This window comes from Amyelois transitella, chromosome 22 (genome assembly GCF_032362555.1).
Source record: "Amyelois transitella isolate CPQ chromosome 22, ilAmyTran1.1, whole genome shotgun sequence".
Classification (NCBI taxonomy): domain Eukaryota; kingdom Metazoa; phylum Arthropoda; class Insecta; order Lepidoptera; family Pyralidae; genus Amyelois; species Amyelois transitella.
In genome coordinates, this window is record NC_083525.1 from 532,174 (window position 1) to 596,806 (window position 64,633).

Consider the following 64,633-nt stretch of genomic DNA (forward strand, 5'->3'; position numbering starts at 1 on the left):
ATTTGAATCTCAATTCTATCATTAAGCCAAATAGCTGAACGTGGCCATTCAGTCTTTTCAAGACTGTTGGCTCTGTCTACCCCGCTAGGGATATAGACATGACCATATGTATGTATGTACTTGCATATTAGGTATTTGCGTTCGACGTTACTATTAAACGTTTAAAAAATAATTTACCACGGCATTATCCCACAAGACATAAATAAATTATTTACACCTAGCTTTAAACTGGTAATGTCAAATTGTGGTCCATTATCGATGACTACATAATCTATAACGCCCTACATGACTGCATAAAAAAAGAAGAAATTGATAACATATTTATTAAAAACGTAAAACTACTTTTAACCGATAAATCCTACTATACATTGGACAAGCTTTAAAACGATAGAAATATTAAAATTCAATTATTCTTATTATTACATATCATTTTATTAAATAAATACATCTTATATTAAATTATAAAAATTGCATTCGCATTCGCACATGGCCGGTGCAAGATTCAAACCTGTGCCTCCTTATGCGTCACGCTCTGTCACTTATCTGTTAGACCACCGACGCTGTTGCCAACCGTCACCTGTTCCCAAGCATTTAATTATTATATTTAGGGAAGGTACTTACATGCGAAACAAAAACCTTATCTAAAGTATAAAAGCTAATGACATCATTTCATTGAATTTTTACCTCGACGAGTTGTCATAGTACCTACCTACCTGATATTGAAAGGGAATATTTTTTTGTTGTTGTTGAAAGTTACATTAATTAGGTATTTGTCACAGTTATCTATTCACCTGAAAATGACGCTTTGAACTTGGATAGTATATGTAATAATAATAATAATAACATTTATTTCTCACCATAATCCGATACAAATGTGACAATAGTCTTAAGAGCTAATACACACTGTAAGGACCATGGTGGGCTGGCACCTGAACTAAGAAAACCTGTGTCTCAGGTTACCAACCCTCCACCCCAATAATTGGTCTTTTAAGATTAGATTATAAGTGAACATTTAAAAATACAAAAGGTTTAGATAGGTAAATAAATCTATGGAATAGGGAAATTATTGGAAAGTTTGCACTAAGTATGAAATACATGTACGGATGGATGTAAAATTGCACCAAATCAGTAGGTCAGTTAAGTATGTAAGTGTGTGACTGTATTTTTCGCGTGTGGGTACGTTTATAACACGAACATGCGAAGGTCAGTGGGTAGAATTTTGCTGAAATTTAGTACACGGATACGTGGTAAAAAGTAGAAAAAGTAGAAATGAAGTCAAATCTAATAGAAAGAATGAAGATGGCCTGTCACGTGGGTCAGTTAAATTACAGGTTTAAGAAGTTGTTCAGTTGAGTCATAGGTAAGGGTTTTTAAGGATTGGTTTAAAGCTGTCTTTAGTGATGTCCTACACATAGGGAATATTCTCAGATTGTCATTAAAATATCTGTAAAGAAAAGGTCCGGAGTAGTAAGTTTGGGAACGGGTAAGTTGAAGGTTATATGATGGTACCCGCGGCCGTGGTTGTCTCCTGTTTTGAGAGACTAGCGAAGACGGGTCAATTGTTTTGTGATGTCGAAGAACAGAGTTGAATATAAATAGTTGCCGGACAGAGAGTAAACCAGATTCTTTATAAAGTTTGTCCGTAGGATATAACCTAGGTTTTTTTAACATGACCTTGATGACGGCTCTCTGGGCCCTTTCAAGGTCAAGTAGATGAGTGGACCCAGCCCCACCCCAAACTGGAATGCAATACGTCAAAAGTGATTGGCATAGCGCGTAGTATATTCTTATCATAAGTTTCAAGTCTGCAGACTCCCGAAGATTTTTAAAAAGGTATATTAATTTGCGAACTCTTTTGCTAAGAAACGTAATGTGTGGTGCCCAGTTGAGATTTTGGTCGATAATAATACCTAAATATTTATGCGTATCCGTCTGAGCTAGAAGGGGACAGTTACAAATGTTACTTATGGTGTCGACTTCATTACAGCTTCCTGAATGGATTTTAAGGCGGAAATTGTCAGGAGGTTTAGTGGCACCGCAGGTTCTGAAACAAAGGTACTTGGTTTTAGGTACATTGATGGTGAGGAGGTTATTGTCAAGCCATGTCATAACCTTTTGGAGTCCATGCTCAGCGTTTATCTGCACCTGGGACCACGTACTTCCCTTGAAGATAAGGGCAGTATCGTCAGCGAAAGCCAGAATACTACCGTCGATCCTCAATTTGCATAAAGAGTTAACATATATGAGAAATAGGGAAGGTCCAAGTGTACTGCCTTGCGGGATACCATGTGTGATCGGTAAACTAGAGCTCAATGTGTTGGAAATTTTTACAGCTTGGGACCGGTTATTTAAATAGTCATTAAACCAATCAAGAGCAGTGCCCCTGACACCCAATTCCTGTAATTTAATTAAGAGTAGCGGAATGGACACGGTGTCGAAGGCTTTTTTCAAATCAAGAAAAATAGCTAGACATCTGTCGCCTTGGTCTAGAGATTTAATAACAATTTCAGACAGGGCAACCACCGCATCTTCAGTATTTCTACCATGTCGGAAACCATATTGATTGTCCGCTAGCAGTCCCTTGTTCTCTAGGAAATTGGTTAACCGAATATTGACAACCTTCTCTAAGATTTTGCTTATGGTACTGAGCAAAGAGATAGGACGATAGTTCGACACCGAGTCCCTCCCACCACCCTTATAAACAGGTATAACAACAGCGCTCTTAAATATGGTAGGGAACGATCCAGTGGACATACTTAGGTTGCACAGGTGAGCTACGAGAGTAGATAGAATTATGCGTGAATGTTTGAGTATAATTGTAGGAATTAGATCAACACCAGGAGCACTATTACTTCTAAGATTTCTTATAATTTTATCAATTTCAATAAAGTCAGTTGGGCACATAAACATGGAATACGTTCTTTGCGAAGTATTACTTGAAGATTTTAACGTTAGGTCAGATTCAGTGGTGTTTAGTTTATTTAATATGTCTGCTGCAAGGTTTCCGCCGACTGAAGTAAAAAAGCTATTTACAAGATTCAGGGAATCTTCTTTTTTGGGTAGCAAACTAAGCAATGGCTCAGCTAGGGAACGGCTACTTGTTAGATTACATAGTTCTTTAACAGTATCCCAAGTACCTTTGCTGTTTTTATGATATTGGTTGAATTTATTTCTGTAATAATCGTTTTTAGCAGCTTTAGCCGTATCATTGCAGACATTACGATATTGTAAATAAACATGCTTTATGTCAATATCATCCGGATTCTTTTTTGCTAGTAAGTGCAAACGATCGCGTTTCCGAAAGCATTTAATTAGGCCCATTGTAATCCACGGTTTAAGGGGTCGTTTTCTTTTAGAGAAAGTCAATGTGCATGTGTTAAGTAGAATGAGATCTTGCAAAGTATTGATTAGTATGTTTGCTGCTGTATTGGGGTCCTCAGTATTTAAGAATGGATTCCAATCATAGTTTTTGATAGCATCTTCTAAGGTCTTGTAATTAATTTTGGTTCTCGTCAATTTTGTTGCTGTGCTGGTATTTGGTGATAAGGATGATTTGATAGACAGGAATGTTGCGTAGTGATCTGTGATGTCAGAGGAAAGGACATAGCTTTGGAAGGAACCCGTCAGTTTGCACATTAGGTGGTCCATGCAGGTTTTAGTGTGGGTAGGCATGTCGATAGTGGTTTGCAGTCCATGTGAACCAACTATTTCCAAATAATCTCGTACGTAGGTATTGGATGTGTTCAAGGTATCGATGTTAATGTCCCCTGTGATTACGATATTTCTTGTTTTATTAGTAGTTAACAATGTGTCCAAAGAATCAAGGAAGGCAGTTGGATCGGTAAAACCAAATGGTCGATAAATGCCAAAAACAGTCATATTACCTATTTGAGCAGACATGCAAGTAGCATCCTTTAGCTTGATTTCTCGTAATGTGGCTTTTACAGTGTCGTGAATGTAGATAATCACGCCATCATTTTGGTTGTGACTGGTTTTTGTAAAGAAGACTGAAAAACCATCTATGGTCGGAGGGACTGTGTCTTCGTCACACCAACATTCCGATAGCACAATCATATCTATTTTGGCGTTAATTCTAGTCACATAGATCAAAAAATTATCAAGGTTTTTATTTATACTCCTTATATTCATGGATATTATATTAAATCTACTATTTTTATCTGTTGTCCGGTTAGAAAGTTCCAAACCCAGTTGGTTAGGGTCATTTATTAGCTTACAAGAGGTGGAACACGATTGGTCAATTTCATCAAATAATTGTCTGTTATCCATATATGAGTTCAGTAGTGAGGTAAGTCGTTTCAAGATTTATTTTAATGTCAGAAAAGTATAGGAGTTTATAACCACGATTCAAAGTGTTATTTGGGTAACTTAGTAGGAATGTGCTGAGTTTACCCCATTTCATATTTAGTGCATAAAGATCGAACATTGAATTATCATTAGTTGAATGACATTTACCATAAGCGCATGCAAGACTATAAACAAAGTAAACACTAGAAAAAAGATCAACAAAACTATTTTTAAATTGTATAAGTTTTAAATATGGGACAAATATTGTATTGAGTTTAACCCATTTCATATTTAGTGCATATAGGACGAATATAAACCCATCATAAGATGTCCGACTTTTACCATATGTGCATGAAATACTATACAAAAAGTACACACTAGAGAAGGAATCATTAAGACTATTTTTATATTGTGTAAGTTTTAAACATAAAACAAATATTGTATTGAGTTTAAACCATTCCATATCCAGTGCACAAAGATTGAATAAAAATTTATCATAATATGACTGACATTTACCATATTTGCATGCAAGTAAATAAACAAAGTGCACACGAGAGAAAAGATAAACAAAACTATTTTTTAAATATAGTACAAATATAAGTAGTTTAACAATAATGATGAAAAAAGTTAGTCATTTAGTCCGCAACTGTTGCAGCTGGGCTTCTGTTTTAACTAAAATATAGGGCTGCCCCTGAGTTTTACGAAGGTACACAAGTCCATTGGAAGTCCAACAGTAGTCGTACCCCATTGACCTGCGGAACTCTCGTGCCAGGAAGTAAAGCCTAGAAGCTTGAGGAGTGAGATGCTCTGAGAGGTATATCTCCATTTTTTGGCCTTCAACCCCCATGTGGGACGAGTTCAGTTGTTCTGTTTTATATCTCATAGAGGATAATTTGTGGCTTTTGGCTGCGGTAAGCATGTTTCCTTTAACAAGCGTTGAGGAGAATTCAGCTACTATTGTTGTGTTGGTTTTATCTTGACGTGCGGGCATCCTGAACACGTCGCGCACCTCGGTGGCCGTCAGCTGAACACCCAGCGTAGAAGACAGGCTATTGACCATCTCAAAAAGCTTTTCTTTGGTTTCCGCCTTCTGTCTGGGGACATTTCTTATTTGAATGCATGTCTTGCGAGAAATTCTCTCCAGCATGTCGCATTTTTCATCTAGGCTCGATACTTGCGAAGAAAGTTGTTTCCTGTCTTCTTCCATATGGTTTATTGCAAGTTGCAAATCCTGCACTTTGGTAGTAACAAACTCGATAGAATTGACTATGTCAAGATTTTTCTTGTGAGTCGTATCATTCTGGATAATAATCTCCGATATACGATTTTCAAGTACATCCAGGCGCGCATTCTGTTGCGATTGCATTCCGGTCATAAATTCACGCAACTCCTCTCTAATGATAGTTCTAATGTCAGCCGTCTCAGTACTCAGTACCCGTGATTCATCCGCGACCCGCCGCCGCTTATTATCACGTTGCGTAATATGGACAAGTTCTTCTAAAGGCGACGGGAACAGAGCCGCTTTATTTACATCAGAATCAGACATACTGAGGGACCCGTTTAATGGCGGGGACCGTGCCAGGTTAGGCATTGTTTCTTATTGTAAATCTTTATCTAGTTAACAGAATATAAACTCGTTGGGGCCGAAGCCCAATTTGGACAGTTTACTATATTGTTTTTAATTAGAAACATTCAATAGAAACGACACTTACGTATTCATTTGCTGCCAACAAAATAACGGCACTTGGGTGTTGATAAGCTACGATTCGTTCGTAGCAAAGTACGCTCGTAGGCTTTCCGTAGGCCGTGCGTCAGAGTGTCGTAGCTGCTCGAAGCTAGTGCAGTCGGTCGCCTTCGTAAGTTCTCGTATCACGCCGTGTGGCGGAGGGAGACGAAAAATCACAACCGTCTCTTATCGTGGCGGTGAGGCGGTAGGTCCCCGCGCTCGAACGCCTCGCTGTTCGTAGTAATTAAAGCCGGTTATTTATTATTTATTTTATTGGTACCACACAGGAGATAGACCCCTAATACACCTTTGATGCACTGACTAATTTGCGTAAATAGCTTGCAATTTCTCCGATGTTTATAGAAACAACTTGCGACACGTCCACTTTTAAACAAGTCCACGGGCGAAGAGGAGTCCAATAAAACCGTTGATAAAGATAACCGTTCATTTCTACGTTTTTTTTTTAATGTAAATTGTCTATTAATAAAAAGCTAGACCTCGCAAAATAAAAATTATACCTACACAGAGTCGCACATTATAATTGTTTTATAAATAACAATGCTCAAAATAATTTTACTTCAAATTATAAAAAGACCTCACAAACTCGCCAACAGAACAGTAAATATTTCAAACCAGTTGATCTAAGTGAATTGAAAAACATTATAAATAATTTAAAAAATAAAAACACAGTCCTGGATATGATTATGTATCAGAACACCTTATAAACAAATCACTTTAGCCCTAGATCACTAACCTTATTTTACGACGTTTAATACTAACCTTCGTCGTTTCGACTACGCTCTATAATGGAGGGGGCTTAGAGGTTTATTAAAAAAATATATATTCTAATTAATGTTTTTATTTTAAAAACAAAGTATTAATCTTCATATTTAAAGATAATAATATACACTTTAACATTTTTTTTTATTCAAACAGTCTTATTAATGAGATCTCAGTTTACATGCAAAATCAACTTTTTCAAAATTTATAAACATAACGGTACATATTATATATAACATCAAATTGTTCTAAATAAACTGTTAATTATAAAAATAATATTAGAATAATCAATTAAAAACAAAATTTTGGCAATAGCTTAGGAACTAAAACATTTGTGACACACATCAAGTTTGTGTTCCCCACGCAACGATTTATTGCACTCAGTGCACCTACTCTTAGTCATATAAGTATAATAAATGATTATCTTTCATTGCTGCAATGCTGCATAATGTGAGAATGCCAATGAGAGCTCTTATTTCATTAGGATCGGTTGGATCGGTCTCTCTCTCTGTGTAGATTTTAATGTTTTATATTTATGAGATTTTATTGCTATCTCGGCATTGGTGTGGGTGACAATTAAATCAATCATATTATCAGTAATGAAACATGAAAAGCATCCCAGAGGCTCTAAAAGATTTTTACAAGAGCGTACAGGTCCAGGTCTTATATGAACTATGTTCCTTGAAGCTGTTCTGCTTAGTGACCTTGACTGTTGTGACGACCATTTGTGTTTTATCTTTCCCACGAAGAATAGTACCTACGCGATGGTCTTATAATCAAGTCGCTACGGTCTGCTGAAGTGCTAGGTGTCGCGTCATCAGTAGAACATGGTGGAGATGTATAATTTGCCTCATAATCTTCATCCGGAAGTTGCTCGTCATTCACAGTAAAAACTTCATCTTCACCCTCCGTTTCATACGCGGGATCAGCCTCAAGGTGGTCTTCGGGCTCACTCTCTGACAAATTTTCCTCCTCACTGTCATCATTTAATAACACCGCAAGGACCGCATCTAAAAAAATGAAATATTAGACACCATTATTAATCAAAAAAAGATAAAAGAACGTTATTTTAACTTAACTAAATAGTACAAAAAGTTACGTTACTACTAACCTTCGTCGATGCGACGAGCCATGGTTGCTGGAACGGCGCGCACAGCCCCCCTACGCACAGAACACTACCGTCCGTCGCGAGGGCAACGGGTCGACTGGGATTAGCTCGAATTAGAAAACCGCACGGTCGCGCGCGCAAAAGTTATCGCGATTTTTTTGGTGACGCGTCGTCGAATCGACGAAGGTTAGTAATCTAGGGTTAGTATATTTGCGACCCTTTAATCTACTTTAAACCTAATACTCGAAATCGGAACATTTCCGGAAGACTCGAAATTATCAAAAATAAAACCTATTCCCAAAAAAGGTAGTAAAACCTATGCAAGTTATTATAGACCAACGGCATTATTGCCATGTTTATCAAAAATATTTGAGAAAATTATACAAAAGAGATTACTAAGTGTTTTAGAAATTTACAATTTAGTCATAATCAGTTTGGTTTAGAAAAACTTAAAGTACAAATCTAGCTATATTTCAAAGTTTTAAAGACATTTGGAATACGTAAAACAATAAATCAATGCGTGAAAGTCTGTTTTTAGATATGTCTCATGCAATTGAATGTGCGAAACATGATATTCTACTAAACCAGTTAGAAAATTTAGGTATTACCAGCTTATACCATACGAAATTATAAATTGAAGAAATTCTGTTAATAGTCTACTTTTATACTTCAGAAAAATGTTTACGTATAATCCATAAAATGTATTCAGACGAAACACTAAGAAATGTATTCAAGAAAGAGGGATACCTAACGGTAACTAATATATACATTCTCGAATTATGTTAATTCTTAAGATAAAGCATGATTCATTTTAAGAAAAAAACATACCAAATGTTAATAGTGAAATTTTCAACAAAAGTGCTTTTATTAACGGCATTAAAATATTTAACCACTTACCTGCAGAAATTTAAAGTATATAATAATACTCTTTTATTCAAACAGAAATCAAAAGCTTGGTTGTTAAATAATGTTTTTTATAATTTGGTTGAATATTTTGATCACTTCACAAATTAAGCATTAAACTTAGATTATAAATATATGTATAAACAATATTGTATGTAATGTTATGTTTGAAAAAGTTTTATGTCTCTATTATTTTTATATACATATAATGAAAATATTGCCTGCCTGAAGGGGCACAACGTTCGGTTAAATGAATTTCCATCTACATGTCTACAGATGATTTAATGCTTATCAGGTTGTATCTGATGTTTCCTATAGCTTAGCTGTGTTGTCATGTTTCGATAGCAGCTATACCAGATTGCAAAATTAATAATACCCTAAATGTGTGCCAGGCATAAGAGCAGTATAACAAAAAATGTTTAATTCACATCCGTTCAGTAGTTCCGGTGATTACCGTGTACAAAAAAACATACAAACTTACAAACAGACAGACTTTTCTTTCAAATTCATACTCGGTTACTATTTTTATATCGTTATAAATATTTTTTAGAAAATATACTCATTGTACAGACAAAAAGTTTTCACTGTTCTTTTATTTGTATTGATAAAGAATTTGTTGAAAATACAAAGTTTTTAGGAATTATAATAGATGCAAAGCTACAGTGAGGTGCTCATATTTCTAAACAGTTAGAAGGATCCGACAATTGACAGATGTAGCTACAGCTTGTTAATTTCAGCTATTTTCATAGCTTGCTATCTTATGGTTCACTTGTATGCGGTAGCGCGGCTGATATACAAACTATTTACGGATTAGCACCAAAAGGAAATAAATAAACACTTTAAGGAAATAAATATACCTACAGCAGCTTCCCACTACATTTTTGATCTTATAATGTATGTTAAGATACATACCTCTCTTTTCCAAAAAGTTAGTGCCACAACTGATAGGAATTTACGTAATAAACATAAATTAGTCATGCCGTATCATAGGCTTAGCAAAGTTATTCATGGGGAAATGTACACGATTTTATAATTGGTTGCCGGAGTCAGTTCTTGATATGCCTAACCAAAAATTCAAAGTGTATGTAAAGAAAATACTTTGTGAGAAAACTTATTATAGGACTGATGATTTCCTGAATGTTAAAAACATTTGGCCTGAGCTTGGCCCAGGAACCTCGTCAAAAATTGTAAAATTTTGAAATTTGAATTTGTATAGGTCCAAATATTTAGACTGGGTAAATCTAATGCATACAGTAAGTATGTGTAGAGAAAATAGGAAAGAAAAAACTTCATAAAGAACAATTAATTATATTATTGTCATAAATGATAACGGTGACCGTGTGACGGTAAATTCGTAAAACGTTAGGTACAAATTTACAGATAATACAAAGAATAAACAATGACTTAGCTTACTTATACAATACTAAACAATACTTATTTCTAATATGTACAGAACCGTAGAAAAGCATTAAATAGTGACTCAAAAGTAAAATTTACTGCAATATACCTAATTAAAGTTATTATGTACAATATGAAACATAATTGCTTAACAGAAATTTTACTTAAAATTAATTGTAAAATTTACTATAAATGTATAATACAGATACAATGAAAACACTTCGACTTAACCTACAGCAAATGACTACATTAAACGAAACAAGTACGAATATCATGGAAAAACTAAACAGAGAGAAAAACATTTATTTATTAATTTGGTATATATCTGAACTCATCGAACACACTATAAAACGGACTGTATTGATTGTCGTAGCAGTCTGTGTACTGCAAAATTCTAATGCTAAGAGCTGGTTTACCGACATCACTTCTCACGCGTTCGTACAACGTTAATGCCTTCGCCCTCCGTCTCTCGGGCATGTCTTTCCGGAAAGTAAAGCTGTACAGATTTACACACTTACTAAACAAATATTTGGGATTCGGCAAATCTACTTTAGCCTTGGACGGATTTGTCAAATATATGTTTTCTAAATTTTTACAATCACTAAGAGTATTATACAGAGAGCCATATTGTGAAATTTTAGTATTCAAAAAAAAGTTTTTCAGTGATTTACATTTAGGCATGCACTTTAGAAGTGACAACATCAAAAAGTTCCCACGCTGATGGGTTAACTCGAATGTTTGCAAAGATTTCGCATTCTCAAACAATACTCGAAAAAACTGTGGAGTGTAGAGAACATTGCCAAATAGAGTCAAGTGTGTCAATTTCTTCACCAAGTCATAATCATTAATGGTTACTGGCACTGTTTTATTTAATGGCAATCTGAAGAATACTTCTAAATGGATGTCTTTCTCTTTATTCTTGAATTCTTCGTCGTAATTTAAAACGAAACACGGCAGTGCTTGACGATTTTTTTTTACTCTCTGTTTCAATGGCACTTCACAAATCTCAAAACTTTTGATGTCCAGAAAATATTGATCAACCAAATACGATTTATGGATGGACCGTAGTGATGGTCGCTCCCGTTGCACACCAGATTGAAAACTGTAAGGCATGTAATCATTGACCACAGATGTTAGTCTCGAGAAAAACTTATCATCGAAACGAGTGCTCTTTTTATTCCAGAACATGAAAGCAACATCTCCATAACGCATTGATTTCAAATCTGCCAAAGGTAACACCTCTGTTAGGAATTTTCTTCTAATGCATCTCCCCAATAACGGAGTTGCAAATAATAAGCTAGGCATTCGACTTTGGAATACTAATACCTCAACATGATCGTTATTAATAATGTCGAAATGATCGAACAAAGTGCCATCATATATATAGTCGTGAATGAGGGCTGGCATGAAAAATAATTTCAGACATGATATCTTTTCCAAAATAGAATAATCATGTTTCTTAAATTGACCCCAGGGGGGGATAGGTAATTGGACTTTCTTAGTTATCATTGTGAATGTTAAACAGTCAAGATCAGCCTTGCTCAGCAGCCACAACGGGACATCTAATGCCAACAATTCAAATGCTGTACCAACAAAGTGAAGATTTTTCAGATTCTTGAATGAGTCTTGAAATTCATTGTATAATTCTTGGCTAAAATAGCATTCCTCCCCATAGTCGTAATTGATTGCTAAGCTTTTCAATGCTGGCAACATTTTATAAATATCAATATAATCTGGCAACACTATATTTGTGTAGCTTACATCGAGAGAAGTCAATTTATTGAGCTTTCTCACCGCTTGCTTGAGGGATGTTTTTGTCAGGTCGTGGACACCACTCAGATTCAAGACTTTCAAATTGCTGGCAATGTCCAAGAAGAAGTGGGATCGTAAAGACTGGGCTGTAGCTAAGGTGTTTAGTGAAAATTGGCATTCCTTTATCGTTCCAGGGACACTGATCGCATCTCTCGCATGTTGACACGCTTCATACAAGTTATGTGCAGACTTTGTGTCTAGTTTCCTCGCTATGATGCCCAATATTTCCAGAGGCAACGTTTCTAGAGACATCGTGTTGTATGTATTAAGGCTTTGATTGCGGGTGAAGACTTCTGGCAACTCCTGTAATAAAAATTTAATAACATTATAATTCTATCTTTAGTATTCTTCGCTGTACGCTAGATAATTATGGATTTATTAGTAGATATGTGTGGTATTTTCTGTGGCGAATATCATATACAAACAGCTTACAGAGTAAGGATTGTATGAAAAGTCGGAGAAGCCTTATTTCGAAGCTGCGGTTATTCCTACTTAGTAATAAATTAGTCGAAAAGAATTGTAATTCGTTAATAAAACAAGGATTGTTTCAATAATTGCTGGACTGATTTTGATGATATTCGGCAAAGATTAAACAAGTTGTTTATTGGAGCTGAAAATGTCCATGCAACGAATTAAATTGGTGGTATTCCTACTATGTAATAAATAATTGAAAAAGGTATGTATTTTTGTTTGGAAAGTAACGATTATTTATAAATCTCATGGACCGAAGTCAAAAAATTCCATGCAATGTCTAAATTTTGAACACCCAAATTATAGTTATGAAGAGAACGGAAATAAAGTTTCGAAGCTACGATGGACAAATTTTTAAAACATTCATAATGAATTTCATTATTACCGAATTAATATATGATATAGGATACACAACACAAGTTAAACAAGTGCTTTTTTTTACTTAAATAATAAAAAAGAAATTCTTACCTTATTTCACTCCTTTGACACGTTGAAGGCGAAGTGTAAATATTTCACAAATTTAAAACAATTATACACAGCGTCAGAACTAGGACGTACTAACACGGAATTCTTCTCGACTAGACTGAGCGTACGGTGTGTTGCGCTGAGTGCGGCTGATTGCAGAATGACACAAATTCAAGACGAGCCGAACTTGTAGAGCCAGAGCTTATCGGCTTTAATTATTCTACACGATAGTGATGCGGCTACTAAGCGATTAATCCATGATAAATATCGATTATCGATTTTAAAATAATGTCTATTTCACGAAGCGTTATTTGTTAAAATATTCAATTAAAAAATTATTATAAGATGTATTTTTGGCAATAAATGCCGTCTTATTAATTCTGTTGTTTCTACGTATATATTCAAAATATAATACATATTTGATATTTTTATTGCGATCTCCAAACTGAATGAGTAAGAAATAAATTAAATTAATGTTATTATTTTAAGTGTATAATGAGTATTTTTTTTAATTATTAATCACTAGAAACGGTAGTTTTACATATAAGGTTAAAATGATACAAATATAAAAAAAGTTTCTGACGAATGTTTCTTTCTAATCGATTCTATAAATAATCGAAAATTGCAGACTTGCTAAAATTTAAACACGACACTAGACGTTAACGACAAAACATGACTAATGGTGTCTATCGAAATTAACATACCTACGATTAAATAAAATCTTCTTGTCTCGCGCATGGTAATTTCTAATGGACTATTAGACGATGTAAGTTGTTAATGTTAGTAGTTAGTTAATTACCTCGTATTATTTAGATAATTAGTTTATTGTTTTTGCAAATATATTTAACAGTAATTGCATTGACATTTTTCGTTATGAATTTTATGAAAGTGAGTACTTACGGCTTTTAGTCAGTATATTTACAATTTTAGTCTATAGATGAGACTGACTGGATGAGACCGAGAGAGAATGAAAAAAAGGTTAATTTTTCATGGGTTGATCCCAGTAACAAACTTGAAAAGGCTTACAAACTTGAGATTATTCTTGTGGGCGACGAGCAGATGAGATGAGATAATGACAGGTTGCTAACCTGTCATTATTTGAATTTCAAGTCCAGATTAGGTACTTTGTTTATAAAGATTGCAACTGGCCACCTTCAGAAAAAGAAAAACATAATGAATGAGTTCACCTGGAATTCTGTATTTTCTTGGAATTTTGTAGTTAAAAAAATAGTAACAAATGATTTGTACAAGTATTATAATAATGAAATGTATTGTGTAATATGTCGCATATTAACTGTTTCTTATGTACATAAATTACTTACCAATAATTTTGTCTCAGACTTGCATATTGCCGTGTGGTTCCCGGCACCAATACAAAAAAGAATAGGACCACTCCATCTCTTTTCCATGGATGTCGTAAAAGGCGATTAAGGGATAGGCTTACAAACTTGGGATTCATTATTAGGCGATGGGCTAGCAACCTGTCACTATTTGAATCTCAATTCTATCATTAAGCCAAATAGCTGAACGTGGCCATCCAGTCTTTTCAAGACTGTTGGCTCTGTCTACCCCGCTAGGGATATAGACGTGACCATATGTATGTATGTACGGTCGCGTTCATAATTGCAGTCATAGTACGCAAAACTTTATAGCTTGCACCGCTGCTATCACTCACACATTCACACAAATAACACAATAAACAACAAGTTGGGTAACGCGCCATCAAGAAGAGGGTAGTGAAAAAAAAAAGCCGTCCGCTAATCAACACAGCGACACGCCACACAGCGGAGATCCATGGTGGAACAGTACGAAGGCTTCATACTGACCAGAATATTTGCGGAACACTTCGACACATCAGTGGGTCCTGTTCGTCTAGTTCGCATCGTGAGGGACTACACCACAGACAGCCAGCAAGAAAGCCATATTTATCCGAAATAAATAAACAAAAACGTTTAGAATTTGTTTGGCAGTATTTGGATTTTGACTGGAAAATGTCATCACAACACGGTAGACTTCATTTATTTATGGCGAAGACATGCAACTCGGTATGAAGAAAAAAATATTGTGCCAAATATGGAGTCTGGACACATATGTGTAAATATGTGGGGCTGGATGAGTGCTGCTGGACCTGGGGAACAGGTGTGGATAGCAGGACGCGCTACGCGCTACGACAGCTGCTCATTTTGCGCAAGTGCTGCAAGAAACCATGTTACCAACTGTGCAGTGTATTTATCCGATTGATGATATGACAACAATATCATTTGTGCAAGACAACTGCCCTGTGCATCGAGTCCATATAGTGCGTGAAAGGTTCTGCCAATTTATAGTAAAAGTACTAATTACTTAGATAGTATTTTAAGGACTTAGATAGTATTTTAAGGACAGAAAGGATTTCAATATCTTTTCTTTATGAAAACGAATAATTAAGCTGTAACCTTAATAACAGGAGATAAGTGGATGATACGATGAGTGTAATATACTATATATGTATAGCTTTATATAATCATCAATATGTAAATAAAACTATAGGTAAACTGTTTCAATTAAATTTACCAATTTAATTATTGAATGTTTTATTTTGCTCCCTCTTGTTTAATATTTCTTGCTCATTTCCATGTTTGAAGACACGGGTATTGTAATTCTTAGATATCAGTTAGTTAGTTAGTCAGTCAGTTACTTAGTTCAAATGGCACCTTGAAACATTAAAAATTGTCAATAACACTAAAATAGACAAAAAAAATCCTTGAATAACTTCGGAATCCAAGTAACGCTAGTAACTAGAACAAGCGAGTGTGAGCAAGCGAGATTATCTCATATATCTTAGATCTCACTTGCTCTCACGAAGTAATAAAATTGCTACCCAATAACTTTCAAAGGAACCACTACCTATGTTAGGGTCGTGTGCAGACAGACTTTCAACTTTATTGAAATGACATAAGTCTGGCAGTCGCAGGCTTCCCTCTATAGGCAAATCTTATGCAAATAATGAGAGACGACGATATCTCGATCGACAATTATCGGGTCCAGTTCGGCCATCGTTGATTACCGTCTCTTTCTGTTTTGTTATGTTATATGTCATCATAGAATAATAAACTCTTTTACTTAGTAATCATTGGTATTAAAGACCGTATTCATTTGAAGGAATATTTATTCTTTTATATATGCATGTGTGTGTATCTAGTGGAACCACAGTGCACGCTATTTTAACGTAAGAATTTTAAAACTATTACTGCTGATATGAACGCGATCGTACATTTATTGCAGGACCACTTTGATTTTCTCTCTTTGTCCATTAGATTAAATAACTTTTCATTATTTGTGCATGCAAGATCATAACTTCGTTTGCATACAGCACATGTGAGAAAATGTTTTTCTTTAATTATTTTGCGGCATTTTGCACAAATATTTTTTTGTGCCAATGACATTTTGCTGGCTGTATGAATGGGAGTACTTTTGCTTATTACTATAATGTCAACAATATGTCACTGTCAACTTCTTCAATTCAATGTATCTGACGGTATGTATTTATTTCTTATGCCCGTCAATTAGTCAATCAATCAATGTCAATATAGATGTCAAATAGATGTCAATGTCAAAAATATATAATATGTCAGATATTTATTTTGTGGGTAGATTGGATTTGATTGAATATGTACTGTTGTTGCTTTGTATTAATGTTCTTATTGGTCAATGTTATTAGAATTCCAGTAAAATTTTTAAATTTAGCAGTGATCACTTTACAGTTCAACATTTATTTTTCTTCTAGTGATAATTTAGTGGTGTATTTACTAATGTTTATATTTTCATACCGTGAGACTGGCTGAAGAGGTTCTAATTTTCATTCTTCTAACACACCACAGGCAAGTTATTATTAAATTTCCTTAATATTTACTAGTACCACGAACAATACGTGTTATCTATTCTAGACAACCGGAATCGGAACTATAACGCTAAAACTATAACGATTCCTTAATGATCCGTAGTACTTCGTCAAGTATTTACTTCGAGATTTCAACAATAATTACGTCACATATAAAATAAAATATAAGGTATTAATAAAACTTAAATTTAAAGCTGGTCTATTGTTAATCTTTGAGTCATATTTTCAAACATAAAATGATTGTCCTGTTTAAACTTTTAACTAACTTACAACTAATATCACCAAAGTCATTATACTTAGTTCGAAAGAATAAAATTATATTTGCTTAAATGTGATTACAGCGCGAATTGTGAGAACATTATAATTCTACATTTCATGATATCGCCCCTTTTGCAGGCACCAGAGCAAAATTTAAAAAACAAATATTGGAGGCAATTAAGTGACAGTATCATTATAAATATGTTAAAATTATTTGTGTGTACATATATGTATAAACATATAAGCATACATGCTAGCATGAGATAGATACATACATACATACATACATAAACTCACGCCTCTTTCCCGGAGGGGTAGGCAGAGACTACCTCTTTCCACTTGCCACGATCCCTGCATACTTCCTTTGCTTCATCCACATTCATAACTCTCTTCATGCAAGCTCGGCGGTTTCGGGCACGCTTGACCTGACCCTTCACCAGGACGTCCTTAATTTGATCAAGATATGTTCGTCTAGGTCTTCCCACCCCGACCTTTCCCTCCACACTCTCCTTGTATATCTGCTTAGTCAACCTGTTTTCATTCATCCTCTCCACATGACCGAACCATCTCAACATACCCTTTTCTATTCCTGTAACTACATCTTCTTTCACATCACAACATTCCCTTATCACGCTGTTCCTTATCCGGTCACTCAATTTCACACCCAACATACTCCTTAACGCTCTCATTTCCACTGCATTTATTCTGCTTTCGTGCTTCTTTTGCCATACCCAACTTTCACTCCCATACATTAATGTCGGGACCAACACGCCCCTGTGCACAGCCAGTCGAGCCTTTTTGGATAGTTTCTGACTGCTCATAAAGGCATGCAAAACTCCATTCACCATGTTCCCCGCGTTCACTCTCCTTTCAATATCACTATCACACTTGCCATCTGATGTAAACTTTGATCCTAGATATACAAACTCTTTCACTTGCTCAACTTTTTCTCCTCCAATCAAAATATTACATGCTGTCATTTCTTTCTCCATTTCAAAAACCAGTGTTTTAGTTTTACTTACGTTCACTTTCATTCCTTTTCATGAGATAGATTTACACCTGTATTTCTATTTATTTTATTTTTTAATATCTCTTTATAATATTAGTATATATGGATTATTTACTCGATTCCACTCCATTAAATTTTTATGAGTATTTGTTAATCTAAGCACTTCAAACCACTCATTCCACAGACTGCCATTCCAATTCGGTTAAATTTAACTTTTTTATTCACACCTAAAATTAGAGACTTTAAACATACTTGCGTCTTGATTAAGCGATAAGTACTTTCTTCATCAGTAACTATTGACTTTATTACAGTAATAGTAAGAGAAACCTGTCATTGGCCTTATAATAGCATAAGATTAATACTGTATTAATATTTAATGTATACGCTGTTGGTTTCTTTAATAAAATAAAATAAAATAAAAAATATTTTGTCCTAGGAAAATCCACATATATCTGCATCTTAGCGTGGTATGGCGTGTTTAAAAGCTTTTATTTTGTTTGTCTTGTATGTTAACAAATCTTTCAAGTTTAATTAGACCCACTTCCCGGTATCCGATTGAGCTGAAATTTTGCATGCTGGTCCAGAACCGATGACAATGCATGTTAATCATAAACGTGACCTGATGCTGCTGCGAGGATCGGCTCCGTACGAGAAATCTCCTCAGCGGTAAATAGCAGGGTCATGAAATTTTGTATACGCATTCATTCATTCATTAACTATTATTTAGCGATTCATTTAAATAATATAAATTAAAAAAGATTATAAGTGAAGTGGACGTTGTTGAAGAAAGTGCTGCAGTGCAGTTTGTTACAGTTTCTTCTGCGCTGCCACCTTGGAAGCGGCAGTGAACATAGTTGTGTGTATTTTATTTGACGTCTACCAATGTTGTGAAACCAAAAGTTTTGACAATTATTAAGCGATATGAAGTATCCTATAATAATTGATAAAAATTTTGAATTTTGAATATTTTTGAATATACAATCATGTTTAGATTGGATGTGGCTCCTCATTCATACATACATACATATGATCACGTCTATATCCCTAGAGGGGTAGACAGAGCCACCAGTCTTGAAAAGACTGATAGGCCACGCTCAGCTGTTTGGCTTAGTGATAGAATTGAGATTCAAATAGTGACAGGTTGCTAGCCCTTCGCCTAAAAGAGGAATCCCAAGTTTATAAGCCTACCCCTTAGTCGCCTTTTACGACATCCGTGGAAAAGAGATGGGTTGGTCCTATTCTTTTTTGAAATGGTGCCGGGAACCACACGGCATATGGCTCCTCACGGATGTGGCTCCTCAATCGGGAAAAATACGATTGCATTGCATTACCTATGGTTTTGAATACACGTGTCAGTTCAGTGTCGATCCGCAACAAAATTATTTATGTAACAATGTTTTTAAAGGCTCCAAATGAGGTAATTCCCTGACCATAATTATTCAGGGAAGTGCGAAGTAAACTAAAGAAAGAATTTTAATGATATTAAATTTTTATTACAGGAGGTGCCAGAAGTCGTCGCCCGCAATCAAAGCCTTAATACATACAACACGATGTCTCTAGAAACGTTACCTCTGGAAATATTGGGCATCATAGCGAGGAAACTAGACACAAAGTCTGCACATAACTTGTATGAAGCGTGTCAACATGCGAGAGATACGATCAGTGTCCCTGGAACGATAAAGGAATGCCAATTTTCACTAAACACCTTAGCTACAGCCCAGTCTTTACGATCCCACTTCTTCTTGGACATTGCCAGCAATTTGAAAGTCTTGAATCTGAGTGGTGTCCACGACCTGACAAAAACATCCCTCAAGCAAGCAGTGAGAGAGCTCAATAATTTGACTTATCTCGATGTAAGCTACACAAATATAGTGTTACCAGATTATATTGATATTTATGAAATGTTGCCAGCATTGAAAAGCTTAGCAATCAATTATGACTATGGGGACGAATGCATTTTTAGCGAAGAATTATATAATGCTTTTCAGGACTCATTCAAAAATCTGAAAAACATTCACTTTGTTGGTACAGCATTTGAGTTGTTGGGATTAGATGTCCCATTGTGGCTGCTGAGCAAGGCTGATCTTGACTGTCTAACATTGACAATAATAACTAAGAGAGTCGAATTACCTTTCTCCCCGTGGGGTCATTTTAAAGAACATAATTGTTCTGTTTTGGAAAGGATATCATGTCTGAAATTGTTTTTTATGCCATTTCATGCCCTCGTTCTCGACTATATTTATGAAAGCGCGATATTCGAACATTTTGATATTATCAATTACGAGGTGATAGTATTTCAAAGTCTGATGCCTCACTTATTACTTGCAACTCCGTTATTACAGACATTCATTCTGAAAAAATTCCAAACACAAGTGCTTCTTCTGGCAGATTTGAAAACAGTGTATAATGGAGATGTTGCCATTTTGTTCTGGAATAAAAAGAGCACTCGCTTCGATGACAAGTTTTTCTCGAGACTTTCATCAGTGGTTAATGATAACATGCCTTACTGTTTTGATTCTGGTGCGCAATGTGAGCAAACATCTGTATCGTCGATCCACAAATCATATTTGGTTCACCAATTTTGTATGGACAGCAAAGAGGATGAGGTTTATGAAAGGAATAGGAGGAGGAGAGGAGAAATGTACAAAGCAGAGCCGTGTTTCGTTTTTAATTACGACGAAGAATTCAAGAAAGTAGAGAAAGATATCAATTTAGAAGTTCACTTTAACTTCTCTTATTATAAACCAGTGACACTTTCTCTTAATAATTATGACTTTGTGAAGAAATTGACTCACTTGAGTCTATATGACAATGTTCTGTATACTGCTGAGTTTTTAAGAGTATTGTTTGAGAATGCGAAATCTTTGGAAACGTTCGAGATAACCCATTTAGGGAAATTTTTGGTGACGTCACTCCTAAAATTCATGCCTAAATGTAAATCATTGAAAAACGTTTTATTGAATACTAAAATTTCACCATATGTCTCTCTGTATAAAACTCTTAGTGAATGTGAAAATGTAGAAAACATATATTTGGTAAATCCGTCTAAAGCTAAAGTAAATTTGCCGAATCCCAAATATTTGTTTAGTAAGTGTGTAAATCTGTACAGCTTTACTTTCCAGAAAGACATGCCTGAGAGACAGAGGGAGAAGACATTAACGTTGTACGAACGCGTGAGAAGTGATGTCGGTAAACCAGCCCTTAGTATTAGATTTTTCCAGTACAATAACGGTCGCGACCTACAATACAATCCGGTTTCTAGTGTGTACAATATGTACAGATTAAAACCAAATTAAAAATAACTCAAATTCAAATAAAAAAATTTTAGTCAATGTTATGTGATAATTTATATTTTTTATACTACTTAATCATTGTCATACCATATTGTTTCACAACATTGGTTGACGTCAAATAAATTACTTTAAACTAACTTTTTTTTCTCTGTTTAGGAATTTTTTTATGTTTTTCCATCATTTTAAATTTATTGTTGTTATTTTGCTGTTAGTTAAGTCTAAGTATTTACATTATATTTTTATTCTACATTTTTAGACATGTTATTTGAGTCACTATTCATTTATTATTTTTACATATATTTTTTGAATTTTATCATGTATAATATGTGTTATATTAGGACAGGTATTTAAGAAATACAAAAAACTGTGACATGGGCATCCTAATAATTAATGACAAAAATATAATTGATGTTTCATTATTAATTTCTTTCTTTATTATTTTCCTAACACACAATTCCTCTTATTGTGATTACTCAATCTAAATATTAGGACTTTTACAAACAACATGTTATACAGGAGAGAAGCACTTAACCTTGTTAGCAAGAATCTTGGCACATTATAATAGAGCACACCCTGTTTACATTTTATAATTGGCACTAATAGAAAAATGAAAGAGACCGCTCAATCTCTCCTGCATTGAAGTCGTCAAAGGCGACTAACAAGTGCTCTTACGGTGATTTCAAAACGGAGATATTTATAAGAACAAAAAATTGAGAAGCGATTTATAAAGATAATCTAATATCCCGAAAAAATTAAAGTATGCATGTTCCCGCGGGATCGTCTATGAACTAGTTTCGACATAAGCACGGGAAAAGCTATTTATTTTAAATGTTGTTTTATGAATGTATGTTTTATATTATTTTAATTACGCGGGGTAATAAGTTATCCAAAGAATGCCATCTGGCTTTAGGAGTACTGAGATGAATATGAGTACCTTATACTTTTCCAGAACATACTTCTTATGATGGACAATGTCCATGAGCAGGCAACAGGTAGTTTTAGACGACGCTTTTTATTTTTTTGTGTCGTCTTTAATAACTTAAAATGTGTCACGTTGTTTCCTGCATTTTAAATTGAATCTATTCCCTATGTTGCCTACCTATTCACATTGTTTTAGTGTAAAATTCAAATGCTGTCCTGGTAGCAAAAAAAAAAAGACGTAGTGCATGTCAGCTGCTTCTCATGCAAATTGTAAATTCAATCAAGGGAACGGCTTATACACAGTGATTCTTCTTCAAATAGGTGGGCTAGCAATTTTTTACTATGCGAAGCTCAATCCCAACGATTACCTAAGCTGAATGTGTCTGTCTTCTCCGTAACGAATAAGAACTGAATCATCACATGGATTTTTCCAGCACACATTCCCTGGATTCTTTCCTGGCTATCTATATTTTTCGAAGGTATTTATGGTACTACCTGTTACTTGATAACATGCATCTGTTTCAGGTAAAATAAAACCGATAATTGTTTATTTACAAAAGAAATTTAATTTAGGTTCACTGTAATAACGCCATTAGCTCAAAGGTTTTGTATTGTGGGTTCAATAGAATTCGTTACATTTAAAATATTTAAGAAAAAACTATTAACGTCTAGTGATGTACTGAGTCTGCGATTTTCGATTCTTTATCGAGTAGATTTTAAGTCGAGACAGTAGTTAAAACTATACTAATATTTTCATATCACTTTTAATTCATGTCACACTATCGTTTCATTTTTTTCAGTATTTGTTCTCAATTTTATACTTATCATCTTAAAATAAAACTTATTTTTTTATTTCACACAGACTTAAATAATACATATAGTCACGTCTATATCTCTTACCTCGACCATATCAGATAGACCACGATCACCTTATTGGCTTGATGATAGAATTGAGATTCCAATAGTGACTTGTCAATAGGTTGCTAGCCCATCGCCTTAAAGACGAATCACAAGTTTATAACCCTATCCTTCAGTTGTTTTTTATGACATCTACGGGAAAGAGAAAGAGTGGTCCTATTATTTTTTTATTGGTGCCAGGAACCACAAGGCACTTATTTTACACTTAAGCGTAAAATTGATTTTTGCTTATTTTACAACTTACTTTACTAATAAAAATTTAGAACGAAGTAGGTATTAATAAATGTTTGTTATATGCCCTGATATTAATTTAGAAAGTATATCTTTAAATCATTTGTTTATCACTCTTAATAAAAATATATATTTTTTTATTTATAAATAAATAACGCTACATTAAATAGATAAGTATAAAATCGATATATATTGTCGACAACTCGCTTAGTAGCCGCATCACTATCGTGTAGAATAATAAAAGCCGATAAGCTCTGGCTGACAAGTTCGGCTCGTCTTGTATAAGTGTCATTCTGCACTCAGCCGGACTCTGCGCAACACTCGGTACGCTCAGTTTAGTCGAGGAGAATTCGTAGTACGTCCTAGTTCTGACGCTAGTAGTGACCTATGTTAAAATTTATGAAATATTTTTACTTCGCCTTCAACGTATTAAAGGAGTGAAATTAGGTAAGAATTTCTTTATTATTATTTAAGTAAAAAAGCCCTTGTTGAACTTGTTTATTCCTACCTCATATATTAATTTGCTAATAACTCATTATGAATTATTTACTTGTCCACCGTAACTCCGAAACTTAAATTTCCGTTCTCTTTATAATTCCAATTTGGATTTTCTTCATTTTGTATCAAGAATATAGGACTTTACATGATAATCTTGTAATCCTAATAAACAATTAGTCTATTCTTTCTATGTGCCAAATTCTCTCAAGGTCATTCCAGTTGTTTTTATATTAATCCTTACTTTACAAACAAAACTACAAATCATTTTCACTCATTTCTTTATTTTTTATTTATTTATTGTATTAATTACAATTTGTTAAGTAAAATATATACTTAAGTAAAAAATATTATACAATCAAGTATCGCTTAAATGTGGCTCCGGAATCAGAAAAAATAAGTTTGCATTGCAAAACCCATTCAATCACACATGTCCATTCCGATGCCCTCAATAGAGCTTCAGTGTCAATCCGTAACAAAGTTATGTATACAACAATATTTTTTAAGATTCCATATGAGGCATTTCCCCGGCACGGTCTTGATATATGGACATAGGCCATAATTATCCAGTGAAGAATACCTAAGAAAGAATTATAATGTTACTAAATTTTTGTTACAGGAGTTGCTAGAAGTCTTCACCCGCAATCAAAGCCTTAATACATACAACACGATGTCTCTAGAAACGTTGCCTGTTGAAATATTGAGTATCATAGTCAGGAAACTAGACACAAAGTCTGCACATAACTTGTATGAAGCGTGTCAATATATGAGAGATGTGATCAGTGTCCCTGGAACGATAAAGGAATGCCAATTTTCACTAAACACCTTAGCTACAGCCCAGTCTTTACAATCGCAATTCTTCTTGGACATTGCAAGTAATTTGAAAGTCTTGGATCTGAGCGGTGTCCACGACCTGACAAAAACATCGCTCAAGGAAGCAGTGATAGAGTTAAAAAAATTGACTTCTCTCGATGTAAGCTACACAAATATAGTGTTGCCAGATTATATTGAAATTTATAAAATGTTGCCGGAATTAAAAAGCTTAGCAATCAATTACAACTATGGGCAGGAATGCTCTCTTAGCGAAGAATTACATAGTGATTTTCAAGACTCATTCAAGAATCTGAAAAACATACACTTTGTTGGTAATGCATTTGAGTTGTTGGCATTAGATGTCCCGTTGTGGCTACTGAGCAAGGCTGATCTTGACTGTTTAACATTCACAATTATATCTAAGAAAGTTGAAATACCTTTCCCCCCGTGGGGTCATTTTAAGACACATGATTATTCTGTTTTGGAAAGAATATCATGTCTGAAAATCTATTTCATGCCAGCCCTCGTTCGCAACTATATTTATAAAAGCACTTTGTTCCATCATTTTGACATTAATAATAACGAGGTGTTAGTATTCCAAAGTCAAATGCCTCACCCATTACTTGGAACTCCGTTATTACAAACATTTATTCTGGAAAAATTGCAAACAAAGGTGTTTCCTTTGACAAATTTAAAATCAATGCGTTATGGAGATGTTGCCTTCATGTTTTGGAATAAAAATAGGACTTCCTTCGATGATAAATTTTTCTCGAGACTAACATCAATGGTTAATGATTACATACCTTACCGTTTTGATGCTGGTGTGCAATGGGAGGGGCCATCTGTGCCGCCGATCTATAAATCGTATTTGGTTAACCAATATTGTCTGGACAACAAAAAATATGATAATTATGAAACTCCGTTATATAAGACGGTTTTACAAATTCGCCAAGCGTGTTTCGTTTTAAATTACGACAAACCATTCAACAATGAAAAGAAAATTAATTTAGCAGTACACTTTAAATTGTCATATAATGTACCAGTGACAGTAACCATTATGAATTATGACTTTGTGGGGAAATTGACACACTTGACTCTATATGGCAATGTTCTGTATACTGTACAGTTTTTTAGAGTATTGTTTGAGAATGCGAAAGCATTAGAAACATTCGAATTGATTACACATTTGCGCGGGAACTTTTCGGAGTTGTCACCGCTAGATTACATATCTGAATGTAAATCATTGAAAAACTTTTTATTGAATGCTAAAATTTCTCAATATGGTTCTCTGTATAATAGTCTAAGTTATTGTACAAATTTAGAAAACGTATATTTTATAAATCCGGTGAAGGCTAAAATAGATTTGCCGGATCCCAAATATTTGTTCTGTAGGTGTGTAAATCTGTACAGCTTTACTTTCCAGAAGGACATGCCTGAGAGACAGAGAGAGAAGGCATTAGCGTTGTACGAACGCGTGAAAAGTGTTATCGGTAAACCAGCTCTTAGTATTAGAATTTTGAAGTACACAAACTATAGCGACAATCAATACAGTCCGTTTTCTAGTATGTACAATGTATACCGATTAAAACCAAATTAATAATACTGTAAATAACTGTTTTCTCTGTCTGTTTAGTTTTTTCATGACATTTGTAGTTGTTTCAAGTTTATTGAAGTTTTTTTTTCTAATTTAAGTCAAAGTATTTTCATTGTATTAGAATTTTATATTTATAGTAAAGTTACAATTCATTTTCAGTTAATTTTCTGTTAAGCTATTATGTTTAATGTTGTACATTGTACATACAATATACAATACATTACAAATTATCTTTATTGCCCCTAAAAAAATACAGATATGTAGTAGAAACATACATCTATACTAATATTATAAAGCTGAAGAGTTTGTTTTGTTTGTTTGTTTGTTTGTTTGTTTAAACGCGCTAATCTCAGAAACTACTGAACCGATTTGAATAATTCTTTCACTGTTAGACAGTCTATTTATCGGGGAAGGCTATAGGCATTTTATCCCGGATTTCTTACGGGAAACAATGCAGGTGAAAGTTGAATGAGTCGGCCATCTGCGAGCTTTCCACGCGAACGCTGCGCAAACCAACAAAGATATAGTAAAACAATGTACTAAAGATGTGAAGTACTCATTTTTTGCCACAAAAAAGTCCGCGAGAGCATATATCTATCTCTTAAAGTTTACTTACAATAACTACTTTTATGTTCATTTTTTAAGATTATTTTTTCATGATAAACATAAGTTATTTTGAAACCAATTTTCTTTAATTCAGTATTAATCCTTATCCAAATAAATATGTTTATTACTTTCGGCTTTTCACGTAGACTAAAATTGCCATTTACAGTATATAAATCAGACAAATAGGTTTTGAGATATAGTCGTTATAAGCAATTTGCAGCGAAACATTTAATACGGCGAACCAGCGTTCTTTCTAATACGCGTGACCGCCTGGCTGTAAAGCCGAGGAAGATGTTTGCAAAAAGAAATAAATATGAAATTATAAACTAACGCAGACTATATACATAATACTACAAAAATAAATAAATACATAATGATATACATACCTATATAAAAATAGCTTGATTAAAATTAATTTTTTATGATGATAAAATTATTAATATTTATGATGAGAGATAGTACTTCTTCAAGTTCGTTTTAAAAGTACTTATTGTTTATGAGGTGCGTATGTCAAATAATTCCTCTATGTTGGATCCCAATTGGAATCCTAAAATAAGGATCTTTACTAAACAACGAATGTTATACAGAAGTCCATAACCTTGTTAGTAAGAAGCTCAGCACTTTATAATAAAGCACTCCATGTTTACACTTATGATTGGCACCAAAAGAAAAAGGAATAGGACAACTTCATGCATTTTCCATGGAAGTAGTAAAAGGCGAATAACAAGTACTCTAACGTCAATTTTTAATACAAGATATTTTTTAAGACCTAAAAATTTAAGGGTATCTTTCATCCCGACAAAAGGAATGTACTATCCCGCGGTATTGTCTACGAACAACAATTTCTAAAAAACCGAGTGAAAGATTTTCATAGGTTACGTATAAGTATAAGTAAGTATTCCAAAGCACGCCTCAAGTCTAGGAGTACTGGGTCAATGTCCACATACATACATATAATCACGTCTATATCCCATGCGTACGCCGCATAGCCAAAGCCAATAGTCTTGAAAAGACTGAAAGGCCACCTTCAGCTGTTTGGCTTAATGATCCTGGCTTAATGATAATTAGTCCACCACTGATGCGGGAGTAGCACTTGTTACTCAAATCTATGACGCGTGGGAGAGTTCACAGGATTCAGTTGGAGTCTTTTGCGATCTCTCTAAAGCATTTGATTGCGTAGATCATCAGACACTTTTGCGTAAACTTCGTCAATATGAGTTTGACTAATCAACTCAACTAATGGCATCCTATCTGACTGATAGGCTACAAACTGTAGATATTAACGGAGTTAAGTCAAGCGGATCAAGCGTCTCAATGGGTGTTCCCCAGGGCTCAATTTTAGGACCATTCCTCTTTTTGGTATATGTCAATGACCTGCCTTTTATGGTGGAAAAACAGGCGGGTATAGTGCTGTTTGCCGATGAACTTCTTTAATATTTAAATTAGATCGCCATAGCGAAAATGTAAGTTCAGTTAATAATATACTGTCGGCCATATCTATCTGGTTCTCAACCAACAATCTTCTTTTAAATGCTAATAAGACCCAATGCATTAAATTTACCCTTCCAAACGTAAGGCAGGCCAATACTGACATAATACTGGAAGGCCAGAAATTAGAATTTGTTGAAAATACAAAGTTTTTAGGAATTATTATAGATGCAAAGCTACAGTGGGGTGCTCATATTTCTAAATTTTCCAATAGACTTAGCTTTGCCGCTTATGCTGTTAGGAGGATCCGACAATTGACAGATGTAGCTACAGCTAGGCTTGTTTATTTCAGCTATTTTCATAGCTTGTTATCTTATGGTTTACTTTTATGGGGTAGCGCGGCTGATATACAAACTATTTTTATAATTCAGAAAAGGGCCGTTCGCGCAATTTACGGTTTAGGACCAAGAGACTCGTTAAGACAATTCCTTAAGAAAATAAACATACCTACAGTAGCGTCCCAGTACATTTTTGATCTTATAATGTATGTTAGGAAAAATACCTCTTTTTTTCAAAAAGTTAGTGCCACAACTGATAGAAATTTACGTCTTCTTCTTCTTCTTCTTCTTAGCCTTCTTCTATCAGCATTCTGATGTAGGCCTCCTTCATCTCCTTCCATTCTTCTCTATTTTGGGCAGTAAGAGTCCAATTGCTGCCCGCCACCTGCTTGATGTCGTCTTTCCATCTCATTTGTGGCCTTCCCCTGGGTCGCTTTTGGTCCCAAGGTCTCCAGTCTAGCAATCTTTTGCACCAAGATTCAGACTTCCTGGCAATATGACCAGCCCACTCCCACTTGAGCTTCGCAACTCTTCTGCCGACATCCGTGACTTTGCTGCGCCGTCTTAGGTCCTTATTGGTCACACGGTCTTTCAGACAGACGCCTACAATTTTCCGCTCCATATGCCTTTGTGCCACCCCAAGCTTGTGTATCACTTCTTGGGTAGTCACCCAGGTTTCGGCGCCATATGTCAGGACGGGTAGTATGCACTGGTCGAAAATTTGGGCTTTTTGTCGTGACGTCAGGTTCATGTTAAAAACATATTCAAGCTTGGAGTAGGCTGCCCACCCCAGTCTTATTCGTCTGTCGATTTCGTTACACTGGTTCTCTTTGCCTATTTTAATTTCTTGACCCAAGTACACATACTTTTGGACTTGCTCAATTTCTGTCCCTCCTACTTCAATCCTGATGTTGTTTTGTTGTTCGGATGTCATAACTTTGGTCTTATCGAGGTTCATCTCCAGTCCTACTCGTAATGATGTGTTGTGTAGGTCCTCATTAGTACTTAGTAGAAATTTACGTAATAAACATAAATTAGTCAAACCGTATCATAGGTTTAGCAAAGTCAGTAAATCATTTATGGGGAACTGTATACGATTTTATAATAGGTTGCCGGAGTCTGTTCTTGATATGCCCAACCGAAAATTCAAAGTTTATGTAAAGAAAGTACTTTATGAGAAGGTTTATTATAGGACTGATGATTACCTTAATGATAAAAACATCTGGCTTGAGCTTGGCACAGGAACCTTGTAATGAATTGTAGTTTGATTTGAACTTAAATCAAAATTCAGTACACTCTGTACATAAATCTTTTTAAAATTGGCAATGCATAAAATATATATACATATCTATTTTTTTTTATAATATTTAAATCTCATATAAATATATTAATCTGAACAATGTATTCTCTCGTCCACATTCTATTCTAAGTTTAATTAATATTGTGAAGTTGAAGTTGTTGAAGAAAATGCTGCAGTGCAGTTTGTTACCGCTTCTTCTGCACTGATGCCTTGGAAGCGGCAGTAAAATTAGTTTAAAGTAATTTATATGACGTCAACCAATGTTGTTAAACCATACGTTTTGACAATTATTAAGCGATATGAAGTATCCTATAATAATGAATAAAAATTTTGAATTTTGAATTTTTGAATTTTGATAGAATTAAGATTCAAATAGTGATAGGCTACTAGCCAAAAAGTACCAAAGCACGTCAACTGCCTTTAGAAGGACTGGGGTGAACAAATGTACCTCATACCCATCATTTTAGAAAATACTGCTTAGGATGGACAACATCCATAAGCGAAGCCATGGGCAACAGCTAGTTAATAAAAAAGACACTCTTTATTTTTTTGTGTATCCGTTAATAACTTGATGTATGCAATGTAGTTCCCTGCGCTTTAGAAAAGAATCTGTTCCTCAATGATGTCATAACGCCATAGTGCATGTCAGCTGTTTCTCGTGCAGATTGTAAACTCAATCAAGGAAAAGGCTTATACACTTCTTTGGCGGTGAGCTAGCAACTTATTACTATACAAATCTCAGTTCCATCATTAAGCCATTAAGTTGAACGTGGGGCTTCGTGTATGTCTTCTCCATAACGAATAACAATAATAAGAACAAAACCATTCCATGGAATTTTCCAAAACACATTTCCAGCATTCATAGGTAAACTACATAAAAAAATAAACGGTTTTATTTTTCGGAGGTATTTATGGCACTACCTGTTACTTAGTCACATGCATCTGCTTCAGGTAAATAGGTACAAGTTTATTCACAAAAGAATTGTAATTTAGGTAAACAATAGATTAAAAGTCGCATATTTTTTGCAATATTTTAGAAAACTTAAAAACGTCTAGTGGTGTGCCGAGTCTACTATTTACGATTCTTTATCGAGACGGATTTAAATTCGAGACAGACGGTAAAAATGTATATTAATTCAAATTCATAATTTATATTCATTATTATGGGACACTTCATATCACATAATAATTGTCATATCTTTTGGTTTCACACATTTGTTGATGTCAAATAAATTACTTTAAACTGAGTTTACTGCCACTTCCAAAGCATCAGTGCAGAAGAAGTGGTAACAAACTGCACTGTAGTATTTTCTTCAATAACGTCAAATTCACAACCATCCAAACTTAGAATAGAATGCAATTTACTATTTTGACATATCACTGTAAATTCATATCACCCGATCGTTTTTATATTTTTATTATGTTTTATAACTATGTTTTATATTACAACTTACTCTACTACAGAGAATTAATAACGAAGTAGGTAGTTATTACTTACTTATAGATAAATGCCCGGATATCTTTAATTTTAAAATATATTATTAAATGACGCTACCGAATCGAACGCAACGCGAATAAAATCGATAATCGATATTTATCATTGACGAATCGCTAATTAGCCGCAACACTATAGTGTACAATAAAGCTCTGGCTCGACAAGTTCGTCTTGAATTTGTATCACTCTGCTGTCAGATGTCAGTCGGACTCGGCGCAATGCTATTGAGTCTAATTTATAAGAATTACGCGTTAATACGTCTCAGTTCAAATACTCAGTATAACCGATCGTCCAGTGTTACAATTTGTGAAATATTTATACTTCGCCTTCTACGTGTTCAAAGAGTGAAATAAGGTAAGCATTTATTTATTTATTATTTTAGTAATGTTGAACTTGTTTATTCCTGTAAAATATAACAATTTAGTAACTATTAAACTCATTTTGTATCGTCAGCTGTCAACCGTAGCTAGGAAATTTAAATTTTGGTTCTCTTTATAATTTCTATTTGGATTTTTCTCTATTTTGTATCAATAATTTAAGACATTACATGGAAATTTTGTAATTTCAATAAAAAACAAGTAATTTCTACCTATGTGTATGTGTAGCAAAACTAATTTATAATTTTATTACTTACGCGTTGAACTTAACTTTTATTGAAAGTTTTCGAGGCCGTAGTTTTTATTACCCCGTAAACGATCAAGATTAGATATATGTTTGTTAGAAATTAGACTTCCCCGATTTTTAATACATGGAACGACAGGTTTAAGGCTTACTTTATAGAAGGTGAAGCGCGTTGACGGTTTATATTTAATTTTTTAAATACAGAAGTCACTACAATAAACAGAGCCACGTGTGTCTCCTGTGGTTTAAGGGATACATGATCATATTTTATTTCATTATCAGTTATATATATATTTCAATACCATAATTATTCAGCGAAGTGAGAAGTAAACTAAAGAAAGAATTATAATGTCAGTAAACTTTTGTTACAGGAGACGCCTGAAGTCGTCAACAACAATCAAAGTATTAATACATGCAACACAATGTCTCTAGTAACGTTGCCTTCTGAAATATTGGGCATCATAGTCAGGAAACTAGATACAAAGTCTGCACATAACTTGTATGAAGCGTGTCAACATGTGAACGATGCGATCAGTATTATAAGAAGTGCGATAAAGGAATGCCAATTTTCACTAAACACTTTGGCTACAGCCCAGTCTTTACAATCCCACTTCTTCTTGGACATTGCGAGCAATTTGATAGTCTTGAATCTGAGTGGTGTCCACGACCTGACAAAAACATCCCTCAAGCAAGCAGTGAGAAAGCTCAATAATTTGACTTCTCTCGATGTAAGCTACACAAATATAGTGTTGCCAGATTATATTGATATTTATAAAATGTTGCCGAAATTGAATAGCTTAGCAATCAATTACTACTATGGGAAGAAATGCTATTTTACCGAAGAATTATGTAATGCTTTTCAAGACTCATTCAAGAATTTGAAAAACATTCACTTCGTTGGGACATCATTTGAGTTGTTGGCATTAGATGTCCCGTTGTGGCTGCTGAGCAAGGCTGATCTTGACTGTTTAACATTGACAATGATTTGTAAGAAAACCTTCTTCGTGTCGGCAGCATTTGAGAAACATGATTATTCTGTTTTGGAAAGGATATCATGTCTGAAAATGTTTTTCATGCCAACCCTTATGCACGACTTTACTTTTATAAGCACTATAATGGAACATTTTGACATTATTAATTACGAGGTGTTAGTATTCCAAAGTCAAATGGCTCACTCATTACTTGCTACTCCGTTATTACAAACATTTATTCAAAAAAAATTCCAAATAGATGTGTTTCCTTTGGCTAATTTGAAATCAATGCGTTATGGAGATGTTGCCTTTATGTTCTGGAGTAAAAAGACCACTCGCTTCGATGATGAGTTTTTTTCGAGACTAGCATCAATAGTTAATGATAACATGCCTTACCGTTTTAATTCTGGTGTGCAATGTGAGCGACCACCTGTACCGCCGATCTATAAATCATATTTGGTTGATCAATACTGCCACAATTACATCAAAAATAATGAGGTTTATGAAGCGCCATTGAATCAGGGGGTAAAAAATAATCGCCAAGCACAGTCGTATTTCGTTTTAAATTACGACGAACAATTCAAGAATGAAGAGAAAGATATCAATTTAGCAGTACACTTTAAATTCCCTTTGAATAAACCAGTGATAGTAACTATTCATAACTATGACTTTGTGAAGAAATTGTCACACTTGAGTCTATATGGCAATGTTCTGTATACTGCTGAATTTTTTAGAGTATTGTTTGAGAATGCGAGATTTTTAGAAACATTTGAGTTGATTACCCATGTACGCGAGAACTTTTTGGTATTGTCACTTCTAGAGTTCATGCCTAAATGTAAATCATTAAAAAACTTTTTATTGAATGCTAATATTTCACAATATGTATCTCTGTATAATACCCTTAGTGATTGTAAAAATTTAGAAAACATATATTTGGCTAATCCGGCTAAGGATAAAGTAGATTTGCCGAATCCCAAGTATTTATTTAGTAAGTGTGTAAATCTGTACAGCTTTACTTTCCAGACGGATATGCCAGACACACAAAGGGAGAAGGCATTAACGTTGTACGAACTTGTGAGAAGTAATGTAGAAAAACCAGCTCTTAGTATTAGATTTTTGAAGTACATCGACTATAGATACAATAAACACAGTCCTATTTCTAGTGTGTACGATATGTACAGATTAAAACCAAATTAATTAATAACTGTTTTCTCTGTCTGTTTAGTTCTTCCATGATATTCTTCTTCTTCATACTTATTTTAAGTTGATTGTAGTTAATTTTCTGTAAGTTGAGCCAAAGTATTTTCATTGTACATTTATAGTAAATTTAATATAAATATTTTTTGTAAATTTTCTGTCAAGCTATTATGTTTCATGCATATATGTATTCATATATATTACAGTAAATTTTCTATTTGAGTCATTGTTTAATACTTTTCATAGTTTTCTACAGTATTTGTACATATAAGTGATAAGTAATGTATTATATTGTATCTTCGTTAAGTCATTATTTAGTCTTACAAAGACCAAATATGAAAATTTACACATAAAATTTTATGCATTAAATCATATCTAATAGGTATTTGTAAGTAATGACATGACATGAGTATTACTTTAAAGTTAATTGTAATTTTTTGGCTGTAAGTTAAGTCAAAGTATTATCATTGTATCTATATTATATATAATTGTACATTAATAGTTAATTTAATCAATTCATTCATTTTCAGTAAATTTTCTGTTAAGCAATTTTGTTTCGTGTTGTACATAATAACTTTGAGTAGGTTAATTGCAGTTAACTTTCCTTTTGAATCACAGTTTAATATTTTTCTATGATATTAGTACATAGGTATTATAAAGATATTATTTTTTCGTATAATATGAAAATTTTACATTTTATGCGTTTAATCATATACAGGGTGACATTTAAAACAACTGCATCCTTTTAAACATAGACTATACCCATGCTTCTGAGCCGTTTGAGCCTATTTTTATTTAAATTAAACGTCATCATTTTCATATTTAAAAAACCCTCAAAATCTACGTCACACGCTTTATTAAAGACCAATAAAAGTACAGAGTTGTCGAGATCGCTCAGCTCAATGAATTGTGTCGTTGACCTCTGAATCTTACGCGTCGCTTTTCCGCCGGCCGGGGTGATATGACGTATTTAGGATCGTGGATTTTGATACTTTAATTTTTTTTTTTCGTACTTTCTGAAATATGAACCGATATTTTTCTTTTAACGTTTTTAAATATCCTTTAGATGAGTACACTTTAAATTTATGGAGTTGAATTAAAATCACCCTGTATAATATTTATAATATTAGGACAAGTGTTTACGATATATAAGTTACTGTGACACGGTCACCGTAATCATTAATGACAATAATATAATTTATTGTTCTATATTTAGGCTTTAATTTATTTATTTATTTAAACTTTATTGCACAAAATGCAAATGTATAGCACAATTGGTGGATTTAACTGTAGAAGCATTATCTACCAGTCAGCCATTGGGTCTTACAAAGAACTTGATGTGGGGTCTAATTAATTAAATATATTTATACTTATACAAAATATAATAATTCTTTTCTATTTTCCTAGTACATAATTCCTCTATGTTGGATCCCAATCGGAATCCAAAAATAAGGATCTTTACTAAACAACGAATGTAATACAGGAGAGAAGTCCATAATCTTGTTAGCAAGAATCTCAGCACTCTATAATAGAGCACTCCATGTTTACACTTATGATTGGCACCAAAAGAAAAAAAGAATACCACTTACTATTTCCACGGAAAAGACATAAAGTTTCATGTCTTTCCCGTGGAAAGTAGTAAAAGGCGAATTACAAGTGCTCTTACCTGCTGCGACCTAAAAATTGAGAGGGACATTGTTAGGGTATCTTTCATCCCGACAACAGGAATTCCTTACCGCATGATATTCGCGATTCCCAAACTCTTACTTCATTCAAACGACGAGTTAAAGACTATTATCTCTCCAAATAGACTTATATATTATGTTTATGTAGTAATATATTGGTATGTTTATGTAGTTTATTACTGTCATTTATTTAATTGTTCCATGTTTAATTATGTAAGTATTAGCATGTATGTTTAGTTAAATATGTTAAACGTTATTTATGCACACGCTATACCGCTCCAAAATTAATCTATCTTAATTATGGCTATTTGATAGTGACAGTTTGCTAGCCCATCGCTTAAAAGAAGAACCCAAAGTTTATAAGCCTATCCCTCAGTCGCCTTTTACGACATTCATGGGAACGAGATGTAGGGTCCTACAATATTTTTTATTGGTGCCGGGAACAAAACGGCGTCACTAATAATTTTAAAAAAGATTTAATCTCGAAATTTTAGCCTATTGGAGACTGCTGGCCCTGACTATTTATTATGTGTATACAAAATTTTTTGTTGTGCGAACAAAATCACCTCATTTAATTCCTCAGGTCACTTTTTTATTCATAGAAAACAACACAAAAACAATAACAATAATAAAATAACCTAGAAATGAATGGTTATCTTTATCAAAGGTTTTATTGTACTACCTACACTAGCAAAGTTCTAGGCGTCATGTTCAGGTAAAGAGATATAGGTCGCGCGGTGATTTAAGAACGCTCGGCAAAAGTAGAAGGGGCATGCGCAGTGATCAATTTTTAGGTCTATTAGGTGCGACGAGGAGAGAGGGGGGGCGGGTGTGCGCCGGCGGCGACACGTATTGGTGGATTAGTCACTCTTTACTTCCCGCGTTGAGTTCGCGCGTCCCGTGTCTCTTGGGTACTGTTGCGCACAAATTGTTTTATCGTATTTGTACGCGACAACTTAAAATAATATATCAATTCTCAAACAGTACAAGTCGCCCCTACCCTATGTCCGTCCACGGTTGAATATAACTATGTCAAATTTCATCAAAATTGGTTCAGCCAGGTCAGGTTAAGTGTGAAAACTAAACATGCATACACACATACACATTTTCGCATTTATAATATACATAAGTAGGGATTATAAGTATTTATAAGGCACAAAATCCATGCTAACATTATAAGTATATTATAAGATATGGATATACATAGTTAAATAACCGAGTTAAAACATAGGCTACTTTTTTTTGGAAAATCACGCGGGCGAATTTGCGGGACAACAGCTAGTATTAAATAAATAAAAAAAACATTTCCCTTAGCATTTTTGAGCGCGAATGTACACATGCGCCGATTGCCCCCACTATTTTTTCCGAGCGTTCTTTAACCACCGCGCGACCTATAACAATGACAAAGAAATGTTACTTCCAACAACAAAAAAATATATTCCCTTTCAATATCAGGTACTATAACAACTCGTCGAGATAAACGCTCACTGACTAACTCGGGGTCTTCCTTTTATACACCTTACACTTTAGATAAGGTTTTTGTTTCGTATGTACCTTCTCTTAATATAATAGTTAAATGCTTGGGAACAGGTGACGGTTGGCAACAGCGTCTGTGGTCTAACAGATAAGTGACAGAGCGTGACGCATAAGGAGGCACAGGTTTGAATCCTGCACCGGCCATGTGCGAATGCGAATGCAATTTTTTCTGATTACTTTGGTCACCAAAGTACTTAGCAATCGATCTCCGCGCTGATTAAAAGCACACCCCCAAGGTTCTCCTCTCCTGACTAGTGAGAATTAAGTAAAAGAAAGAAAAGTTAGTTGGGTAAGTTACGTATAGTACAACAAGGTAAGGTAAAGGTACGAAAAAGAGTTGATCTCAGAGTCAGGAAAGATATACATAATTTGTACAGTGTGTACATAGAAATATCGAATTCGTATTGAAATAACTAGTTCTACATTCATTCATGTTTTTTAATGTAGACAATGTGTATTCGTCCATGATTTAGATTTAAGAGATCTATATTTGTACATTGACGTCCAATGAAAATGCTGCAGTGTAGTTTATTCCGCCGCTTCTTCTACACATGCGCTTTGGAAGCGGTAGTAGTTATAATTAGATTTAAGTGATGTGACGTCAATAAGTGATACCTTGTATCCAATTTTGAAAATAAATCTATTCTATTCTATTCTATTCTATGACTAAAGTATGCCTTCATGAGTCTCATAGTGCTAAAGCACTCGTTGAAAAATATAAATACTGTGCAAATAAAATCTAATTGGATTGAAACTGCACTTTTATTTGAAATGAAGTTCATACATCAGTTGAATTACAGTAACTGCTTAATATGAACCTTGTTTAGCATCGCAATTTTAAAATAAAATGGAACGGCAGGCAGGTCTATATCGGTTATTATGATAAATATAACAATAATAAAAAGAATGTCGCATTATATTTGGAGTTAATTAATTAATACAATACTTGTACAAAATATCAATAAGTACTATTTTTATAACTACATAATTCCAAACATATACTGAATTCCAGGTGAACTCATTAATTATCTTTTTATTTTTCTGTAAGTGGCCAGTTGCAACCTTTGTTAACAAAGTACCTAACCTGGACTTGAAATTCAAATAGTGACAGGTTGCGAGCTCATCGCCCACAAGAATAATCTCAAGTTTGTAAGCCTTTTCAAGTTTGTTACTGGGATCAACCCATTGAAAATTAACCTTTTTTCACACTCTCTCGGTGTCATCCAGTCAGTCTCATCTAAGGACTATAATTGTAAATATACTAACTAAAAGCCGTAAGTACTCACTTTAACAAAATTCATAACGAAAAATTTCAATGAAATTACTGTTTAGGCCATCAGTTTGTTGTGGTAACTAACTACTAACATTAACAACTTACATCATCTAATAGTCTATTAGAAATGACCGTGCGCGAGACAAGAAGATTTTATTATTACACTACAATTTGGTTAATCGTAGGTTAATTTCGATAGGCACCATGAGTCAAGTTTCGTCGTTAAAGTCTAGTGATGTATTTTAACGAGTTTGCAATTTTCGATTCTTTATAGAATCGATTAGCAAGAAACATTCGTCAGAAACCATGTTTTTATTTTTGTATCACTTTAACCTTATATGTAACACTATCATTTCGAATGTTTTATGGTTTACATACTCATTAAATACTTTAAGTAATAACATTAATTTATATACGTATATATAATATTTATATACGTACGTATCTTGATCAAATTAAGGACATCCTGGTAAAGAGTCAGGTCAAAAGTACCCTAAACCGAGCCGAAGCCGAGCTTGCATGAAGAGAGTTATGAATGTGGATGAAGCGAAGGAAGTATGCAGAGATCGTGGCAAGTGGAAAGAGGTAGTCTCTGCCTACCCCTCCGGGAAAGAGGCGTGATTTTATGTATTTATGTATGTATTAATTTAATTTATTTCTTTTACATTCAGTTTGGAGATCTCACAAAAAATTATCAAATATTATATTTGAATATATACGTAGGAAGAACAGAATTAATACGGCAGCATTAATTACCTACTAATTATCCGACTTTTTTAATATAAAAATCAATCTAATAACCATTTGTTAATCACTCTTAAATTACAACAAAAAATTATGATTGAATATATTAACAAATAATGCTACGTGACATTAGTATAAAATTGATAATCGATATTTATCATCGATTAATCGCTTAGTAGCCGCATCACTATCGTGTCGAATAATAAAAGCCGATAAGCTCTGACTGACAAGTTCGGCTCGTCTCGTATAAACGTCATTCTGCAATCAGCCGCACTCAGCGCAACACACCGTACGCTCAGTCTAGTCGAGAAGAATTCCGTGTTAGTACGTCCTAGTTCTGACGGTGAGTGTAAAAGTTTGCCCCGTGTTAAAATTTGTAAAATATTTACACTTCGCCTTCAACGTGTTAAAGGAGTGAAATAAGGTAAGAAAATCTGTTTTATTATTTAAGTAAAAATAAGCTCTTGTTGAACTTGTTTATTCCTACATCACATATTAATTTGGTAATGATTAAGCTCATTGTGAATTGTTACTTGTCTTTGCTTGTGCTCCCAAACTTTGATTTCCGTTCTCTTTACAATTTCAATTTGGATTTTCTTCATTTTGTGTTAAAAATTTTAGGCATTTCAAAGAATTTTTTAACTTCCTTATACAACTAGTTGAAACTGTGGCGAATTCCATCAAAATCAGTCCAGGAGTTTTTGAATTAATCGTTACTTTATTAACAAAATTACAATTCTTCTCGACTAATTTATTACTAAGTAGGAATAACCGCAGCTTCGAACGCGTTGAACTTAACTTTTACTTTGAACTTAAGTTTTCGAGAGGGTCGGCTTTGTCTACCCAGTAAAAGAAAAATATTAGATATATAAATGTTAGAAATAAGACTTTTCCGACTTATCATACAATCCTTACTCTGTTAGCTGTTTGTATATGATATTTGCCCCAGAAAATGCCACACAGATCTAAGTACTAATAAATTCTTAGCCCTGTGTTTTCATTCTCTGCCTAATAATTGCAACGGAAGCTCAATATTCTCAGCGGTTTGTATTTCAATTTAAAAATACAGAAGCCACTTTATAATAAACAGGGCCTCGGGAGTCTCATGTGGTGTAAGTGATACACGATCGTTATTTATTTCATCCTTAGTTTGAGGAAAGTCAGTCTGACACAGCCGGTGTTAAGGGTTTTTTTAACTTTGATTAGAAATAACTACAATTAAAAAGATACAATCGTGTATGGCTTGAATGTGGCAAAACTCACTAATTCGGTCACACATGTCCATTCTCAATATAGCTTCAGTGTCAATCCACAATAAAGTTATCTACATAACAATATTTTTTAAGGCTCTCTATGAGGCATTTCCTCGACACGGTCTTGATATGTGGACATAGACCATAATTATCTAGCGGAAAATACTAAAGAAATAATTATAATGGTACTAAATTTTTGTTACAGGAGTTGCCAGAGGTCTTCACCCGCAATCAAAGCCATACAACACGATGTCTCTAGAAACGTTGCCTCTTGAAATATTGGGCATCATAGTCAGGAAACTAGACACAAAGTCTGCATATAACTTGTATGAAGCGTGTCAACATGCGAGAGATGCGATCAGTGTCCCTGGAACGATAAAGGAATGCCAATTTTCACTAAACACTTTGGCTACAGCCCAGTCTTTACGATCCCACTTCTTCTTGGACATTGCAAGCAATTTGAAAGTCTTGAATCTGAGTGGTGTCCACGACCTGACAAAAACATCCCTCAAGCAAGCAGTGAGAAAGCTCAATAATTTGACTTCTCTCGATGTAAGCTACACAAATATAGTGTTACCAGATTATATTGATATTTATAAAATGTTGCCGGAATTGAAAAGCTTAGCAATCAATTATGACTTTGGGGACGAATGGAATCTTAGTGAAGAATTATTTAATGTTTACCAGGACTCATTCAAGAATCTGAAAAACATTCATTTTGTTGGTGCGCCATTTGATTTGTTGTCATTAGATCTCCCGTTGTGGCTGCTGGACAAGGCCGATATTGACTGTCTAACATTGACAATGATTCCTGAGGGAGCCTCCATACCCTATCAACAATTTAAGAAACATGATTTATCTGTTTTGGAAAGGATATCATGTCTGAAATTGTTTTTCATGCCACTCCTTAGCGACAATTTTAATGCAAGCACTATATCCAAACATTTTGACATTATTAATTACGAGGTGTTAGTATTACAAAGGCCAGTGCCTGACTTATTACTTGCTACTCCATTATTACAAACATGCATTGAAAAAAAAATCCAAAAAATGGTGTGTCCTTTGAAAAATTTGAAACCATTCTTTTGTGGAGATGTTGCCTTTATGTTCTGGAATAAAAAGAGCACTCGCTTCGATGATGAGTTTTTCTCGAGACTTACATCTGTGGTTAATGATTACATGCCTTACCGTTTTAATTCTGGTGTGCAACGGGAGCGACCATCAGTACCGTCCGTCCATAAATCCTATTTGGTTGAACAATATTTTCTAGACATCAAAAGTAATGAGATTTGTGAAATGCCATTGAATCAGAGAGGAAAAACAAATCGTCAAGCACTGCCGTGTTTTGTTTTAAATTACGACGAAGAATTCAAGAATGAAGAAAAAGACATAAATTTAGAAGTACACTTTAAATTGCCTTATCGTCAACCAGTGGCAGTAACTCTTAATAATTGTGACTTTGTGAAGAAATTGACACACTTGACTCTGTGCGGCAATGTTCTCTACACTCCACAGTTTTTTAAAGTATTGTTTGAGAATGCAAAATCTATGGAAACATTTGAGATAACCCATTTGCGCGGGAGCTTTTTGGTTTTGTCACTCCTAAAGTACATGCCTAAATGTAAATCATTGAAAAACTTTTTCTTGAACACTAAAATTTCACAATATGGCTCACTGTATAAAATTCTTAGTGATTGTATAAATTTAGAAAACATATATTTGGTAAATCCGGCTAAGGCTATAGTAGATTTTCCGAATCCCAAATATTTGTTTAGTAAGTGTGTAAATCTGTACAGCTTCACTTTACAGACAGACATGTTTGAGACAGAGAGGGAGAAGACATTAACGTTGTACGAACGCGTGAGATGTGAAGTCGGTAAACCAGCTCTTAACATTAGAATTTCGCAGTACACTGACTATAGCGAGAGTACATACAGTCTGTTTTCTTGTGTGTACAATGAGTTCAGATTAAAACCAAATAAGTTAATAAATGTTTAGTTTTTTCATGACATTCGTACATGTCTTAGTTGAATGTTAGTAGTCATTTTCTCTAGTTTAAGTCAAAGAATTTATATTGTATTTGTATTGTACATTTATAGTTAATTAACAATTAATTTTCAGTTAAGTTTCTGTTAAGCAATTATTAGCTTTCATGTTTTACATAATCACTTTAATTTATATTCTAGTTAATTTTACTTCTGAGTCACTATTTAATGCTTTTCTATGGTATTTTTACATATTAGTAATAAGTAAACATATATAATATTTGCAATGTTAGGATTAGTATTTACGACAAATAATTTACCGTCACACGGTCACCGTTATCGTGACAATAATATAATTAATTGTTCTTTATGAAGTTTTTTCTTTCCTATTTTCCCAATACATAATTTATGTATGTTGGATTTACTCAGTCTAAATATTTGGACTTATACAAACAATAAGTTTTATGTTGGACAGGAGACGAGTCCTAAACCTTGTTTGTAAGAAGCTCAGCACTTCATAAGAGAGCACTCCAAGGTTCCACATATGATTGGCACCAAAAGAATAGGACAACTTCATCGCTCTCCCATGGAAGTCGTAAAAGGCGACTGACAGGTGCTCTAACGGTGTTTGATAAACGGAGATACATTTTTGAGTACAAAAAATTGAGAAGCGCTTTGTAAAGTTATCTTATATCCACAAATTTAGAGACATTCTGTGCTTAAATCCCGGAAAAATATGTACGAGTATGTATGTTTCCGCGATCTATGAACTGTATGCAGGTCGGTCAAGCCGGTTTGGTCTTTTGATTAACGTTGCCAAGTCTCAGGCCATTGTTATAGGTAGTCCACATTATATTTCGAGATATGCAATATATTTTTATTTTCTTTTTCTTTATTTTTGGTTGATTGAAATACATCTCAATTGGGATAAGGCCGCCATTGTACATATTCTTCTAAATCCAATAATTTCTTATATTTAATTTTGTAAGCAATATAGAAGCAGAGCCATTATAAACCAGCATATCATCCGATTTATGGAAAAGACGTCTTGACAAAAGTTGTTCAACTTGATGGGCATTTTCTTTTGGCGCGAAAATAATTAAAGAGCTGGATCATGTGATGTAGAAGCCAAAGGGACCAGCTTCTCTGTAATATGTACTGAAATTTGAGTAAATATAATAACCTTAACCTTCATATTTCCAATGACACACACTCAGAAGTAAGTAAGGATATTCTTTACTTCCTAGATACGTTTTTCCATAAAATGTTTCATTTATCTTATGAATACACATCATTCGAGAATGTATATATTAGTTACCGTTAGGTATCCCTCTTTCTTGAATATTTTTCTAAGTGTTTCGTCTGATAATTGAATACTAAAATTTCACAATATGTCTCTCTGTATGATACTTTTGGTGATTTTTAAAAATTTAGAAAACATAATATTTGATCAATCCGTCTAAGGCTAAAGTATATTCGCCGAATCCCAAATATTTGTTTAGTAAGTGTGTAAATCTGCACAGCATTCGTTTCCAGATGTACATGCCCGAGAGACAGAGGGCGAAGGCATTAACGTTGTACGAACGCGTGAGAAGTGATGTCGGTAAACCAGCTCTTCGCATTAGAATTTTGCAGTACACAAGCTATTGCGACATTGAATACAGTCTGTTTTCTAGTGTGTACAATATGTATAGATTAAAACCTAATAAATAACTGTTCTCTGTTGTTTCTCTATCTGTTTAGTTTTTCCATGACATTAGTTCTTGTCTTAAGTTTATTTTAGTTATTTTAATGTAAGTTAAGTCAAAGTATATTTGTATTGTTTATAGTAAATAAACATTTCATGTTTAGTAAATTTTCTATTAAGCAATTATGTTTCATGTTGTTAACATATAATATAATAATTTAAAGTAGGTATATTGCAGTTTATTTTCTATTTGAGTCACTGTTTAATACTTTTTCTAAGGTATTTGTAAGTACATATGAATGTATTAGTAAAAAGTATTCTACACTATTATATCTCCACATAGTCATTGTTTAGTCTTTATATAATATGAAAATTTGATCATATAACAATTTATGCATTAAATCATATATAATATTAATGACCATAATTTATTGTTCTTTATTCCGTATTTATTTAATTGAACTTTATTGTTCAAAATACAAATGTATAGCACATTTGACAGACTTAATTGTAGGAGCATTATCTAGCAGTCAACCATTAGGTCTGCCAACTTTATGTGGGGTCTAACTAAATAAATAAGATATTTACTTATAATTACTTATACCTACGCAAAAAATGAAACCGACGAGCTTGCATGAAGAGAGTTATGAATGTGAACGAAGCGAAAGAAGTGTGCAGGGATCGTAGTAAGTGGAAAGATGTGGTCTCTTCCTACCCTTCCGGAAAAGAGACGTGATTTGTGTGTGTGCAAAATGTGAAATATAATAATTCTTTTCTATTTTCCTAACACATAATTCCGCTATGTTGGATCCCAAACGGAATCTAAAAATTAAGGACCTTTACTAAACAACAACCGTTATACAGGAGAGAAGTCCTAAACCTTGTTAGTAATAATCTCAGCTCTTTATAATAGAGCACACCATGTTTACACTTAACGGTTGGCACGAAATAAAAAAAGATTAGGACAACTTCATCTCTCTCCCATGGAAGTCCTATAAGGCAACTAACAGGTGTAAACGTCGATTTTTCGATTTTTGATAGGAAATATTTTTAAGACCTGTAGCGGGAGCGATGATTCGGCTCGACCGCCACCAAAGGGAAGATCTTCCGCAAGGCTAGGTGTTATGCCTGGGGAACCGCGCGACAGACGATGTTGTGTCGGAGGTTATATATATAGCTCCAATCCATGAAATCTTTGAAATCGCGATTTGGATTTTTCGCTGCTATTGGCTGAGCGCGTCACTTTCTTCGCGATGATTGACAGTTGTTGTTTGATTGGATGTTGTGACGAGTGGCGTAGAGATGTCGCCACAGACCTAACAATTTAAAGGGGTATTTATTGTAAGTGTACCTTTCCCTTTCATACCGAGAAAAAGAATGTAAATATGTATTATTCCACTGGTCTGGTAGCTTAGAGAAAGCATAGTATGTGTCAGCTGTTGTTCTTCCCACGATTGTAAAATGAAATGAAGCAATAGGCTTCTAAACCGGGAATACCTACTTCTTAATTCAGGACGATGGACTAGCAACCTATCACTATTTCAATCTCAAAATTCGAGTCTTTTCGAGACTGCTGGCTATGTCTTCCCGTAACAAATAAAATGCGATTATCTATACTTATATTATAAAGCTGAAGAGTTTCTTTGTTTGAACGCTTTATTAAAGGTTTTATTGTACTACCTACACTATCTAAGTTCAAGGCTTCATTTTCAGGTAAAATCAATAACAGTGACAAAATAAGTTGTATCTTTCAACAATAAAAAAATATATTCCCTCTCTTTCAATATCTGGTACTAAAACAACTCGTCAAGATAAACGTTCAATGAAATGATGTCATTATCTTTTATGCTTCATACAATACACCTAAGAAAAGGTTTTTGTTAAGTATGTACCTACTCTAAATGCACTTAGGTCACCAAAACACTCAGATGTGCTAAACTGTAAACTATGCGTGTAAAATCCTGACTTAACAATCGATCTCCGCGCTGAATAAAAGCCCACCCCGGGGTTCTCCTCTCCTGCCTGGTGAGAATTGAGCAAGAAGACAGTTAGTTGAGTAAGTAACTTCTATATGGATTAATGCTTAGAAAAATAATTATAAAAAAGATTTAAAACAAGCTTTTATTTAAGTGCCCTAAAAAGATCAAAATAAAGATTTTAATCACATTAACCACATTCATTTATGATAGAATCGAAATTATAATAAAAGCTTGGCGCAATAATTTAAATTTGTAATTGAAATTTTGTAATTAGGTAGGCACCTACTAAACTTATGAGCAATTCAAAATATTTGTAATTAAATAAAAGTGCTGTAAATGCTTAAAATGTGGAACTTTAACCTTGAAGTTACAGCGTGATGTTATATATTCTAAAGCCTTCCTCGATAAATGGTCTATACAACGCGAAACGAATTTTTCAATTTGAACCAGTAGTTCCTGAGATTAGCGCGTTCAAACAAACAAACTCTTCAGATTTATAATATTAGTATAGATTAACTAACTACTGATATTAACAACTTACATCATAAGTCTATTTCAAATGACCTACGCGAGACAAGAAGATTTTATTATTACACTTTAGTTTAGTTAATCTTATGTTAATTTCGATAGGCATCATGAGTCAAGTTTCGTCGTTAACGTCTAGTGATGTATATTCATTTTAGCGAGTTTGCAATTTTCGATTCTTTAAAGAATCGATTCGTCAGAAGCTGTTTTTATTTTTATATTATTTTAACCTTATATGTAACATTATCGTTTCGATTGTTTAATGGTTTACATACTCATTATACACATAAAATGCTTACGTTAATTTAATTATTTCTTACACATTCAGTTTGGAGATCGCACAAGAAATTATCAAATAATATATTTTGAATATATACGTAGGAACTTCAGGGTTAATAAGGCAATATTAATTACATATCAATCAAAAAACCCGATTTTTTAATACAAAATAAGTTTTATAATCATTTGTTTATCACTTTTAATTATAATTAAAAATATAATGATTGAATATATTAACAAATAACGCTACGTGAAATAGACATTTGTATAAAATCAATAATCGATATTTATCGTCAATTATTCGCATAGTAGCCACATCACTACCGTGTAGAATAATAAAAGCCGATAAGCTCTGGCTCTACAAGTTCGGCTCGTCTTGAATTTGTGTTATTCTGCAATCAGCCGGACTGAGCGCAACACTCGGTACGCTCAGTCTAGGCGAGATGAATTCTACGTCCGAGTTCTGACTCTGAGTGTAATTGTTTGTCCAGTGTTAAAATTTGTGAAATATTTACACTTCTCCTTCAACGTGTATAAGGAGTGAAATAAGGTAAGAATTTCTTCTTTTATTATTTGATTACAAAAAACATGCACTTTGTTTATTTTGTTCAGTAATTATTTAAGCCTAACATGGAAATTTTTTAATCCCAATAAACAACTAGTTAATTTTATCTGTGTGCCAAATTCTATCAAAATGAGTCCAGTATTTATTAAAAAATAATCCTTATTTTATAAACAAAAATACAAATCTCTGCGTGATATATGTATTTTTTTTTAATTAATAACTAAGTAAAAATAACCGTAGCTTTAAACGCGTTGAACTCAACTTTTATGATAGTTTTTGAGGTTGTAGGCTTTGTCTACCCCGTACAACAAAAAGTTTGGATATATATATGTTAGAAATAAGACTTTTCCGTCTTTTCATTCCAAGGGATTCTTGATTATTTGGTTTATAAGGCTAATCCTTACTCCTTAACTCTGTTAGCCGTTAGTATATGATATTTGCCCTAGAAAATACCACCCATATCTACTAATAAATTCTAAGCGCGGTGTTTTTTATTCTTAGCGTGGTGGTTCCTATTTCAAATTAAAAATACAGAAGTCACTTTATATTAAACAGTACCTCGGGAGTCTCATGTGGTGTAAGTGATATACGATCGTTATTTATTTCGTTCCCATAAGAGGAAAGTCAATCAGTCTCAGCCTGATGATAAGAGTTTTTTTTACTTTGATTAAAAATAACTACAACAAAAAAGATGACACAATCGTGTATGGCTTGAATATGGTGTCAAAACCAGAAACAGTAAGATTGGATTACAAAACTCATTCATTCGATCACACATGTCCATTACGATGCCCTCAATAGAACTTCAGTGTCAAACCGTAACAAAGTTATGTACATAAAAATATTTTCTAAAGCTCCATACGTGGCATTTCCCTGGCACGGCTTTGATACATATGTGGACATACATCATTATTATTATTATCTAGCGAAGTGCGAAGTAAGCTCAAGAAAGAATTATAAAGTTAATAAATTTTTGTTACAGGAGTTGCCAGAGGTCTTCACCCGCAATCAAATCCTTAATACATACAACACGATGTCTCTAGAAACGTTGCCTCTGGAAATATTGGGCATCATAGCGAGGAAACTAGACACAAAGTCTGCACATAACTTGTATAAAGCGTGTCAACATGCGAGACGTGCGATCAGTGTCCCTGGAACGATAAAAGAATGCCAATTTTCACTAAACACCTTAGCCACAGCCCAGTCTTTACGATCCAACTTCTTCTTGGACATTGCAAGCAGTTTGAAAGTCTTGAATCTGAGTGGTGTCCACGACCTGACGAAAACATCCCTCGAGCAAGCAGTGAGAGAGCTCAATAATTTGACCTCTCTCGATGTAAGCTACACAAATATAGTGTTGCCAGATTATATAGATATTTATAGAATGTTGCCAGCATTGAAAAGCTTAGCAATCAATTACGACTATGGGGAGATATTTACTTTTAGCGAAGAATTATTTAATGCTTTTCAAGATTCATTCAAGAATCTGAAAAACATTCACTTTGTTGGTACAGCGTTTGAAATATTGGCATTAGATGGTCCGTTGTGGCTGCTGAGCAAGGCTGATCTTGAATGTTTAACATTTACAATGATTTATAAGAGATCTTTCTTCCCGTGGGCACTATTTAAGAAACATGATTATTCTGTTTTGCAAAGGATATCTTGTCTGAAAATGTTTTTCATGCCAGCGCTCATACAAGACTATATTTATAAAAGCACTATATTTGAACATATTAACAGTATTAATAACGAAGTGTTAGTATTCCAAAGTCTAATGCCTCACATTCATATATTCGGTACACCGTTATTACAAACATTTATTCAAGGAAAATTCCAAACAGATGTTTTTCCATTACCAGATTTTACATCAATAAGTACTGGAAATGTTGCCTTCATGTTCTGGAATAAAAAGAGGACTTGCTTCGATGACAAATTCTTCTTGAGACTAACATCAATAGTTAATGATAACATGCCTTACCGTTTTAATTCTGGTGTGCAATGTGAGCGACCACCTGTACCGCCGATCTATAAATCATATTCAGTGGATCACTATTGCCACAATTACATTAAAAGTAATGAGGTTTCTGGAGCGCCATTAAATAAGAGGGTAAAATATAATCGCCAAGCACAGCCGTGCTTTGTTTTAAATTACGACGATGAATTCAAGAATGAAGAGAAAGACATCAATTTAGAAGTAAACTTTATATTGCCATTTGATAAACCAGTGCAAGTAACTATAAATAATTGTGATTTTGTGAAAAAATTGACAAACTTGAGTCTGTCTGGAAATGTTGTCTACACTCCACAGTTTTTTAGAGTATTGTTTGAGAATGCGACATCTTTGGAAACATTTGAGATAACCAATTTCTGCAGGAACTTTTTGGATTGGTCACTTCTAAAGTTCATGCCTAAATGTAAATCACTGAAAAACTTTTTCTTAAATACAAAAATTTCACAATATGGCTCTCTGTATGAAACTCTTAGTGATTGTGAAAATTTAGAAAACATATATTTGATAAATCCGTCTAGGGCTAAAATAGATTTGCCGAATCCCAAAAATTTGTTTAGTAAGTGTGTTAATCTGTACAGCTTCACTTTCCAGAAAGACATGCCTCAGAGACAGAGGGAGAAGGCATTAACGTTGTACGAAAGCGTGAGAAGTGATGTCGGTAAACCAGCTCTTAGCATTAGAATTTTGCAGTACACAAGATTTTGCGACAATCACTACAGTCGGGTGTCAAGTGTATATAATAAGTACAGATTAAAACCAATTTAATAAATAACTGTTTCTTTTTTCCGTTTAGTAATTTTTCCATGACATAGTGACATGAGTACTAGATTTAAGTTAACCCTAGAAAGATAATCTTATTTTGATGCGCGTAAAAGATAATCATGCGTCAAATTTACGCATATGAACGCAGAAGAAATGTATTCGTGCCATATTCGGTAGATCTCAAACGGAGAGTTGTGTTCCTTATTTGAAAAAATTATATTGATACTATCGTCGTTATTTTATATGTAAAAATTAATATCAATAATTTTAGACAAATTGTAGATACAAGACCACGAGCTACCCGCAACAAAGTACAAATACTTCCACAGATTAATTCAAACCTTGTGTCATACAGTCGAACAATATATGTGTTGGGGCCAAAGCCAAAACTATATAATTATCTACCCGACAGTATTAAAAATCAAAATATAAATCAATTCAAGGCAAGATTGCAAAAAAATTTAATTGAAAAATGTTATTAGGATCAGATGCCAGGATGGTAGCGTTGTGAAAGGAGAAGAATGTGTACTAAAGATATGGAAGGACTATTTTGAAAGTTTATTTGAAAAAAAGGAAGGAAATAAGAAAGATTTCTGCTATAGCGAAGAAAAAGAGAATGAGATGGAAGGCGAAATTGAAATGTTCGAAATCGTGGAAGCACTTAAGAGTATGAAAGCGGGAAAGGCTGCTGGGTGTGATAGAGTGTCGGTCGAGATGCTTAAAGCAGGAAAAGGCGTAGTAGCTAGTCAGTTGTACTGCCTTTTCAATTTGTGTTGGAGAAGCGGCCGAGTACCAAAAGATTGGTGTAAGGCTGTTATCGTGCCACTTTACAAAGGAAAAGGGTCACAGCTGGACTGCAAAAATTATCGTGGTATAAGCCTGCTTAGCGTCGTCGGCAAATTGTATGCTAAGGTATTGATTAATAGAGTCAGGAATGAAACTGATGACAAAATATGGGATGCTCAAGCGGGATTTCGAAAGGGAATGGGATGTACTGATCAGGTCTTTTCCTTGCGGTGCATAGCCGAAAAGTTTTTGGCCAAGAGTCAAAAAGTCTATTGCACATTCGTAGATCTGGAAAAGGCCTATGACAGAGTTGAGAGGAATGAATTGTGGTCAGCACTTTCTATGCATGGGGTGAGCAGTCTCTTAATACGAGCACTGAAATCCTTATATGAAGATTCGAGTGCTTGTGTCAGGATAAACGGAGCGCACACTGAGTGGTTTAAGATTGAGAAAGGCGTTAGGCAAGGATGTGTTGCGTCACCGTGGCTGTTCAACCTATTTATGGATAGCTGTTTGACAGATTTGAAAGAGTCTAAAAGTGGATTAAGGATGAATGAGTTACTCGTCAAATGTCTGCTCTATGCCGACGATCAGGTTATACTGGCGTCATCAGCGGAGGAGTTACAGGAGATGGTAAACTGTATGCATGAAGCTTTAAAAGAGAAAGGAATGAAAGTGAACGTAAGTAAAACTAAAACACTGGTTTTTGAAATGGAGAAAGAAATGACAGCATGTAATATTTTGATTGGAGGAGAAAAAGTGGAGCAAGTGAAAGAGTTTGTATATCTAGGATCAAAGTTTACATCAGATGGCAAGTATGATAGTGATATTGAAAGGAGAGTGAACGCGGGGAACATGGTGAATGGAGCTTTGCATGCCTTTATGAGCAGTCAGAAACTATCCAAAAAGGCTCGACTGGCTGTGCACAGGGGCGTGTTGGTCCCGACATTAATGTATGGGAGTGAAAGTTGGGTATGGCAAAAGAAGCATGAAAGCAGAATAAATGCAGTGGAAATGAGAGCGTTAAGGAGTATGATGGGTGTGAAATTGAGTGACAGGATAAGGAACAGCGTGATAAGGGAATGTTGTGATGTGAAAGAAGATGTAGTTACAGGAATAGAAAAGGGTATGTTAAGATGGTTCGGTCATGTGGAGAGGATGAATGAAAGCAGGTTGACTAAGCAGATATACAAGGAGAGTGTGGAGGGAAAGGTCGGAGTGGGAAGACCTAGACGAACGTATCTTGATCAAATTAAGGACGTTCTGGTAAAGGGTCAGGTCAAAAGTACCCGAAACCGCCGAGCTTGTATGAAGAGAGTTATGAATGTGGACGAAGCGAAAGAAGTATGCAGAGATCGTGGCAAGTGGAAAGAGGTAGTCTCTGCCTACCCCTCCGGGAAAGAGGCGTGATTTTATGTATGTATGTATGTATGTATTAGATATTCATTAGAGGAATTTTTAATTGATAAAATTATGTAATAAATGAAGCTATGATTTTTTATTTTTATGACATAGTAAGTATTTCATTGACTGTATCATATTTTTTTGACATTTGATCAATTTACTTATAATTTTTTTTTCTCAATTTTATAATTTTTTAAATTAATATTCTAATTTGACAAATTTATTATTATTATTATTTAAAATTGAAATATTGACAAAATGATCATAATTAGACAGAGCCTTTATAAGCTGCTTATTTAAATATAGATATGTATATAATTCCGACGCCTTAAGAGGTAGAATATGTGTTCACAGAAACTGTACCTAAATACTTACGACCTATATTGTAAACGTATTCAATGAAAAAATAATTATGATTATGATTAAATTTTCTGTTGTGCGTAATAATTTTAAGTAGTTATATTGCAGTTAATTTTCTATTTGAGTCAGTACTTAATACTTTTACTATGGTATTTGTAAATATTATTGATAAGTATTATATTGTACTGTATCTTCACTAAGTCATTAATTGGTCTCTGTATTATATGTAAATTTGTAAATAACATTTTAAGCATTTAATCATTAAACAAAGTTTGTAACATTAGGACTATTATTTTTGATATGTTAGTTACCGTGACACGGTTACCGAAATCATAAATGAAAATAAAAAATTATTTTAAGTACTTTTTTTATATAGATATCCTAATATATCCCCGATCTAAATTAGAGAATCTTCACAAAAACATGTGTGATACAGGAGAGAAGTTCTAAATATTTCAATCAGAATCTCAGCACTTTAAAATAGACCACTCCGTCTCTTACACATGAAAGTCGTAAAAGGCGACTAACAAGTGCTCTTACGCTTGACGGGAGATTGAAATTATTTTTGAAAAAAACGCGAGAAAAACTTACATTAAGTACTGAGATGAACATAAGTATACCTTACACTTTCCAGCCAAGAAAATACTGCTTTAGGCTGGTTAACGTCCATGAGCCAAGCCGCTAGTAACAGCTAGTTAATAAAAAAGACATGTCCATAAATAACTTAATGTATGCAATTCAAATTTAAAATTAAAAATTTTTATTCATTATTATAGGATACTATATATCGCTTAATAATTGTCAAAACGTATGGTTTAACAACATTGGTTGACGTCAAATAAATTACTTAAAAACTATGTTTACTGCCGCTTCCAAGGCGTCAGTGCAGAAGAAGCGGTAACAAACAATGTAGTTGAACATTGTAGGGCAACGCAAATTCAAATGATGGTCTGGTAGCAAAGAAGTCATAGTGCATTTCAGCAGCTTCCCGTGCAGGTTGTAAATTCAATCAAGGGAAAGGCTTATACACTTCTTTTAGGCGGTGAGCTAGCATTTTTTTACTGTACAAATCTCAGTTCCATCATTATGGCGTAATAATAAGCTGAATGTGTGACTTCGTGTCTATCTTGTACATACATATGGTCACGTCTATATCCATTGCGGGGTTGACAGAGCCAACAGTCTTGAAAAGACTGAATGGCCACGTTCAGCTATTTGGCTTAATGATAGAATTGAGATTCAAATAGTGACAGGTTGCTAGCCCATCGCCTAAAAAGAATCCCAAGTTTGTACGCCTATCCCTTAATCGCCTTTTACGACATCCATGGGAAAGAGATGGAGTGGTCCTATTCTTTTTTGTATTGGTGCCGGGAACCACGCAGCACTTTTCTTATCTTATCCATAACGAATAACAATTATTAGAACAAAACCATCCCATAGAATTTCCCAAAACACATTTCCTGTAAAGGTATTTATAGTAATACCTGTTGCATAGTTACATGCATCTGCTTCAGATAAAATAAATAGGTACCTACGAGTTTTTTTTTTTTTGCAAAATAATTGTATTTTACGTTAACAATAAAAATTTGGCCCTTTATGTACCTGTAGGTACTTACTATAATAAATTCTTCGAGATAAACGTTAACTGAAAAGACGCCATTAGCTTGTGAGTAACCTCAAAGGTTTTATGCTGTAAGTTTAATAAAATTCGTACATTTTTTTGCGATATTTAAAAAAACTTAAAAACGTCTAGTGATGTGCCGAGTCTTCAATTTACGATTCCTTATTGAGACGGATTTAAAGTCGAGACAGAAAGTAAAAATGTATATAAATTCAAATTCAAAATTTTTATTCATTTTTATGGGAACCTTTATATCACTTATATTTTCATGTCTTTTCACAACATTCGTTGACGTCAAATAAATAACTTAAGTTTACTGCCGCTTCCAAAGCGTCAGTGCAAAAGAAGCGGTAACAAACTGCACTGCAGCATTTTCGTCAACAAAGTCAACTTCACAACGATCTAGACTTAGAATAGAATTTATTATTTTTACATATCACTGTAAATTCATATCACACGATCGTTTTCACATTTTCATTCTTTAAATATTCACTTTTACACTTAAAAAAACTTACTTATTTGTGTTACAACTAACTCTACTACTGAGAATTAATAACAAAGAAGATAGTTATTACCTATAGATATATGCCCGGATATCTTTTATTTTAAAATATATTAAAAAAAACGCTGCATCAAAGGCCGAACGCAACGCGAATAAAATCGATAATCGATATTTATCATTGACGAATTGCTTAGTAGCCGCATCACTATCGTGTACCATAATAAAAGCCGATAAGCTATGGCTCGAGAAGTTCGCCTCTTTTTGAATTTGTACCACTCTGCTGTCAGTCGGACTCGGCGCAACGTTCGGCACGCTCAGTCGAATTTAGAAGAATTACGCGTTAATACGTCTCAGTTCAAATACTCCGCATAATTGATCGTCCAGTGTTACAATTTGTGAAATATTAATACTTCGCCTTCTACGTGTTCAAAGAGTGAAATAAGGTAAGAATTTCTTTATTTAATATTTTAGTAATGTTGAACTTGTTTATTCTTATAAAGATTCGAAGATCTTAACATACATTTATCCTGACTGTGTTAGCTGTTATTATATTATATTTGCCCGAGAAAATAACACATACATCTCGAATTAAATTCTAAGCGTGGTGTTTTTTTTCTTTGCCTGAAAAATTCCACGCATGCTCAATATTCTTAGCGTGACGGTTAATATTTCAATTTATAAATACAGAAGTCACTTTACAATTTACAGAGCCATATGTGTCACCTGTGGTGAAGGGGATATATGATCATAATTTAGTTCATTCTCAGTTTGGGAGAAGTCAGTCTAGTGTTAAGAGATTTCTTAATTCTTTAATTAATCTTTGATTAAAAATAACAACAACAAAAAAGATTATACAATCGTGTATGGCTTGAATGTGGCTTCGAAATCAGAAAAAATAAGATTGCATTAAAAACCCATTGATTCGATCACACATGTCCGTTTCGATGCCCTCAACAGAGCTTCAGTGTCAATCCGTAACAAAGTTATGTACATAACAATATTTTTAAGGCACCATATGGGGCGTTTCCCTGGCACAGCCTTAATATGTGGACATAGACCATAACTATCCAGCGAAGTGTGAAGTAAACTAAAGAAAGAATTATAATGTCAGTAAATTTTGCGTTACAGGAGATGCCAGAAATCGTCGCCTGAAATCAAAGCCTGAATACATACAACACGATGTCTCTAGTAGCGATGCCTACTGAAATATTGGGCATCATAGTCAGGAAACTAGACACAAAGTCTGCACATAACTTGTATGAAGCGTGTCAACATGTGAGAGATGCCATCAGTGCTATAAGGAGTTCGATAAAGAAATGCCAATTTTCACTAAACACCTTAGCTACAGCCCAGTCTTTACAATCCCACTTCTTCTTGGACATTGCAAGCAATTTGAAAGTCTTGAATCTGAGTGGTGTCCACGACCTGACAAAAACATCTCTCGAGCAAGCGGTGAGAAGGCTCAATAAATTGACCTCTCTCGATGTAAGCTACACAAATATAGTGTTGCCAGATTATATTGATATTTATAAAATGTTGCCGGAATTGAAAAGCTTAACAATCAATTACAACTATGGGAAGAAATACTATTTTAACAAAGAATTATGTAATGCATTTCAAGACTCATTCAAGAATCTAAAAAACATTCACTTTGTTGGTTCATCAATTGTGTTGCTGGCATTAGATGTCCCGTTGTGGCTGCTGAGCAAGGCTGATCTTGACTGTTTAACATTCACAATGATTTCTAAGGCAACCTTCTTCGTGTCGGAACAATTTGAGAAACATGATTATTCTGCTTTGGAAAGAATATCGTGTCTGAAAATGTTTTTCATGCCAGTACTCCATCACGACTTTATTTATGAAAGAACTATAATAGAACATTTTGACATTATTAATTACGAGGTGTTAGTATTCCAAAGTCAAATGGCTCGCTCATTACTTGGTACTCCGTTATTACGAACATTTATTCAAAAAAAATTCCAAATAGATGTGTTTCCTTTGGCTAATTTGAAATCAATGCGTTATGGAGATGTTGCCTATATGTTCTGGAATAAAAAGACCACTCGCTTCGATGATGAGTTTTTCTCGAGACTAACATCAATAGTTAATGATAACATGCCTTACCGTTTTAATTCTGGTGTGCAATGTGAGCGACCACCTGTACCGCCGATCTATAAATCATATTTGGTTGATCAATACTGCCACAATTTCATCAAAAATAATGAGGTTTATGAAGCGCGATTTAATCAGGGGGTAAAAAATAATTTTCAAGCACAGCCGTATTTCGTTTTAAATTACGACGAAGAATTCAAGAATGAAGAGAAAGGTATCAATTTAGCAGTATACTTTAAATTCCCTTTGAATAAACCAGTTACAGTTACTATTAATAAATACGATTTTGTGAAGAAATTGACACACTTGACTCTCTATGGCAATGTTTTGTATACTGCAGAGTTTTTTAGAGTATTGTTTAAGAATGCGAAATCTTTGGAAACATTAGAGTTGATTACCCATTTGCGCGGGAACATTTTAGAATTATCACTCCTAGAGCTCATGCCTAAATGTAAATCATTAAAAAACTTTTTACTGAATACTAAAAATTCAAAATATGGCTCTCTGTATGATACTCTCAGTGAATGTAAAAATTTAGAAAACATACATTTGGCAAATCCATGTAAGGCTGAAGTAGATTTGCCGAATCCTAAATATTTGTTTAGTGAGTGTGTAAATCTGTACAGCTTCAGTTTTCAGATGGACATGCCTGACATACAGAGGGAGAAGACATTAACGTTGTACGAACGCGTGAAAAGTGACATCGGTAACCCAGCTCTTGGTATAAGAATTTTGAAGTACACAGACTATTGCGACAATGAACACAGTCCTTTTTCTAATGTGTACAATATGTACAGATTAAAACCAAATTAATTAATAACTGTTTGCTCTGTCTTTTGAGTTTTTCCATGACATTCGTAGGTAGGTACTTGTTTTAAGTTTATTGTAGTTATTTTTCTGTAAGTTAAGTCAAAGTTTTTTCACTGTATTAATATTGTACATTTATAGTAAATTTAAAATCCATTTTTAGTAAATTTTCTGTTAAATTTTCTATTTGAGTCACTGTTTAATAAAATATATTTATATAATTTGTACATATTAGCTGTAATAGGTAATGTATAATATTGTTTCTCCACTAAGTCTCTTTGGTTTTTGTATAATTAGAAAATTTGTACATAACATTTTATGCATTTTATCATAATAATATATAATATGTGTAAGCAAGAAATGACATGACACGACATGTGTATTAGTATTAAGTTTATTGTTGTTATTTTGCTGTAAGTCAAATTATTATCATTGTATTTATTTTGTATGTGATTGTACATTAATAGTTAATTAATTCATTCATTTTCAATAAATTTTCTGTAAAGCAACTTTGTTTCGTGTTGTACATAATAACTCTAAGTAGGTTTATTGCAGTTAATTTTTCCTTTTGAGTCACAGTTCAATATTTTTCTATGATATTTGCTTGCACATATTAGTAAGTCATTATTTTTTTACAATATGAAAATTTAACGTTTTAGGCGTTTAATCATATATAATTTTTGTATTATTAGGACTAGTATTTACTGTGACACGATCACTCTAATCATTAATGACAATAATATAATTTATTGTTCTTTATTTAGGCTTTTCTTTAATTTATTTATTTAAACTTTATTGTACAAAATAAAAATGTATAGAAAAATTGGCGGTCTAATTGTAGAAGCATTCATTATCTTTCAGTCAACCATTGGGTCTCATAAAGAACTTTATGTGGGGTCTAACTAATTAAATATATTTATACCTACACAAAAATGAAATATAACAATGATTTTCTATTTTCCTAACACATAATTCCTCTATGTTGTATAAAAAAAAACATGGAAATGAATACAATAAAATCTTTATTAAAGGTTTTATTGTACTAGTGATACTTAGATAGTGTAGGTAGTACAATAAAACCTTTGATAAAGATTTTATTGTACTACCTACACTATCTAAGTTCAAGGCGTCATGTTCAGGTAAAATCAATAACAGTGACAAAAATAAGTTGTAACTTTCAACAATACAAAAAAAAATAATCCTTTTCAATATCTGGTACTAAAACAACTCGTCGAGATAAACGTTCACAGAAATGATGTCATAAGCTTTTATACTCTATACACCTTAGAAAAGGTATTTGTTAAGTATGTACCTACTCTTAATAGTTAAATGCTTGGAAACACTTTAGTCACCAAAATACTCAGATGTGCTAAACTGTAAACTATGCGTGTAAAATCCTGACTTAACAATCGATCTCCGCGCTGAATAAAAGCCCACCCCGGGGTTCTCCTCTCCTGCCTGGTGAAAATTAAGTAAGAAGAAAGGAAAGTTAGTTGAGTTAGTTAAGTCCATATGGATTAATGTTTAGAAAAGGGTTGATCTCAGAGTCAGAAAGAGAAGAAAGTTAAAGTATGCATTCATGAGTCTCATGGCGCTAAAGCACTCGTTGATAGATGAATAGGTACTGTGCAAATGAACTCTGAATGAATTCAAACTGCACTATTATTCACTGCAAAACCAATAATAAATTAATTTATTAAACCTAATACTTTTACAAAGTATCTATTTTTATAACTAAGTAAGTCCAAGAATATACAGAAGAAATGTGCCATGTGTATTAGTATTAAGTTTATTGTTGTTATTTTGCTGTAAGTCAAATTATTATCATTGTATTTATTTTGTATGTGATTGCACATTAATAGTTAATTAATTCATTCATTTTCAATACATTTTGTGTAAAGCAACTTTGTTTCGTGTTGTACATAATAACTCTAAGTAGGTTTATTATTGCAGTTAATTTTTCCTTTTGAGTTACAGTTCAATATTTTTCTATGATATTTGCACATATTAGTAAGTCATTATTTCTTTACAATATGAAAATTTAACGTTTTAGGCGTTTAATCATATATAATTTTTGTATTTTTAGGACTAGTATTTACGATATATACGTTACTGTGACACGATCACCCTAATCATTAATGACAATAATATAATTTATTGTTCTTTATTTAGGCTTTTCTTTAATTTATTTATTTAAACTTTATTGTACAAAATAAAAATGTATAGAAAAATTGGCGGACTAATTGTAGAAGCATTCATTATCTTTCAGTCAACCATTGGGTCTCATAAAGAACTTTATGTGGGGTCTAACTAATTAAATATATTTATACCTACACAAAAATGAAATATAATAATGATTTTCTATTTTCCTAACACATAATTCCTCTATGTTGTATAAAAAAAAACATGGAAATGAATACAATAAAATCTTTATTAAAGGTTTTATTGTACTAGTGATACTTAGATAGTGTAGGTAGTACAATAAAACCTTTGATAAAGATTTTATTGTACTACCTACACTATCTAAGTTCAAGGCGTCATGTTCAGGTAAAATCAATAACAGTGACAAAAATAAGTTGTAACTTTCAACAATACAAAAAAAAATAATCCTTTTCAATATCTGGTACTAAAACAACTCGTCGAGATAAACGTTCACAGAAATGATGTCATAAGCTTTTATACTCTATACACCTTAGAAAAGGTATTTGTTAAGTATGTACCTACTCTTAATAGTTAAATGCTTGGAAACACTTTGGTCACCAAAACACTCAGATGTGCTAAACTGTAAACTATGCGTGTAAAATCCTGACTTAACAATCGATCTCCGCGCTGAATAAAAGCCCACCCCGGGGTTCTCCTCTCCTGCCTGGTGAAAATTAAGTAAGAAGAAAGGAAAGTTAGTTGAGTTAGTTAAGTCCATATGGATTAATATTTACAAAAGGGTTGATCTCAGAGTCAGAAAGAGAAGAAAGTTAAGACTAAAGTATGCATTCATGAGTCTCATGGCGCTAAAGCACTCGTTGAAAAATAGATGAATAGGTACTGTGCAAATGAACTCTGAATGAATTCAAACTGCACTTTTATTCACTGCAAAACCAATAATAAATTAATTTATTTAACCTAATACAGAACAAAATTGCCGTGTGGTTCCCTGCTGGGAACAGTACAAAAAAAAATAGGACAACTCCATCTCTTTTCCGTAGACGTCTTTAAAGGCGACTAAGAGATAGGCTTACAAAATCGGGATTCATTTTTAGGCGATGGACTAGTAACCTGTTACTATTTGAATCTCAATTCTAACATTAAGCCAAATAGTTGATCGTGGCCTTTCAGCCTTTTCAAGACTGTGGGCTCTGCCTACCCCACAAGGGATATAGACGTGACCATATGTATGTAATATACAGAATTCCAGGTGAACTCATTAATTATCTTTTTATTTTCTGAAAGTGGCCAGTTGCAACCTTTGTTAAAAAAGTAAGTACATTACCTGGACTTAAAATTATAATAGTGACAGGTTGCTAGCTCATCGCCCACAAGGATAATCTCAAGTTTGAAGCCTTTCTAAGTTTGTTATTGAGGTCAACCCATGGAAAATAAACCTTTTTTCGTTCTCTCTCAGTCTCATCTATAGACTTAAATTGTAAATATACTATCTAAAATAATAAACTAGCAAAAAGCAGTAAGTCCTCACTTTCATAAAATTCATAACGAAAAATTTCAATGAAATTACTGTTTAATATATCGGCAAAAACCATCAAACTGATGGGCTACATAATACTAGGCAACTAGCTGAGCCCGCGACTTCGTCCGCGTCGAATAATTATTTTGGGCATCACTGAAGCCCTCAAAGATGAATAATTATCCCCATTTTTTTCGCATATTCCAATTTTTCTTTGCTCTTTATAGTTGCAGCGTGATGTTATATAGCCATAAGCCTTCCTTGATAAATGGTCTATTCAACGCAAAAATAACTTTTCAACTCGAACCAGTAGTTCCTGAGCTTAGCGCGTTCAAACAAACAAACAAACTCTTCAGCTTTATATTATTAGTGTAGATTAACTAACTACTAATGTTAACAACTTACATCATCTAATAGTCTATTTGAAATGACCGTTCAGGAGACAAGAAGATTTAAATATTACACTTCAATTTAGTTAATGATAAGTAATTTCGATAGGCACCATGAGTCAAGTTTCGTCGTTAACGTCTAGTGATGTATTTTAATTATAGCGAGTTTGCAATTTTCGATTCTTTATAGAATCGATTAGAAAGAAACATTCGTCAGAAGCAATGTTTTTATTTTTATATTACTTTAACTTTATATGTAACACTATTGTTTCGATTGTTTAATGGTTTACATACTCATTATACACTTTAAATAATAACATTAATTTAATTATTTCTTACACATTCAGTTTGGACGTCGCACAAAAAGTTATCAAATATCATATTTTGAATATGTACGTAGGAACTATAATACAAAATTAATAAGGCAGCATTATTTGCCAAAAACTCATCTTATAATCATTTGTTAATCACCCTTAATTACAATAAAAAATTATAGTTGAATATTTTAATAAATAACGCTACGTGAAATAGACATTAGTATAAAATCTCTATTTCACGTAATAATCGATATGTATCATCGATTAATCACTTAGTAGCTACATCACTATCATGTAGAATAATAAAAGCCGATAAGCTCTAGCTCCACAAGTTCGGCTCGTCTTGAATTTGTGTCATTCTGCAGTCAGCCGGACTGAGCGCAACACTCGGTACGCTCAGTCTAGTCGAGAAGAATTCCGCGTTAGTACGTCCTAGTTCTGACGCTGAGTGTGATTGTTTGCACAGTGTTAAAATTTGTGAAGTATTTACACTACGCCTTCAACGTGTCAAAGGAGTAAAATAAGGTAAAAATTTCTTTTTTATTATTTGATTAACAATAAAATGGATTTTGTTTATTTTGTACCAATAATTATTTAAAACACAACATGGAAATTTTATAAACCCAATAATAAACAACTAGTTAATTCTATATGTGTGCCAAATTCCATAAAAATCAGTTCAGTACCTAGTTAATGTAATAATACTTATTTTATAAACAAAAATACAAATCTTTTCGTAATATCTGTATTTTTGTTTTTTTTTTAATTAATAACTAAGTTAGAATAACCACAGCTTCGAACACGTTGAACTTAACTTTTATTGATAGTTTTCGAGGTTATAGGCTTTGTCTGCCCCGTAAAAGAAACAGATTGGATATATATATGTTAGAATTAAGACTTCTCCGATTTTTCATATAATCCTTGCTCTGTTAGCTGTTGGTACATGATATTTGCCCCAGAAAATACCACACATATCTACTAATAAATATGTACCAAGCGCGGTGTTTTTATTTTTTTGCCCAATAATTGCCACATACATACATATGATCACGTCTGTATTCCTTACGGGGTAGACAGAGCCAACAGTCTTGATAAGACTCATAGGCCACGTTCAGCTATTTGGCTCAATGATAGAATTGAGATTCAAATAGTGACGGGTTGCTAGCCCATCGCCTAAAAGAAGAATCCCAAGTTTATAAGCCTATCCCTTAGTTGCCTTTTACGACATCCATGGGAACGAGATGGAGTGGTCCTATTCTTTTTTTTATTGGTGCCGGGAACCACACGGCAATTCTCAGCCTGGCGGTTTTTATTTCAAATTAAAATAAAATAATTATAAAAAACTTTTAAAACAAGCTTTAAGTGCCCTAGAAAGATCAAAATAAAATTTTAAATCACATTCATTTATGATTTTACAGAATTGAAATTAATAAATTTAATTCTGTAAATTGAAATTAATAAATTTAATTCTGTATTTGATGGCGTCATTATTACATGGCCGAGTACCAGTTAATTTCGGATTGAAGTCGGGGAGTAGATACTAAAAGGTAAAAGCTTGTTTTTTATATATATATGTTTTTTCAAAAACATATTTTTTTTTTGAAGCCAACCCTGTCGGTTGGCCTACCTACTGCCTATCATAAACGAATGAGTATACGAAAATTCAAGTCCCAGCAGTTGAATATTGAGGAGTTCCATAGATAAATGAATGAATGCATATACAAAATTTCATGTCCCTGCTGTTTACCGCTGAGCAGATTTCTCGTACGGAGCCGATCCTCGCAGCAGCATCAGGTCACGTTTATGATTAACATGCATTGTCATCGGTTCTGGACCAGCATGCAAAATTTCAGCTCAATCGGATACCGGGAAGTGGGTCAAATTAAACTTGAAAGATTTGTTAACATACAAGTCAAACTAAATAAAATCTTTTAAATACATAAGTCACTTTCTAATTAACAGGGCGTCAGGAGTCTAATGTGGTGTAAGTAATACACGGTCGTTATTTATTTCGTTCCTAATATGTGGAAAGTAAG

General features: G+C 33.7%; 1 protein-coding gene across 1 annotated transcript; it reads left to right on the forward strand.

Moving 5' to 3' along the window:
• Positions 1-39,929: 39,929 nt before the first annotated feature.
• LOC106140676 (uncharacterized) lies at positions 39,930-42,825 on the forward strand. The gene is made up of 2 exons (XM_060950824.1): positions 39,930-39,998; positions 41,033-42,825. The coding sequence occupies exon 2, from the start codon at positions 41,077-41,079 to the stop codon at positions 42,823-42,825; it is 1,749 nt and encodes a 582-aa protein (XP_060806807.1). The 5' UTR covers positions 39,930-39,998; positions 41,033-41,076.
• The last annotated feature ends 21,808 nt before the right edge of the window (positions 42,826-64,633 follow it).

Excerpts from the sequence above, each read along its gene's own strand:
- LOC106140676 (XM_060950824.1), top strand. The coding sequence starts at position 41,077 with ATGTCTCTAGAAACGTTGCCTCTTGAAATATTGGGCATCATAGTCAGG.